The sequence below is a fragment of the Lactuca saligna genome, chromosome 2 (genome assembly GCF_052625555.1).
Source record: "Lactuca saligna cultivar CGN05327 chromosome 2, ASM5262555v1, whole genome shotgun sequence".
NCBI classification, from domain to species: domain Eukaryota; kingdom Viridiplantae; phylum Streptophyta; class Magnoliopsida; order Asterales; family Asteraceae; genus Lactuca; species Lactuca saligna.
The window spans coordinates 50,789,945-50,849,026 of NC_136418.1; the positions used below are offsets into that span (position 1 = coordinate 50,789,945).

General features: G+C 33.5%; 4 protein-coding genes, 2 long non-coding RNA genes and 2 pseudogenes across 11 annotated transcripts; 5 read left to right on the forward strand and 3 right to left on the reverse strand.

Annotated features, from left to right (window-relative positions):
* Positions 1-5,331: 5,331 nt before the first annotated feature.
* LOC145028872 (uncharacterized) lies at positions 5,332-6,730 on the reverse strand. Of its 4 annotated transcripts, none has more exons than XR_013676235.1 (4): positions 6,631-6,730; positions 6,276-6,359; positions 5,566-5,609; positions 5,332-5,486 (listed from the first exon to the last, which is right to left on the reverse strand). It is a non-coding gene; the product is annotated as an uncharacterized LOC145028872 (long non-coding RNA). The 4 variants fall into 4 exon arrangements; XR_013676233.1 differs by having other exon boundaries at positions 5,566-5,612; XR_013676234.1 differs by having other exon boundaries at positions 5,332-5,609.
* Positions 6,731-10,207: 3,477 nt separating this feature from the next.
* On the forward strand, positions 10,208-14,231 carry LOC145030937 (putative disease resistance protein RGA3). Its single transcript, XM_078979384.1, has one exon. The coding sequence runs from the start codon at positions 10,271-10,273 to the stop codon at positions 13,997-13,999; it is 3,729 nt and encodes a 1,242-aa protein (XP_078835510.1). The 5' UTR covers positions 10,208-10,270; the 3' UTR covers positions 14,000-14,231.
* Positions 14,232-19,948: 5,717 nt separating this feature from the next.
* LOC145029711 (chromosome segregation protein sudA-like) lies at positions 19,949-22,261 on the forward strand. Its single transcript, XM_078978191.1, has 9 exons — positions 19,949-20,115; positions 20,236-20,407; positions 20,603-20,729; positions 21,342-21,380; positions 21,459-21,526; positions 21,624-21,695; positions 21,784-21,863; positions 21,942-22,020; positions 22,112-22,261. Exons 1-9 carry the CDS (start codon positions 19,949-19,951, stop codon positions 22,244-22,246), a joined length of 939 nt encoding a protein of 312 aa, XP_078834317.1. The 3' UTR covers positions 22,247-22,261.
* An 8-nt stretch (positions 22,262-22,269) lies between these two features.
* LOC145029713 (structural maintenance of chromosomes protein 3-like) lies at positions 22,270-23,808 on the forward strand. The gene is made up of 4 exons (XM_078978192.1): positions 22,270-22,288; positions 22,328-22,476; positions 22,548-22,793; positions 23,647-23,808. Exons 1-4 carry the CDS (start codon positions 22,270-22,272, stop codon positions 23,806-23,808), a joined length of 576 nt encoding a protein of 191 aa, XP_078834318.1.
* Positions 23,651-36,429, forward strand: LOC145030939 (structural maintenance of chromosomes protein 3-like). The gene is made up of 19 exons (XM_078979386.1): positions 23,651-23,768; positions 23,868-24,012; positions 24,117-24,289; positions 24,371-24,470; positions 24,594-24,730; positions 24,882-25,083; positions 32,069-32,156; positions 32,235-32,384; positions 32,584-32,735; positions 32,820-33,011; positions 33,101-33,284; positions 33,767-33,837; positions 33,924-34,075; positions 34,321-34,489; positions 35,251-35,397; positions 35,497-35,589; positions 35,661-35,835; positions 35,961-36,165; positions 36,283-36,429. Exons 2-18 carry the CDS (start codon positions 23,872-23,874, stop codon positions 36,149-36,151), a joined length of 2,517 nt encoding a protein of 838 aa, XP_078835512.1. The 5' UTR covers positions 23,651-23,768; positions 23,868-23,871; the 3' UTR covers positions 36,152-36,165; positions 36,283-36,429.
* Positions 25,750-28,441, reverse strand: LOC145030940 (uncharacterized). 2 transcript variants are annotated; one of them, XR_013676755.1, is made up of 7 exons: positions 28,253-28,441; positions 28,069-28,184; positions 27,830-27,953; positions 27,437-27,514; positions 27,055-27,135; positions 26,726-26,785; positions 25,750-26,069 (listed from the first exon to the last, which is right to left on the reverse strand). It is a non-coding gene; the product is annotated as an uncharacterized LOC145030940 (long non-coding RNA). The 2 variants fall into 2 exon arrangements; XR_013676754.1 differs by having other exon boundaries at positions 26,721-26,785.
* A 979-nt stretch (positions 36,430-37,408) lies between the features above and the next one.
* Positions 37,409-40,804, forward strand: LOC145030941 (putative disease resistance protein RGA3; annotated as a pseudogene).
* Positions 40,805-42,931: 2,127 nt separating this feature from the next.
* Positions 42,932-47,861, reverse strand: LOC145029714 (gamma-tubulin complex component 2-like; annotated as a pseudogene). Its single transcript, XR_013676572.1, has 19 exons — positions 47,810-47,861; positions 47,602-47,681; positions 47,440-47,494; positions 47,378-47,391; positions 47,202-47,285; positions 46,989-47,119; positions 46,823-46,914; positions 46,607-46,679; positions 46,369-46,521; positions 45,992-46,111; positions 45,824-45,877; positions 45,649-45,732; positions 44,783-45,103; positions 44,522-44,647; positions 44,306-44,413; positions 43,873-43,935; positions 43,531-43,605; positions 43,154-43,178; positions 42,932-43,002 (listed from the first exon to the last, which is right to left on the reverse strand). The product of XR_013676572.1 is annotated as a gamma-tubulin complex component 2-like (transcript).
* Positions 47,862-59,082: the final 11,221 nt, after the last annotated feature.

A 59,082-nucleotide genomic window follows, 5' to 3' on the forward strand; every position in this document is an offset into this window, starting at 1 on the left:
TCGGAACCGACCCACGGGGACAATCCCTACTAAAATGACCCATCTGACCACAACTGAAACATCCTTAGCCAGTCTTCCGAAATGCTCCCTCATGAGTCCTCCCACACTTGGCATAATGGCCCAGGCCCGGATGGCCTCCCAGACGTGAATCCTGAGTCTTGGGCCTATTCGCCTGGCCCACTACAATCTGAGTATGCTCTGACTTCTTCTTCCCGAGGTGCTCCAAATTGATCTCTCGGTCTCAGTCTCTAGCAATCATATCATTTATGGTCTCGCACTCTGACAACTTCACAAACTTCGTGACGTCATCCCTCAGCATGTCATGATACCTTACCTTCTTTATCTCCTCGTCCACTGCATATTGTGGAACCAACAAAGCTCTCTCCCGAAACTTGTTAGTGATCCCTGCCACAGTCTCAGTCGTCTGATAAAGGTACTGAAACTCCCTTTCCAACTGCTGCACCTTAATAGCTGGTGCAAACTCGGCCCTAAAGCTAGTCATAAACTCCTCCCATGTCATTGTCTCTAAGGCTTCGCCTCCCAAAGCGAAGTCTACCACCTCCCGCTAATCTTAGGCTCTGTCCTTCAGAAGACATGTCCTTTAGGCTCTGTCCTTCAGAAGACAGGAGCCAAATTCGACCTTCGACTCCTCGGGGCAGAAACTCGTCCGAAAAGCATTAGCCATATTCGTTAACCATCTTCTACTGGCAATGGGGTCCTTCTCCCCAAAGGACACGGGAGCTCCACAAACATGAAACTCGTGAGAAGAAAGAGTGTGAGCTCCTACAATATCATTAATCTCAGTACAGAACACCCCCAAACGCTCATCCAAAATCTCCAAAATCCCCTCCTTGACCGTACCAAATATTACAGGAGTCTGCTCCAAAATGTCACGGGTAATCTCCGATGAGATGAACTCCCACATTCGCTCATCGATCAGCTCAATACCTGCACCTGAGCCGGAATCAGAACATGAACCTCTTCCATGAGTGCTCATCACCATTCTAAAAAGCAGTCATAAAATGGTCGGAACATAACCATGAATCCTCATCCCACATGCTTCCTAGATTCTACATGACTCTCCTTAATTCGAGTATGGATCATGTGCTTCCAGCAGTACGGGCCTAATACTACCTTCCAAAACTATCCATACTTTCCTCAAGAATCATCCCGGATCTTCCAGGTCACATTCTCAAACTGGTACTCTATGTACTCACTAAACAACACAACTAAACCCACTGAAGCACTTCCTAGGCTTTCCTAGGTTTCTGACCTCACCCTGCCACCAGCTGCTGAAGAACTCCCACTAACACCAATTAACTACCTCATTAATATAATCACATGCCACAGAGCTTGGATAATCCTTCGAGTAACAGACTCAACCCTACAACGGTTAGACTCAAATGAGAGTTGCGAAATAGAGTCAAATCCATCACTCTAAGATTATTTAACCTTTGCGACATGTGACTTGACATATTCACTCGACAGTTAACTCGTATTACTAAGAGTTACACAAAGCACAAAGAAAGCAACATTCGAGCAGTAACAGTCCAGGACTCATGCTAAGAACTTCCACTCTTACTAAGAACTTCCACTCTTACTAACGGTTACCTTATGCATGCAAGTTATACACAATACAAGATCAAATAGACTGTCGAATAAAAGACTCTTCCCTAGGACCACAACCAAACAAGGAACATGAAATAAGGCCAAATCATTCATTTTACGGCTATATGATCCTAATCTTATACAATTCTTTTAAAGCACAACTTAACAATTACTAATACCATTACATATTCCCAATCTAGCATCCAATGCTTCCTAGGCTACAAGGCATCACATATCAGGTCAATCCATTATGCAATTCCTGAAAGTATCCTAGCCTTACCCTAGCATGCAAACATTCATATCATATAACATATCAACATGTATGGGTATTTTGGGAATCACTTACTTGAGCTCGCCGATTGCACGCATCACATCCCTTTTGTCTTTATAAAATCCTTTTAGAAAATTATTCCCTTTACAAAATCTTTTTAGAAACTCATTTTCTTTCAAAAGATTACCAATTCCTCAGTTTGATTCCAGACATACCCAAGAGCTATGCTATTAATAGCATGCTATAGCGGTGCTATAGCGACGTTATAGCGTTTTGCGGTGTTACTGAACCGCTATTTTGAAATAGCGTTTATGAATAGCAGTGACACTATTATCGATGCTATTGACCGCTATTTAGCGTGAATCTCATCAACGCTATAGTGACGTTACACCCGCTTTTATAATTTCATACACATTGGACTACTTTAACAAAGAAAAAATCGATTGTGGGCTATTTCAATATTAAATCTGTACTTTTTTAATTTGTCCACTACACTTTTTTTTTAATAAGTCCAAATAATAAATCTGGTTAATTACAAACTACAAAGCAACAAATGACAACTTTTCTTTCTCATCTCTTTCTGTATTTAGAAACCACGAATGACTTGAGTTGCAATGACACTTTGACACTTTTAGCTTTCATATTACTATTTTAGAATATTATATATATGGTTTATGTGATGTTCTTATATGACTTTTTATAATATGAATTCTATATAGTATTAATACTCTAATATATAAACTTTGTATAAATATATAATAAAAATTATACATTATATTAAAAAACCACTATACCACCACTATACCACCGTGATAACCGCGATTTCAAATAGCGACATGTGACCGCTATTGAAATTTCGACAATGATAACTGCTTAGCCCGAGAGTGTACATGAATCCCTCAAACCAAGGCTCTGATACCAACATGTACTATCCCAAAAATTATGAGGTAAAAGTTTCATTTTTAATTTAGTCAAAACACTAATTATCTTTTATTCAAACATCCAAAAGTATTTCATAATAAAACAATCATTAGAGTACAATCCCAAAACCATCACAATGCAGAAGCATAGGTGGATGCGTTGTGATCACGCCGGGCCATTCTCTTATGAACCAGAAGTACCTGAAACCATAACCATAAAAACCATAAGCACAAAGCTTAGTGATTTCCCCAAAATACCACATACCATACATATAAAACATATAGAGGACCCCGCCCGGCATCGAGCCTCGCTCAATATATAAATCTGTCAGTCATCGGGACCCGCCCGATATTGAGCCCCGCTCGGCATATAAGAAACAAACACATAATAATACAAACACATGCAATAATCACAAAGATATATAGCATACAGGATAATCATTGGGCCCCACCTGACATCGGGCTCTACCTGGTAACATATAAACACATATCACATGTAAGAGTCATGCAGACAACTAGCATACAAAACATACAAACCATGGGCCGACATTGGTGCCTTCGACCCGCTAAACACAGTGAGGAAACTCACCTCAATCTGCTGATAACCATATAGCTGCTCGGGTCGCTGAACCGGATAACCTCGCACCAACTAACAAAAATAGAACATTAATTAATAATTAACTCGATTACCCAAAATCCAAGGCCCACTCCAAATCCCACTTCCTAAAGGGTAAAAGACCATTTTACCCTTTTGTTACTTGTACCAAAGCCAAGGCCCAACCCATTTGCTCAAAAATCCTAATTCCTAAATGGTATCCCAAGGCCCAATATGGCCCATCTTCCTAATTGGGCCGCAAAACCATCATGAACCTATTTCCAAGCAAGCCTTTAGTCTATCCACATCCCAAAGTCAGAAGTCGAATGGCCCAACAAGGTCTAAACCTTAGAAGACCCATACTTGACATACTGGGAATTACGCCCCGCTTACCAGAAGGGTACGCCCCACATACACACCCCCGAAGCACGAGGTGCAAGTTGCTAATGCACAAACCACACATTACGCTGAGTGTACTCCTATGTACGCCCAACGTACTAAGCAGAGAGTCAAAAATCTCACAAAACCTCTTAATAGTTAAGAAAAGGACTTCCATACTTAGATATGACCCTAAGGAGATGTCTTAACATGTAAAGTTGGCAACTTTACTCCTTTACATGGATTAATGGGACCAAATCCTCAATAAAATCCATAATAAGCACCCAAACTCATGCATGGTCCAAAATAACTCATCAAGATGACATTTTTATGAACAAGGGATCTCTCAAATACCAAGATCCAACATTCTAAGCTCTTGAAGTAGCTCATACTCACAAGGATGACTCTAAGGAGCAAAATGAACCCAAAACATTCCTTAGACTAGTTCTAACACCTAGAGCCATCAAGTTAGAAACTTTATACCTCCACAAGGTAGATCAAGGTGCACCAAGCCTGGATCCAAAACCTTCAAGCAATCCCACACTTCTCCAAGAAGCTCATTCTTCTTCAATGAGCACCAAAATGCATGAAATACCACCAAAAGCTCAAGAACCACACCAAAGGGGACTAGAGTTTCGTTTCTAGGGTTTAAAGAGCTGGAGACTGAAGATAACAGGATTTGGTGTTGAGTTAAGGAGCTTAAATAGGGTCCACGAACCTAAATTAAGGTTTGGGTCTAACTGGAGTATGACATGCGTAATTCTCATACGCCCAATGTACTCCAAAGAGCACCCGCGACTTCCTTGCCTAGTATGCCCAACATAGTAGACTTGGTCCTTAAGCCTTCAAACTTCCATATCTTCTTCGTTCTAAGTCCAATTTCGACGATCCTTATATCCACCGAAAGGTAATGAGAAACACTACACTTATATCACCTCATACTTGCCTTACGGTTACACTCTTGGGCTCCAAATCACAAACCGGACTCCCGGATCATCTAACTTACATTACCCACACCCATATGGGTCTAAATCTCTCTTTCCAAAAGGCTCTAAGTTTTTTGATATCTAATCCTCGGTCACGGCCCCGAATTAGGAAACTATTCAGAACACGGTGTTACAATTTTGGTAATTTAAAAATGAAAATTTTGTTTAAAATTTGAGGTATTACATTGGACAATCTTTTCATGATGTGGCAACGGAGAGAATGGTGGCCGGAGGACATGGGATTGTGCCATCAACATAGCCAAACAAGTTTTTTTATAATGAGGAACGGTTGTAACATCGTCTTCCAATACCCATAATTTGTTAGAGATAGGGTGAGACCAAACTTGTGTCAATTATGAGATGTTTTATCGGTTGCAAGAAACGCAACAATGGGTGCCATGTGTGGATGTCGACAATTGTTAGTCGAAGAAGAGAATATGAAGTAGAGGGTGGTTGTCGACAATTGTTAGTCGAAGAAGAGGATGAGATTGGCTGAGTTGTGGCAGCCGATTAGGGTTTGGCTGTGATACCAAATCAAACTTGGTAATTGTATATTGATTATAATAACACACAATTACAAAATATATACTAATAAAAATTACACTTTATACACCCTCTATAATATAAACGTCTACTAGCTCTTCTACAACATCAGGCTCGGAAACTGTCTCACCACCTTTTTGAAGATCTTTCAGAATGCTTAATCTATTTAACAAAGAACATGTGTCCTGAAAAAGGCATAATAATTAATAAAATATTAATTATTTCTAAAAGTAGAATGTTGTAATGAGAATAAATGAAATTGACCACAGAACATGTGACATCTTCATGCAAAGGATCTGCTGCAGCTGCTGCTGTTGAACGCAGTGCAAGGTCCAACAGAGACCGAAAATTAAACTCAAATAAATGCAAACGTAAATTTTACAAAATAAAAAAATACAATGTAATTTCACTTATTTGTGTATTATATTTATAACATCAAAGTCTTTATACTGCAGAAAGAACAACTTAATAAAGAGAAAATCAGGAAATTGAGTATTTTTCCATAAGTCATCTATTTACAAATGTGAAATGTCATTTATTTTCCCTTTTATTTTCTCATATAAAACTTAATGAGTAAGAAGAGAGGGATAAACGATAATTCTTATATGTAGATAACTTTTATCCCTATCCATACATATGGATGATACAAATAAGGGCAAATTACAGAAATAACATTATATTTTTGGCAATTTTGCGGTTTAACCACTTCTACTTTATTTTTTTCCAATCAAACCATTAAAGTTTCAGACATATTTCCATTTTAACTGTTTTGACCTGATATAATAAGGTCAAAAATGGTAAATTTGGAGAATTAGAATGATTAATTTGGAAAATTGTCTGAACTATTATGGTTTGATTGGAAAGAAAAAAGTATCAGTGGTGTAATCACAATAATTGCCCAAAATATACTCTGTTTTTTTTTTTTTTTTTGTAATTTGACATGTAAAGATAATATGAGCTAAATGGGTAAAGACCTGAAGCTTCTCAATAGAGATCTCATTTGGAGTTTTATCAAGTTCATCACGTGCAATATCCATAAAATGAACCAAGAAATCACCCTGTAACTCAACCAAATCAAATATCAAATATAATTACAATTCAAATACTTTAAACTACAAAAACCATCAATCCAATTATTTGAGTGCAAATTTAACTTGATCCAGAAGAAGATAATGGTTAATAGAATTCAGCTTTCCCATGAGATCATACTATCAAAATTGAAAATAATAATTGGTCACTAAATATTCTTAAAAGAACTAAAAGGCACAACCATTAAGATTTAAAAAATCATAATAATAATAATAATAATAATAATAATCTTCTCTCCACCTTATTTTTTGGGGTGGTGTTTCAAGCATCTCAAAGCCTGGGTGATATGATTCGTGTGACTTGTGACCTGATCCAGTGGGATTCCTTTATCGCCTTTTTTATCCACTAGCATACGAATTATTTTAGAAAATGGGTCCTCCATATCCCTTTATTTTCAGAAGATGGGTCATTCGAATCCCTTTAGAAAATGGGTTATTCTAAACGCACGAACAAATTTCCATTTACACGAATGAAGTGATGTATTTTATTATTTATCTTATAATAATTACTTTTTTTTCTTTTAATTTTTACTGTTGTTATTATTAAATGAATGTGGAGTAAACGTTTTATTCCAACCTAGCACATTTGTATTTATACCCTTTTAAATATGCATGTACGTTATATATATTTATTTTGGTTTTTTTAATTTAATTTTTTTTATTTGAACATTTTAATTTAATTTAACTTATAACTTTTAGTAATTAATATATATTGTATCTTTCAACAAATAGATAACATTATTATTGAAAAAAAAATGTTATAACTAAGCAACTTAACAAATTAAAATAGATTGGATGTAAAGTTCGTTAATCGTGTTTTTATTTCAACATTTTGTGTGCATAATTTTTTTTCAATATTGCAAAAATATTTTTGTGTCTAACAAGTTTTGAAAAAAAATGCATATTTTATAGAAATACACCTACACATGATGAGTATACACCGACAAACATAAAAAAAATCTTTAATTGTTTGTTGTTACGTCTGATAATATGTTAAACAGTCATAAAAGAGATATTATTAATCATAAATGAATATAGAAAAACATATATGAAAATAAGAACACATAAAGTGACAAAAAAAATTAAATCAATAACCATACATAAATAAATGAGTATAAATGTCCAAAGCAAGACCGTGTTTTCTTTTCAAACAACAAATAATTAAATATCTACTATGTATGGGATTGAACCAAGAACCTTCCTACTCCTTTAAATGTTATTTAAAGATAAAATTTCCAAAAGATTTAAATATATATATGTTTGAATTTCAATAAAAAAAATAATGAAATAAGACATCTTTATGTTCATCCTTATTAGGATCCCATACAAAAAATAAAATATTCTTTTTATTATTTTTATGGTCTAAAATTTTTTTAATCATCTTAAAGAAGGAGGCGGACTTGAATGAAAATACTAAATCGTTACTATTGTTTAAAAATATAAAATTGAAATGTACAGTTTAATAATCATTATCCTGTTATTAATTTATTAAAGTATATTTTCTTAGTTATCGTATAGTTTTAGTTTGATCATACTTTTAAGTTTTTATATTATATAGATGTATTTTTAAAATCAGTTAATGTATTAAAGTAATATATTAAGTATATGTATAATTTTAGTTTAATCATACTTTTATTTTTATATTATATAGATATATTTTAAAATCAGTTAATGTATTAAACTAGTATATTAAGTATATAAATGGGTTAATACCTTAAAAACCATTATTTATACATATACGTTTCGATTTAACCATAATATTTTTATTTGTTACTTATTTGCCACCGTTAATGAGATGACGTTCCATTTATTACACCTTACCCGGTTAACAACCGGTAATCAAGTCCTTGCCGGTTGCATCTTCTCACTCGATTCCTAATTCTTGGGAACGTGCATAGTAGCCACCACCTTTTCCCTCATGTCTGACTAGCAAAGGGGTATCCCTTATCAGATACCATCATCGTCAAAAGAGGGTTTTGCAAGAGGGTTTTGAAAGAGGGTTTCTGAAGGTTTTCAAGGGTTCGATGGCAGAATCATCACGGAGAATGAAAAGTAAAGAATCAAAGGCGACAAAGAAGACAAAGTTGAGATACGTATGTGATGAAGAAGAGTCTGATGATGATCGTCTTGACTTAGGATTGTTGGATGTTGAACCAGATAACTTCAATCCTACATCTAACTTGTGTGACGACCCTTTTCTTAACATTTTATGTGATGATAAAATGTTAAAGAATAATCAGTTTGAAGGGGACGATGAAGCTGATGTTGAAGACATTCACCAGGAAGAGCTTGAGCATGAACACCTTGAAGATGAAAATGGCTTGGAAGTGGGTGTCGAGTTCAGGGTGCACGATCCTACCGTCAAGTGGAACCAAATGAAGCCTACAGTTGGTGAGTTATATGAGTCTCCTGCTCAGTTAAGGTTTGCACTCACTAACTATGCTGTAGCTAATGGATACCAACTTTGGTTCATGAAAAGTGATAAAAGCAGGGTAATTGTTAGGTGTGGGAAAAAAATGCAAAAAAACCATGTCCTTTTAGGATCCATGCTTCGTGGAAGTATAATGAACGTACTTTTCAGATAAAATCTATGGTTGAATTCGGCCAGGGCTTCTCTACTTTAGGTGAAGTACCGAATTCCCTTAGCCATGGGGTCTATTTATACTTGTAGACTCCTTAAGGGTTACAACCTAAACCCTAATTGGATAATCTTCTCTTAAGGCTATCCAAATCCATTCCTTAGATAAGCAATGGACGATTTGAGCTATCCATTAGCTTCTAGAATCCGTCCCATCTATATCTATATGGATTTACAGTCTAAAGTTTAACTATCAAACAATTGACAGTTTATACCCTCTTATTTAATTAATCTCTATAATCCACCAAATTAATCCCAATTAATTCTACGACTTATATTAATCAAATAACAATATTATTATTCTTTGTATTATTCTCATAATATATTAATAATATTTACTCTCTCTTAATAAATCATCCTATCAAGTTGCTATGGTGAAGGCAACCCAAAAGGACCATGCACAACCGGGTCAAATACTTGCCTAATATAGTTGCAGCCTTAGACAATATTCCAACAGAAATGACCTCCAATTAGCCAATTTCTTCTCTAGATCACCAATCACTCTAGGGTTTCTCTCAAGGAACGAAGACTTTGATGGGGAGGGGCCAAGGAGGCTATAAGTGCCTTTAAATAGGTCCCAACCCCCGGAAATTAGGGTTTCTCTGCCCAGCACCTACTCGGCGAGTCCCTCCTCTGACTCGTCGAGTTCACTCATTAACCCACGTGAGAAACCCGACTCGACTCGGCGAGTTGGACCCTCAACTCGTCGAGTCTTTCCTTAAATCACAAGATTAACTTACACAATAATAACCCTGAAAATCCGGATGTTACAAAAGAGAATTATAATTACGGATATCATTTAGTAAACATACAATTATGGAAATCATTTAATATCTATCTTTATTTAATTAAATAATTATTTAATTTTACTAAATTCCTATTGGTGCATTCTAACACACAATAAATATAAGAAACTTATTAACCTACCCCTATATATATATATATATATATATATATATATATATATATATATATATATATATATATATGTAAGTTATTGAAGTTTGAGTGAATAAAATATATAAGGATGTATTTTGTAACATGCATCTAAGCTAAAGGAGCTAATATCAAAAAATATAAAAACAATTTGAAATCGCCAAAATAACAAATGTGATGGGATTGATTGTGATCATTGATTATACACGAATTTATTCGTGCGAATAGGAGCACCCAAGAAAATAGCTCCACCATATCAAGATTAATATTCTCGTGCCTTCTCTCTCTCTCTCTCTCACCAGTGAAAATGGCCGACTCTTTAGTTACTGTTGCTGCCGAGGCGATCCTGAAAAAGGTAGCATCCATAGCTGCCAACGAAATCGCCCTTGCTTGGGGTTACAAAGAGAAGTTGTACACACTTGAACGGACCTTGAAAATGATTCGTGCCAAGTTACAGGATGCCGAGAATCAGAAAGGTCAAAAACATAGTGTGATGGAGTGGCTGAAACAGCTAAAAGATGTGGTTGGTGAAGCTGATGATGTGGTGGATGAGGTTCACTACGAAATGTTGAGGCGTGAGGTGAAGAATCGACATCGGGTGGGAACAAAGGTACCCTCTCTCCCAAGCTTGAAAAAGCTTTTCTTTCGTAGTGAAATGGGTCATAAAATCAAAAACATTAACGAAAAGTTGTCTCAAATCAATAAACAAGCAAACGAGTTGGGACTACAAAATGAACAGCCTGGCCATGTTGTTCAATATCGTCCCTACCCGGAGACAGTTCCAAATTTAGGCGAATTCAGAATTTTTGGGAGGGAGGATGATGAGGAGCGCATCATACACCTTTTAACTGAATCAAGAAAAGAAGAAAAACTTACAATTGTTCCCATTGTGGGAATGGGCGGGATGGGAAAGACCACTCTAGCTAAGTCCGTATACAATAATCCAAAAATCCAGCAACATTTTGATGTGAAAGCTTGGTTGTGTGTGTCGGTTAAGGTTAACATCAACACACTTCTGGCAAAGATCTATGAATCTGTTGCAGGAGAGAAACCTAAGTCGGAAACAACGGCCAATTTAGTTCGAGATCTTGAAAAGAAGTTGGAAGCAAAAAGATATTTGCTAGTCCTGGATGATGTTTGGGATGAAGAGAGATTATATTGGGAAGATTTTAGGAGTGTTATGATAAATGTGACGTCACAAATTGGAAGTGGCATATTGGTCACTACCAGAAAACTTGACATTGGAACTAAGGCTATGATGATGGATTCTTGTCCTTTAAAAGGTCTTTCTGATGATGATTGTTGGAACATCTTCAAAGAGAGGGCGTTTCTAGCACGACAATCAGCACAACCTGAATTGGAGAAGATAGGGCGTGATATTGTCAAAAAGTGTCGTGGTTTGCCGTTGCTATTAAATGCAGTAGGGGGTATGTTGCAAAATTACAGTGACCCTGAGAAGTGGTTGGCCATCAAAAATAGCGATGTTTGGGATCTAGAAGATGAAAGGGAGAGAGTTCAAAAGAGTTTGGAACTGAGCATAGATAATCTGCCTAGACTATCTATCTCCAAGCAATGTTTTGCATATTGTTCCATCTTTGAGAAGGATACACACATACAAAGGGAAGAACTGGTCCAACTTTGGATGGCTTTAGGGTTGGTTCAAGGGGATAAGGAAAAAGACAAGGAGATGGAGGATGTGGGAAATGATATTTTTCAGATTTTGGTTAGCAATTCGTTGTTAGAAGATGTTAAAAGGGATAAGTATGGTCACATCACTCATTGTAGCATGCATGATCTGGTACATGATCTTTCATTATCACTTTCCAAACATGAAAGCTTATGTCTGGTGGATGCGACAAATGATGACATAGCATGTATCCCTCAGGTTAAACATCTCTCTTTTTACCAAGAACAGAATGAGGATGATGAATTCAAAGCCAAGGTTTTTGTGTTCATTGAAAGGAATACAGTGGCTAGAACTTTGCATACATTGTTCATCAAAGGTGAAGTTGAGAAGAAGTTATCATTTCAACGATTAAAGTGCATACGCATCCTAAAACTCAATGGTTATAAATTAGAGAAGTTAGACGATTCATTTGGAGAGTTGGTGCATCTCAGATATCTTGATTTGTCATCTACAAAGATCCGTGTACTTCCTAAATCTATTGGTAAACTATACCACTTGCAAACTCTGAAGTTGCCTTATGGTTTTGAGCAGTTTCCAGAAGCAATGAGAAATTTGATAAGCCTGCGGTATTTCAAGTGTGACCAAGACATTCCCGCTAATATCGTGGGACAATTGATTTCTCTTCGAAAGTTGCCTTCCTTCACAGTGCTTAGAAGAAAGGGACATGGTATTGAAGAGCTACGCCATTTGAATAACCTTAGTGGAAGCCTCTTTATTTCACATCTAGAGAACGTCAGTAGCAAAGAGATTGCTGTCAAGGCAGATTTATCTAGAAAGAAAAATTTATATGATATTCATTTCAAATGGAGTGAGGAAGATCAAAGCAGCAACAGAGTTGACAAGGATGTATTGGAAGGCTTGCAACCCCCACGTGATGTCAAAATATTGACAATTGAAAATTTTTCTAGTGATAATTTTCCGGATTGGGTAATGAAGATGGCAATCCATATCGAAAGGAAATGGACGCCCGTTGACAAGCTCATGAAGATCACATTATTTGGATGTCGCAACTGCCTCTCTCTTCCAACGCTTGAGCGCCTACCACATCTTTGGAATCTTGAGTTAGTAGGAATGGACAGCTTGACATGCTTAAGGAGTTCTGATGTTACTGGATCAACCAAACCTCTGTCTCCATCATTGAGTTCGCTCTGGTTATCAGGTATGAAAAGACTGGAAAAGTGGATAGAAGGAGCAACCAACAGCTCAAACATGATATCGCCTGTCCTCCAGAGCTTGGAGATTTTTCGTTGCCCAAAGATTATTCTCATAGATGAATGCCATCCCCATCCTCTTGTGTCCTTAAGGATATGGAACTGCACAGGTCTGGAGTACATTAGGAGCATACAAGGCCTTACATCTCTTGAATATTTACATATCGATAATTGCCCTAGTCTTTTAGGAATAGGCAATTTTTCTGGTGATAATTACCCGGAATCAGTAACGAAGATGGCAATCGATATCGAAGGGAAATGGACGCCCCTTGACAAGCTCCTGTCAATCAGATTAGATGGATGTAGGAGCTGCCTCTCTCTTTCGGCGCTTGAGCACCTACCACATCTTCGTGATCTTGTGTTGAAGAATATGCACAGCTTGACATGCTTAATGAATTCCAATATTACTGGATCAATGAAGCCTTTCTCTCCATCGTTGAGATCACTCACACTGGATGGTATGAACAGACTAGAAAAGTGGATAGATGGAGCAACCAACAGCTCAAAAATGATATCACCTGTTCTCGAGAAGTTGGTGATTGAGAATTGCCCAAAGATTATTCTCATAGATGAATGCCATCCCCATCCTCTTGTGTCCTTAACGATATGCAACTGCACAGGTCTGGAGTACATTAAGAGCATACAAGGCCTTACATCTCTTGAATATTTACGTATCGATAATTGCCCTAGTCTTTCGGTAATAGCCAATTTGCCCAAACAGTGTCACTCTTTAAAGACTTTGATAATTAAACATTGCCACAAACTGACTTCCTTGCCTCTAAAAATGTTTGACTGTTTTGCCTTCTTAAATGAGTTGACACTTGGTCCGTTCTCAAAGGGGCTCGATTCTTTCCCAAGTCTCCAAGGCATTGAGAAGTTAAGGGACCACCTTCACTACTTGGAACTAAGAGGCTGGGATCATTGGGAGTCAATGCCAGAAGAAATACAGCACCTCACTTCACTGACTTGGTTACAAATAATTGATTTCAGAATACAAGAACTGCCTATGTGGTTAACCAACATGTCATCTATCCGAAATTTGTGGTTCTATGAATGCAAGGGGCTAAATAAAGAAACGGTTAGACGGGGAGCACCATGGGAAGCAACTGATGTCAGATTAAATACCAAAGAGTGTTAATTAATTAGTTATTTGAGTGTGTTGGTGTATATATATGTTGTATCACTCATTCCTCCTCTGGGCTCTTGCTTAACAATAAACTCTCTTCTAACTTTCTCCTCCCTTGCGATCCAAATTGTATCGAAACATTTGTCTTGTTCAAGTATAAGAGACAAGTACAAAAGATGGGTAAATGTCCAAACATTTTATAAATTTGATACTTAAAACTTCATACTACCAAATTTCTTCTCGCTTATAGCTTACAGCTACCATTGACTTGTAATCGCAACTGATCGACCAATTTTGCAACTTTTAGCTGTGCTTAATATCCTTTCAGAATTCATCATTTATCTTATACATTGCATGATGGCTCTCTTCCATTGTAACTGATTTGTACTATATAATTTGTTGTTACCCTGTCATGCACTCCTAACAATGATTAAATGTCCATTTTATTTGTGTTATTAACTTGGAAAGATTTCTGCAAGTTAAGTTAATGCAGGTTTTACTTTTAGTAGTTGTATTGGTCATAAAGCTTATAATTAGCTAAAGTTCTAGGACTGGCTGTTAATCTGAAGTACCTGAGGGCTACAGAATCAGGGGCTACAGGGGCTGATCCTATCAAGTGCTAAAAGTTGGAGGTGGCTGAGGGTAACATAAGTTATTAAAAGTTGTTCCCTTATCAATCGAGAGTCATATTCTAAGTAGGGACTTTTGTTTGGATGGATCAGCTTGACCCAATCCAACCAACTGAATCCAATTGATTTCGGTTTTCAAGATGTGAATCCGAATAATAGAAATTAAATTCAAATCGAATCCGAACCAATTAAATTATAAATCGGTCGGATCGGATTTTACAATTCGGTTTTCAAGAGGCATGACATATACTTTCAATCAACACATAAAACTTCATATCATTTTAATAACAAGAAACAAATTGTGTTTGGCTAAAATCAAATCCAGATGATCCATGTTTTACTACTATGAAATCTACACAAGTTGTTCATCATGCAAGCAAAAACACTCAGATTCCAAAACATATATATACAAAAAAACCACTACAACCAACAACCAACAAGCAAACTGTAAACTTGAAGAAAAAATACAAAAATCTAGATGTGGTGATCCATACCAACACCAAGAATCAACTGTGCAAGATGAGTCAAATATGGTTCTGCTTGTGCCCTGCTGCTCAATATTGGCCTTAAACTCTCCAATTCACTACTAAACTCCCTCTCAAATTTCCTGCCAAAAATCACTCCACTCCATCACACATACTTACATACATACATACATATATAGTATATACATGCATACATAAATACATACATACATAGAAAGAAAAAGAAAATATGAGGTATAGATTTAAGATCTTACAGGACACATTCGATGACTGTAGACTCATCTGTGGGTGAATTTGGTTTTTTGGAAGATTTTCTTAGCTTCAAAACCTTTAAATTTTCCAAGGAAGATGAATGCAAATCATCAATGGAACTGTTTGAATCAGGAGCTTCAATGGAGCTCATTAGCCACTGAGTTGCAGCAGCATATTGAAGGCATACAAGTTTCAGTTTCTCAAATTTCTGCATTCACCCCCAAAAACTTATTATTATTAGAACAAATTCACAAACACAAACCTTGTATATTATATGAATATTTCTTTTTCACTTAATGGATACATAACTTAGGTCCCCATTAAGTCATGTATGGGTAAAGTGACTGAATAGATAGTGATATCTGTCTGACTAAATGACCATTTTACCCTTACATTCTGAAAAAAATCAGAATATTCATCAACTTCTAACATGAGAGAGTACTTACCTCATTAAGTCAAAAAGAAACAGCCCCTTCATGTGGTAACTTACATATCAATTTTCTTTTTAACCTAACTTTTAATGAATTTGACCCCATTTACTTTTACCTTTCTTTTCCCCAAGTGTGTCATCATTTTCTCAAATATTTTTTAAACAATAGTTATCCAAACAGCACTTTATACAGAAATAATGTTTAATGAAAATCATATTAAATTTGCATACTATTCTATTCCTCTATTTTTTGTATTGTATTTTGAAATTTAGATGTGCAGATTTCAGAGCATTATGAATAGGGAATGATGCAGACCTTGAGGAGGATTGGAGAAAGAAGTGAACATTCCTTGAGACACTTCTCCATGAAAAAGTCATGATATTGAATTACCTATTTTCATACAAAAATTAGAAGTACACACAAGAAAAAATTAACTTACTTTCATTTATTTGTGAAATATAGCAATGTAATTTTATATTTTTCTTTTACAGCATTGTATTACCATTTTTTTCTTATTAGAACATTATACATTGAAAAATCAACCCAACTAAAGAAGTAAATATTGCTTTGTATTTGTATGACATTGCCACAATTGGATAGATTTTTCAAAGCACAATGTTGTAATACAAAAAATAAATGAAAGTAGGATGCTACAATAAACAAATCAACATATACCTCATTTATGCTCTTTGCATTTTCAAGTTTATTATGCATAACATGCCAATTTAGTTCAAGAACCTAAAAAGAAGATAAAAGAAAACGTTATTCAATCATATAATAATATAATATCACTTCTACCTTTGTTAGTTGACAAAAGAGAGATCAATAACCACATTAACATCGGTTTAATAAATAAATAATTAGGAAATAGTAATATAAATTTATATTTCTTTACCCATAATAACAACAAACTTATAGTATGAAACTTATAAAATATATACTTTATTTTTTACATAACATACTTGTCTTTTTACTGATAATAGTTATATATTGTTATTATTGGTAAGGAAATGTAAGTATATTGTTATTTATATACTTAAGAACATGATTTTACTTTTACCTCAAAGGTTAGATAATGTAGAAGGCTATTTATAAATTTAAAGCATATTCCCGCATAGTATTGATGATGTAGAGATTGCATTTCTATGCATATCACATACACGTGCACCCTACAACAACAAAAAAAGTATAATTACAAAAAAAATATAAAGAGTAAAATTAAAAGAAGATATTTTTATCTTTTTAATAATTATTGATGTTAGAGGTATTTAGTCTCATACTTGATGTAGTTGCCAAGCTGCACAAAGTTGTCTGTGAACATGTTTGCAATGAAATAGAAATCGAAAAATTAATTGATATTTTGTCAGAGCTTTTCTTGATATCACAAGAGATAATGGCCATTGAACCTATAACAAAAATAACAACTTACTTTCATTTAATTGATAATTAGAAAATTAGAAAATTAGAAAATTAGATAATTAGTAAAGTAGTTTCATTTATGGGTTAATCTTATAAAAGACCTTATACTTTGTGTTTTTTCCGGGTTAAACCTCATCTTTATTTTTTTTCATGATATATTTTTTCATTTTTTGCGAAAAAACCCTCAATCTTCTAATTGTTTCCAAATAAATCCCCAACATTTTTAGTTTTTCCTGAAAAAAACCTCACATTATACAACTTCTTTAGAGAAGAATGACTAAAAGGGCCAGAGGTCTTTTTCATGAAAAGAATAAAGTTGAGGTCTAATCCGAAAAAAACACAAAAGATAAGGTCTTTTATGAGATTAACCCTAATTCCAATTATAACATTGTAATATTGAAAATGATTTGTATTTGCTATAAATAACTAAATGGATTTTTTCAAAGTAGAAAGTTGTAATAGGAATAGATGATATTAAGATGTTATAAATTTACAATAAACAAATGAATGAAAGTAGGTTGCTATTTCTTGCAATTAATGAAAGAAAGAAAAAAAATGTTAAAGGAGTGTTGATGATGATAATTACCTTGTAATTAACAGAGAAGGTTTCCATACCAGTGATCAAAGGCTCTTCTACAACATCAGCCTCTGAAACTGTCTCACCACCATCACCTGTTTGAAGATCTTTCAGAATGCTCAGTCTCTTAAACAAAGAACCTACGTCCTGAAAACCCATAATAATTAATAAAATATTAATTAATTATTTCATAAAGTAGAATTCATGTTGTAATGGGAATAAATGAAACTGACCACAGAGCATGTGACATCTTCATGCAAAGGATCTGCTACAGTTGCTGTTGAACGCAGTGCAAGGTCCAACAAAGACTGAAAATTAAATTTAAATAAATGAAAAACATAAATTTTACAAAATAAAATAAAAAAATAGCAGTGTACTTTCATTTTCATTTATTTGTGTATTATATTTATAGCATCAAACTCTTTATGCTGCAGAAAGAACGACTAAATACAGAGAAAGTCAGGAAATTGAGTATTTCCTGATAAGTCATAAGATGGCCTATATGGAAAGTAGGATGCTATAAAATGACATAAATGAAAAAGTACATTGCTATTTAGTAACATAAATAAAATATTTTATTCAATTTATATTTAGGAACCTAATTTCTGCTTAAAGCCACACTAGCTATAAGAAGACATAAACAGAAAGCACACTGTTATAAAATGACATAAACGAAGAGTGCATATCTATAAAATGAGAAAAGCAGAATATTTTAGTCAATTTATAGAAACTTACTTTCTATTTGAAGCAATAGTAGATATAAGACGACATAAAAAGCAAGTATGCTGCTATAAAATGACATATTGGAGAAGAAGATGGTCCATGTGGTTTCAATTTCTTACTATAAAACGACTACTTTACCCTTTTGAATATATATTCTCATTTTCTTCTATTTATTTCTGATTTATATATTAATAATAAAAATAGGACCCCACCATCCCCATACCCTTGTACCCAGCCCACCCTCCACCCTTCATCATCCTCTTTCCGGTCACAACACTATCAAATACACCACCTTCAAATTTTGAGTCCAAATCTCAGAGGGAACCGAGTTTCATCCAATACTTCACAAGATCAACGAATATAAACACAAAGAAAAAACAAACTACACACCAACACAATGTGAAATACAGAGCCACCATTTGTTTACAGTGGGAAGAAATATTCGCACTGATAAACAAATCCAAAATAAATTTCAACAATAGTTTCTGACCCAGTTTCTCATTTTAATTTAGGCAAGGAAGAATATCTAGATAGATAAAACTTCAATAAAATGAAACATATACAAACTGATGCAAAGAGAACCTCCAAGGAATAGCCGTTGAGACTAACTGTTAGTCATCGACCAGACCAACACTTGTTATTGCTGTTAGGCTTCAAAAGCAAGTACATCAAAACCTTCACCTTCACACCTGCAATTGATTACAAATCTTATTTATTTTCATTTTTGTTTACTTCTATTTCATATTTCTTCGTGCCAACAGAAGAATGTAGTTGATGGGGTTGCTGTTCTTTGTGGTAAAGGGTCGTGAGTCATGATCTGGCAAGGAACTAAAGAGATAGTGCATGAGAAAACTGGTGGTTACTGGTGGAGGGTGGTAGTGATGAAGTGGGGTTGAGGGAGGTATGGTGTCGATCATGAAGACGAACTGAGATGGATGGGTTAGGGATAGTTTTAATGGATTTTTATTTTTTTTTAATCAATTTAAATTATAATATAAAAAGAGAAAATGACAAAAATAATCATTTACACTAATTACATTACAAAAATAGCCAAAAAAAAATCGAATTTGCAAAACTAGCCACGAATTTCGCAGATGGAATAGCCTCATTTGCGATTTGCACATTCCATCTGCGAATGTACAAGTGGCTAAATCACAAGTGTGCTTTAGCCACTTGTACATTCGTAGGTGGATTTGTTTTTTTAATTTTTTTCTCTCTATATATAGGGCATTTGACGGTTAAAATCACAGATGGACTGTGTCCATCTGCGATTTACTCTGTATTCCATCAGCGAAATTGCATATTTTTTTTAATTTTTTTTTAGTTTGACTATTAAATCAATTGGTTTGACTACGAAATAATGTTACTATATAAAAAGTTTTGTAGAAAATTATCAGTTTAGTTGTTATTTGTTTAGGAAATTTCTTTAAAATTCTCTCTAAAAAATGATTGAATATTTGGTTTGTCTTGTAACCGGTGGGAGATGGCAAGTTATTGGAACAAATCTGGAATACGTATGTCCACATGGAGGTATTTCTGAATTTGCTTTGATATTTTCTGAGTGTATTAGTTATAGTGATTTTGTATCTTTGGTGAGAAGCAAAACTGGTTTGTTAGACAAATATAGAATTAGTCTTCGTTTCCATCATCCTGAATTAAATTATTATATAACTATAGTTGAAGACATGGATGTTAGAATGTTGATAAATGTAATCAAATGTAGTGGATGAAGGACTGTGAAAGTGTTTGTGGTGGTTGATGAAGTAGATGAGGTTAATGAGGGTGGTCATAGTGGAAATCAGTCGGTTGGTAATTTATGCAGTTATAAAGGGAGCAACGATCCAATAGGTACTTTCAATACTCCTAGTGTACCTCAGTTTCACAGTGTTGCTGAAAATGTTAATGTTAGTTATTCACCTATTAACTATGTGGATCCTGAGAATTACAAGTATGTTGGTGATGATGATGTTGGTACATATCTTAATGATGTGGGTGGTCGTTGTGATGATGTTGCCGAACAAGAAGTTAAAGTTATGAATAGGCGTGTGGTAGATAAAAGTAAAAAGAAAAAAATCAAAGTAAAAAAAAAGAAAAAAAAGCATGTTTACGGGGATTATGTTGATGTTGCTGATGTACGTTTAGATATAACCGACCTACAAACCAATTCAGATAGAGATGACTTGGGTGATGAAGTTAAAGTTAAGTTTCCCGATAACCTTTTTTACGGTATGCCCCCTGTAGCAGCATGCCCAGTTGATATTAATGAAGATATCCCAACACAGATGGTAGACAAGAATCTTCAAAAGATTGAATGTGAGTATATTTAAGAACAAAGAACTTTTAAAGCGGTGTATTGGTAAAAAATGTCTTCGAGAAGGTTTTCAGACGAGGACAAGTAGATCCACCAAATCAAGGTATGAGGCTGTGTGTGTTTCGAAAAAATGTTCTTGGTTACTAAGAGCAAAAGCAATTAAAAATTCTGATGGACTTTTCCAAGTTAATAAATTTGTTGATGTACATACTTGTTCCTCAACAATTTTGCAACCTAATCATCAACAAGCAAACAAATATGTTTTGGGTGAATATCTTGTTGATGTTTTGGTTGAAGATTATAGTAGAGTTTATCGGGGAAAAGATATTGTTAATGATATGAATGCTCAATTGAATATCAATATCTCATACCATCAGACATGGCGTGCGAAGCAATATGCATTGTTGTCGTTAAGGGGTACGAAAGAGGATTCTTTCATTCATTTTTCTGTTATGCTTATATGCTGTTCATTCATATTTATCTTTACTTCTTATGCTCATAAAATACTGTTTGTTCATATATTGCAGTTGGTGCAAATGGATCTGGCAAATCAAACTTCTTTTCAGGTATGTGTAGCATAATATTTCAATCATCTAATTTCTAACTAATTGAGAATTACATTCTAACTTAATTTATTCCTGAAGCAATTCGTTTTGTGATAAGCGACCTCTTTCATAACCTACGTAATGAAGATAAACACGCCTTCCTCCATGTATGCTCCTTGTTTATGTCTCCATGACCTATCAATTCATCATATATTAGTTGGTTTGTGATAATTTAATCACCACTTTTTTATGAACATTTCTCAGGAAGGAGCAGGACACCAAGTTCTCTCAGCTTTTGTTGAGATTGTATTTGATAACTCTGACAATCGCATCCCAGTAAATCTTCATCACCTACTTATGAACTTAATAAAACATTTTCCCTAATTTCTATTTTGGTTGCTGAATTCTTTTCTACCACTTGAAGGTCGATAAAGAGGAGGTGCATCTACGAAGAACAATCTGGACAAAAAAGGATGAATATTTTCTTGATGGGAAGCATATCACGTGAGTACCACAATATGAATAATAATCTTTCCACTTCTACCCTTAATATTAATGAGTGTCTTAACAACAAAATTGCAGGAAAACTGAAGTTATGAATCTTCTAGAAAGTGCAGGGTTCTCCCGTTCCAATCCATATTATGTTGTGCAACAGGGGAAGGTAGGAAATAATATGGCATCTCCTTTGTTTGATTTTGATGTGTATATAATTAAGCTGTTGATAATAAATAATCCCCATGAGTTTATTGTAGATTGCATCATTGACTTTGATGAAAGATGCTGAACGACTTGATCTACTGAAGGAAATTGGTGGGACCCGAGTTTATGAAGAGAGAAGGTGTGAAAGCTTGAAAATCATGCAAGAAACTGGCAAGTTATTGTTTTGAATTTTATACTTTTCATATACCAGATGCTTTTTCTTGAATTTTGTATATAATCAGGAAACAAGAGAAACCAAATAATTCAAGTTGTGCAATACTTGGATGAGAGATTAAGAGAGCTGGATGAAGAGAAAGCAGAGTTGAAAAAGTATCAACAGCTTGATAAACAGAGGAAGTCTCTAGAATACACCATTTATGATAAAGAACTTAACGATGCACGAAAGGAATTGGTTGAGGTAAATCCTTTTCTTTTCTTTTCTTTCTTATTTTATTTGGATTTGTATAAACATGTCTCATTTGATGCCAGGTGGATGAGGAGAGAAATGCTATATCTGAGGAGTTAGTTAGGAAGTATAATGCATCTGTAGAAGAAGAGGAAGAAGTAAAGAAATTACACAAGTCATTTAAAGATTTGACCAGAGAAGTTCAGGGTTTGACTAGAGAGAAACAGACAATAGAGAAACAACGAACAGTAGCTGTTAAAAAGCACACTGAAGTTGAGCTTGATGTGAAAGACCTTGAAGAGAAAATCATTGGGAGTAGTAAAGCAAAGGTATTATTTTAACTTCATAAACACTTCACATAGATTATAGGGCTAAATTCAAAAAATAGCAAAGTACTTTGATTTATTTGTGGATTATAGCATCTTATGCTCATTTATTTCTATTAAAGCGTTGATTTTTTGTTCTTACTAATGCGATGTTCTTTAAAATCTACCCAATTATAGCCTTCTACTTTCAATCTTTTTCTTATTATGACAACTGAATTTAAGAAATATACTCAATTATAGCAGTGAAAAAGGCTTCTCATATGGATGACATTGCTATAATTGGGTAGATTTTTCAAAATACAATGCTGTAATAGGAAAAGATTAAGTATGATGTTAATGTTAATATGTTAATATGTTATAATAAACAGATCAATGAAAGTACATTGCAATTTCTTGCATTTCATTGTAGATTAAAAGAAAAAGAGATAGTAGAGACCTATAATTATAAATTCTATTGTTTGAGTGTTATGGCAGTCTACTTCTAGTTCTTTCTATTACAGCAGAGTAACTTTTTATTTATTTATTTATTTATTAAAGAGGCATTGTTCTTTGAATAATCTACCTAATTGTAGCATTGTACATCCAATTTGTTTCTTATTAGGGCATTATAATAAATAAATAATTGAAAGTACTTCTCTATTTCTTGCATTTAACCCTAAAGTAAAGAAATAAGAACAATACGAATTGAGACCTATCTCATCATAAAAGTCACTTTTGTAAAGTCAATATCTTAAGTAGTTTATAACAGTTTAAATCACTTCACATATAATTTTATACAAAATTCAAGGATGTGGAAGAACTTGTGGATATTTCAGGAAGCTGTTCTACTTTTTTCATATAAAATTTTGTGGTGTAGGATGAAGCTGGAAAGCAGCTTGAGGTTCTTCAGAGAGAAATCAAGGAATCCACATCAGAGTTAAACAAAACCAAACCTTTATATGACAAACAAGTTAAAGCAGAAGAGGACATCACCAAAGAGTATTTCTTCATACTTTCCTTTTTCTGTTTGACTTTTTAGTGTTTCTTCTTAATTTCTCTCTTGACTTTTTTCTTGGTCTTGATTTGTTTCTATGACAGAATTATGAAAAAAGAAAAGCAGCTGAGTGTACTCTATCAGAAACAAGGTCGTGCAACACAATTTCGTTCTAAAGCTGCACGTGATGAGTGGCTACAAAAAGATATTGATAAGTATAACAAGGTTTTGTCCTCAAATGAGAAACAGGTATGTATAATCATTACATTACATATATATACATATACATGAATGGAAATAATGTTTTTGAGGTCTTAACTATAAAACGGTTTCCTTTTGTTATATTATAATAGGAGAATCTACTGAATGATGAAATCAGTAAACTTGAGAGAGATATGGAAGCACAAGAAGACCATGTCCAAAATCGTCAAAAGGAGATAAATGCTTTAGAAGCTCGAATATCTAGTTATCGCAAAGGTTTCAATAAGCATAAGTCAAAAGGAGATGAGCTTCATGATAAGCGAAAGTATACCTTTTTTTTGCTTTTTGATTGGATTATTTATTTCATTTTAAATGTATCAGATGCTGATTTTTAAAACCTTTTTAGGGCTTTATGGGGGACAGAAAGTGAAATTACAGCTGAAATCGAGCGTCTTAAATCAGAAGTTGTGAAAGCAGAAAAAGCCTTGGATCATGCTACTCCTGGGGTATGTTAATACTTAATAAATACATTTGTACTTATCATTATTGAATGTATATTTGCTTCTAGAAGATTTGAATGTTGTCATATTCATGAAAGTGAATTATTATTTTTATCTTACAAATAACAGGATATAAGGAGGGGAATTAGTACAGTTAGAAGAATCTGCAGAGAGTACAGCATTACTGGAGTTTTTGGTTCACTTATCGAGTTGCTTGAATGTGATGAAAATTTATTCACAGCTGTTGAAGTTACTGCTGGAAACAGGTTTTCACAAAGTCTTTTCTAGACACTTGTCTTTCTAAAATTTCTTGCTTATATATAAACTTGTATATATATATATATATATATATATATATATATATATATATATATATATATATATATATATATATATATATATATATTTTCTATGAAGCTTATTCCATGTGGTGGTTGAAAATGATGACATTTCAACACAAATGATTCGACACCTTAATGCAGAGAAAGGTGGTAGAGTTACATTTATACCCCTTAATCGTGTCAAAGCTCCTCATGTCACTTATCCAAAAACTTCTGATGTGATTCCTCTTCTCAAGAAATTAAAATATTCTCCCAATTATGAGCAGGCATTCTCTCAGGTTAGCAGTTTCCCATGTTTCCTTTTCTTTTTTTCATGCTGTGATAATAATATTAGTTTTTTATTTTTTTATTTATTTTTCACACTACTAGAAAACTTAGTAATTACCTACGGCAGAATTGGTAGGAAATCCGTAGGAAAAAGGCATTACCTACAGATTTCCTACAAAAAACGGGTTGTAGGGAAAACCCTCGTGGGTAATTTTTTCCTACAAATTAGCTACACACGTTCATACGGATTTCCTACGGAATATTCTGTTACAAATTTAACTACGGAATACCTACGGAATACATTAACTACGGAATACCTACGAATTACCTATGGGTTATTTACCTACGCAACACCTACAAAATACATACGAATGATTTTCCTACAGAATACCAACGAACTGATTTTCCCACGGAATACCTACCAACTACTTTACCTACAGATTACCTACCAACTGCTTTGCTACAAATTACCTACAGATTTTATTTCCTACAGATTACCTACCAACTGTTTTTGCTACAAATTACCTACAAATTTTATTTCCTACAGATTACCTACAGAATATTTATTTCCTACAAATTTTCTATGATTTTTTTTACCAATTTTTATTGCTATATTAAATTTAAAATTTAAAAAATATCCAAATTTTAAGCTAAAAAAACCAAATAAATAATTAAAATAATAGTCAAATACCATTACATTTATTACCATTAAAATAGTCATTAACATACCATTCATACATTCAAATATCATTACAATACCATGACAAAAGCTACGAACTAGTTAATAACATAACATTAATTTAGTGTTCTAAAACAAAAACTAAGAGCTACTTGGTGGATTAACGGACGGATTGATTTGTTTCATAAAGGCCGCCAATTGTCGTTGCACTTGCAATTCCATATCATTTCGCATTTGTTGCATTTGCAAATTCATTTCACTTTGCTTTTCATCCATGGCTTGTTGCATGTTTGACACTTGTTGTGGCAACTCATTTACCTAAATATAGCAAGACAAACACATGCACTTAGTAAATGTAATTCAACTTTAAACCATGATAGCAATGTACTTTACTTTTAATTCAATATAAAAACACATTGATCATAATAACAATGTACATTGTTTTTAATATCCATAATAATAACTTTTAATATGCATAATAATAACATACTATATTTTTATCCATTATACCATTGTACTTTACATTTCCAATCCATAATATCAATGTACTTAAATTATTATCAATAACAACAATTTACTTTACCCGATATCAATAATAGCAACATAGTATCATTTTCAACCATAATAACAATGCACTTTACCTAATATTAATAATGGCAAAAAATATCTTTTGTGCATTATGGATTCCAATTGAAGATAATAAAATGAAAGATGTTACATATTGACGAATCCAGAGCTCAACACATTGTAATCACTTACAATATTACAGCTTACATATTCTGGTAGTGTGTAGCAATTATGAAAAACAAATCTAAAAAAAATAGAAATTAGAAAATGATGACATCAAGTTAAGTTAATTTTGACTTTCCCAGTACCAAATCAGACTAGACCTAAGGTCAAATACAAGTCCCCAATACTAACTAGATAAATAAAAACAACTTGGTAAGATAAAATGTTCAAGAAGCAAACCTTGCCTTAAGCATAAGCAAATCTCAATGTAACAAGTGTCCAGATAAACATCCTAGGGCCCAAACCTGTTCATGAAACAAACATGTTCTCAGTGTCACTCTACATATGAAGACCTGTTCACAATATACTAAAATTAATATAGAAATGCATGACGTTATCTGTTTGAACAATCATTTTTTTGCATTTATATGATTACCCATAACCACATGTTGATACTGAAAAAGTCTATTACATTACTTTTCCTTTAATACTCTGGATAGTTAAAAAAAATGTAAAGCATATATAGAATTTTAGGGAAAAATTCATCGAAAAGTGAGAACATAACGAAACTCACCAACATACGTGATTTAGAGAAGTCATGTCTCAGATAACTTCCAGCTAATTCATATAGGCTTTTATTTATTCAAATATCATCCTGTAATATAAATATGCAACAAACATTCTAAGAATGAAAATATATGTAGAGAAATCTAATCTAGATGTGAGTAACTCACGTTAAGGATACCAAAAATCTAAAAGAATTTATATCATACCAACATTAGTTCAATTAATCCTTAGAATATTCATGCAATATATATATATATATATATATATATATATATATATATATATATATATATATATATATATAACTTCAACATTGTATTAACAGAAATACAATAAAAAATACGCATGTTGCCACTAAATTCAAGGGAAAAACCAAGGAACCAACAAACCTTGATTTAAATGCTCTTGGTGCCACAGTGAGTGCATAGTTGCTTCATTAAGTCTTCCAATGCTAGAGAAAGCATTCCCTGTGGCATGTTTGAAAAAGTATAAAGTGTTATGGGAATTTCACTTTTCAAAAACTAAGAACTTATTTAATATTTATCAAACCAAAGTTGCAACATCCTTATGTATGAGGTTGGTCATGTCAAAGACCATTATGCAAAAAAAAAAAAAAAAAAAAAAAACCTAAGAAAACTGAAGATCCTACATACCATAATAAAAAACTTAGGCAAAAAATGTATAGCAATTTTAAAATCCAAGTATCCTAAGCAACAACGGAGGCACCAAAATCTCAAATATTTAGAATTGCTGATTAATGATTAAGATAATTAGGAAGTAACCTCTTGAATGAACAAATGGTGTGTGCAGAGAAGGCATGACAGTCATGGTGGCAGCAACAGTCGCCGGTGGCTATTGTGGAGCAACATCAATTGGTGGCTATGGTGGTGGTGGCGGCAACAGTTTCTAGTGGTGGTGATGATGCGGCAATCGTAGGATTATAGGAAAGAAACGAACGGTTGTAGAATTAGGGTAAGGACGAGATACAAATTAAGAGATATTGGGCAAACTGAAATCGTACCTGGGGTGTCGCCGATGGTAGTGTGTGGCAGCGACGGTGGTGGTATGGTGCAGCGACGGTGGTGGTACGGGGCAGCGTCGGCGGTGGTGTGCGACAACGATGGTTGGTTGGCAAACCTGCAACAGTTTGGTCAATGTGGGTCGCCGATCGATCGTTTGGAAATCGTAGAAGTCGAATTGGTTACCGAAAAATGTCGCCGATGTACGTATCAGTCGAGAATCACTGGCGGATGTGTGCTGGTTTGGAAATCGCCAATCGCCGGTGTAAGCTAGGGCTTTGTTTGCGACGAGCTAGTTGCACGATTAGTGAAGCGGGAAACAATTTGGGTTTTAGAAGGCGTAGCAAATCGGTAGCAGATGGAAATCGTAGGAATTTTGTAGGTATAAACAAATTGGGAAATTGATGTATAATATTATAATTAAATATAATTTGAAAAGCATGAGTTACGCATTACAATGGATAAAAGTTATTTTCTCTATAGTGTATAAATATTCTATTTTTTTATATAATTAATATAGTGTAGAAATATTCTAGTTTTTTTAATGAAATATTTTACATTTTTTATTCATTATAAAAATATAATTTAAATCGAATAATTGAAAATAAACCCATCCATATAGTACTTTCGAAAATTTAAATTTATTTAACTTTAATATTTACTATAAAAAATGAAATTGAAAAAACAATATTTTCTTTTAAAAATTAGAAAAAAACGTAGGTAATCTGTAGGTAAATACCTACGGATAAGTCCAATCCGTAGGTATTTACCTACAGAGTACCTACAGTTTTTTAAAATTTTTGTATTTTTCAAGGATCTAATGTCGTTTTTTTCGTTTTATTTTTTCACAACATCATTATACTTTGATTGCTTTGTTTTGACAAAGTTATATATCATATAAACGTATGTAGAAGAATGTGCATCATTAGAACTCATTACTATATATGATACAAAAAACTATTTATGTTTGTTATTGACCAACAATTAACCTCATTAAACAAATACATGATATACTGAACATAATACATACATATGGTTTGTATGTAAATATGTGTATTTGTGTATAGAACATAACTTTCATTTATATTATATATAAAAAAAAGAATAATAAAGTTGTAGACCAGTAACGGGTTCTAACGATGCATACGTTTGTATGTAAGTTTATGTTATGTATAACTTTATGAAAAGAAAGAAACCAAAGTAAAATGATATTGTGAAAAAAATGAAATTGAAAAAACAATATTTTCTTTTACAAATTAGAAAATAAAAAACAACTGTAGGTAATCTGTAGGTAAATACCTACGGATTACCTACGGATAAGTCCGATCCGTAGGTATTTACCTACAGAGTACCTACAGTTTTTTTTTTTTTTTAATTTTTTTATTTTTCAAGGGTCTATTATTGTTTTTTTCGTTTCATTTTTTTTCACAACATCATTATACTTTAATTGTTTTGTTTTGACAAAGTTATACACCATATAAACGTATGTAGAAGAATGTGCATCATTAGAACTCATTATTATATATGATACAAAAAGCTATTTATGTTTATTATTGACCAACAATTAACCTCATTAAACAAATACATGATATGCTGAACATAATACATACATATGGTTTGTATGTAAATATGTGTATTTGTGTATAGAACATAACTTTCAATTATATTATATAAAAAAAAAAGAATAATAAAGTTGTAAATCAGTAACGGGTTCTAACAATGCATACGTTTGTATATAAGTTTATGTTATGTATAACTTGATGAAAAGAAAGAAACAAAAGTATAATGATATTGTGAAAAAAATGAAATTGAAAAAACAATATTTTCTTTTAAAAATTAGAAAATAAAAAAACAACCGTAGGTAAATACCTACGGATTACCTACAGATAAGTTCGATCCGTAGGTAATCTATAGGTATTTACCTACAGATTACCTACGGTTTTTTTTAATTTTTGTATTTTTCAAGGGTCTATTATCGTTTTTTTCGTTTCATTTTTTTCACAACATCATTATACTTTGATTGCTTTGTTTTGACAAAGTTATACACCATATAAACGTATGTAGAAGAATGTGCATCATTAGAACTCATTATTATATATGATACAAAAAGCTATTTATGTTTGTTATTGACCAACAATTAACCTCATTAAACAAATACACGATATACTGAACATAATACATACATATGGTTTGTATGTAAATATGTGTATTTGTGTATAGAACATAACTTTCAATTATATTATTTAAAAAAAAGAATAATAAAGTTGTAAATCAGTAACGGGTTCTAACGATGCATACGTTTGTATATAAGTTTATGTTATGTATAACTTGATGAAAAGAAAGAAACAAAAGTATAATGATATTGTGAAAAAAATGAAATTGAAAAAACAATATTTTCTTTTAAAAATTAGAAAATAAAAAACAACCGTAGGTAATTTGTAGGTAAATACCTACGGATTACCTACAAATAAGTCCGATCCGTAGGTAATCTGTAGGTATTTACCTACAAATTACCTACGGTTTTTTTTAATTTTTGTATTTTTCAAGGGTCTATTATCGTTTTTTTCATTTCATATTTTTTCACAACATCATTATTCTTTGATTGCTTTGTTTTGACAAAGTTATACACCATATAAACGTATGTAGAAGAATGTGCATCATTAGAACTCATTATTATATATGATACAAAAAGCTATTTATGTTTGTTATTGACCAATAATTAACCTCATTAAACAAATACACGATATACTGAACATAATACATACATATGGTTTGTATGTAAATATGTGTATTTGTGTATAGAACATAACTTTCAATTATATTATATAAAAAAAAGAATAATAAAGTTGTAAATCAGTAACGGGTTCTAACGATGCATACGTTTGTATATAAGTTTATGTTATGTATAACTTGATGAAAAGAAAGAAACAAAAGTATAATGATATTGTGAAAAAAATGAAATTGAAAAAACAATATTTTCTTTTAAAAATTAGAAAATAAAAAACAACCGTAGGTAATTTGTAGGTAAATGCCTACGGATTACCTACGGATAAGTCCGATCCGTAGGTAATCTGTAGGTATTTACCTACAGATTACATAGGGGTTTTTTTTTTTTTTTTTTTTTTTTTTTTTTTTTTTTTTTTTTTGTATTTTTCAAGGGTTTAATGTCGTTTTTTTTCGTTTCATTTTTTTCACAATATCATTATACTTTGATTGTTTTGTTTTGACAAAGTTATACATCATATAAATGTATGTAGAAGAATTTGCATCATTAGAACCCATTACTATATATGATACAAAAAGCTATTTATGTTTGTTATTGACCAACAATTAACCTCATTAAACAAATACATGATTACTGAACATAATACATACATATGGTTTGTATGTAAATATGTGTATTTGTGTATAGAACATAACTTTCATTTATATTATATAAAAAATAATAATAATAAAGTTGTAAATCAGTAACGGGTTGTAACGATGCATACGTTATGTAAGTTTATGTTATGTATAAGTTGGTGAAAAGAAAGAAACCAAAGTATAATGATATTGTGAAAAAAATGAAATTGGAAAAACAATAGTTTCTTTTAAAAATTATAAAATAAAAAAAAACGTAGGTAATCCGTAGGTAAAATACCTACGGATTACCTACGGTTTTTTTAATAATAATAAAATTATAAAGTCGTTGGTATTTCGTAGTTATTTTGTACCTATTTTCTTCTGTTGGTAGGTTGTAGTTATTCTATAGCTAATTACCTACGGAATTCCTACCGACTTATTTTCGTCGCTATTCCGTAGCTAGTTTGTAGCTAAATAGGAACGGAATACCTACAGATACGTGTTAGTTGTTATTCCGTAGATATTCTGTAACTATTCCGTTATTAACTTAGGGCATCCCATTCCGTAGGAATTCCGTTGGTATTGTGTAAGTAATTACCTACGGAAATTTTCGGTAGCTATTTTTCTGTGGCTAAACCCTTTATTTTCTAGTAGTGTCAGGTGTTTGCTAGAACAGTGATTTGTAGAGATTTGGATGTTGCTACTCGTGTTGCACGTACTGATGGTTTGGACTGCATTACTGTTGAAGGTTTTGTTTTAACTATATTTTTTTTTGCTTTTCTTTTTTCATTTATATATTTCTGTTAATTTTTTAAATTTGTTACAGGTGATCAAGTTAGCAAAAAGGGTGGTATGACAGGTGGATTTTATGATAAAAGGCGTTCAAAGCTTAAGTTTATGAACCTCATTCGACAAAATGCCTTGTCAATCACTGAAAAGGAAAATGAACTCCAAAATGTCAGATCAGAACTTCAAGATATCCTTTTTCTTTTTCATTTATATATATATATATATATATATATATATATATATATATATATATATATATATATATATATATATATATATTCTCAAGGTGTCTTTACTGGACATTTTTTTCTAGGGCTGTTTTTGATGATGAGTATGAGGGTATTTACGTCTTTTGTACAGTGTTGTTATGACTTGACTCTCCTTACTTATAGACAAGGAAATCAATGCATTAGTTGCTGAGCAGCAGAAAGATGATGCTGAGCTGGCACATGAGAAATCAGAAGTGGAACAGCTTAAACAAGAAGTTGCTAATGCTAAGAAGCACAGTCTTAACATCTCAAAAGCTCTTGAAAAGAAGGTTTCCTCATTCCTTCCATTGCTAAGCTTCATGAGTTATTCCAATCATTTTGTTCTTTTTTAACTTTTTTTGATTGAATTTCAGAGGAAGTTGCTTGCAAATGTGGAGACTCAAATCGAGCAAGTGAAAAATAATATTGAAATGAAAAGAGATGAAATGAGAACAGAACTTGTTGATCATTTAAGCCCAGAGGAAAAGACTCTGCTCTCACGTTTGAATCCTGAAATAGCAGAACTTAAAGAAAGGCTTGTAGCCAGTAGGGCTACCCGAGTAGAGGTTTGCTAATATAATAATTTTGCTTGGAGTTATTTAAAAAAATAGTTAATAATTTTTTTTATAATATATATATTTTTATGGATTGGTAGATTGAAACAAGAAAAGCAGAGCTTGAGACGAATCTATCAACAAATCTTGTTAGAAGGAGACAAGAACTGGAGGCAGTTCAACAGTCTCAAGAAGCTGATAATTTAAATGGTGAAGTTGATGCAAAGAAGCAGGAGCTTCTAGAGGCAAAAATGGCTGTTGAAGAAGTGAAAAAACAGCTCAAAAGTAACCACTCACTCTAGCCCCTGCTTCTTATTTATTTCCCATTAAGTGCAACTGCTGTCTTGTTTAAAAAATAATTAAGGAAATGGAAGGTGTAAAATTGCAAGAAATAGCAACTTACTTTCATTTCTTTCTATTACAGCATTATACTTTGACAAATTTTACAGTTCTATAGCAATTTTCACTGCTATAATTGGTAGATTTTTCAAAGTACAATGCTCTAAATGGGTAGACTCAATGCCTTAATAAGAATATATTTGAAAGTAAAATGCTGTAATAGAAAGAAATGGAAGTTGAATGCTATATATAAAATCAAAATACATTGCTATGTCTCGCATTTAGCCTTAAAATAAATGAGAGAATGTAAAAAAAATTAAGACTTATTCTTAATGGGGAAAGAAGACACAATACCTTAGATTCTCTACATCAAACTGATTGGTTTCCTTGTCTAAGCATTATATTGTATTCTTTTCAAATATCAACAGGAGTTTCTGAAAGCATAGATGATCGCAACAAGGAACTCAAGAAAATCAACACGAAGAAGGCTGATTCAAAGGTAATTTATAATGAAAGATTGCAGATATATATGTATTGTGATTTTCAACTGTTCTCTGGTAATAATACATTTTCTTTTAAGTGTAGGGTCGTTTGGAGGAGTATGAAAAGACACGCCAAAATGAAGATAAAAGAGCAGAACAACTTATTAGTAGAAAAAACATTTTGCTTGCAAAACAAGAAGAGTTCAACAAGAAAATCAGAGAACTGGGTCCTTTATCATCAGATGCCTTTGAAATGTACTACTCTCTTCACCATCTTATTTAAAGTAACTAAACTTCTAGGGCTATTTTTGACTGAGGATGAGGAGGGTATTTACGTCTTTTACTCGGACCAGATACCAATACCAGTTCTAGTCTAATATTAGCATGGCAAATGTGGATATTGAAGTGACAGTTTTTTTTTTTTTTTTAGTAATCTGTAAATTAAGGTGGTTTCCTTTTTTGTGTTTTTAACATGGTGAAAATACATTACATTACTGCAGGCACAAGAAGAAGAGCATAAAGGAACTATATAAAATGCTGCACAAGTGCAATGAGCAGTTAAAGCAGTTTAGTCATGTAAACAAGAAAGCTCTTGATCAGTATGCTAACTTTACAGATCAAAGAGAAGAACTTCAGAAACGACAACAAGAACTTGATGCTGGTGATGAGGTAATTAATTAATCATATATATATCTTAATTCCCTCCCTCACTTTTGACTTAATGGATTGGACCTAATGGGTAAAATAGTCATTAAGTCATTTATGCACATTCAGACAGTTTGTTCTGTCAAAAAAAGAAACAGACTTTGTTCATACAACACTTGAAGACTGTTTTTTTCCCATTAAGTCTTGTATAGGTAAAGTGGCTGAATGGGTAAAGATGTCTTGTCTGGATATTTTGATTTATGTATAAATTTCGTTTTCTTTTCTAGATAGACTAAATTGTCTGAATGAGACTAAGTGACCATTTTATCTTTACATTTCATAAAACAAATTTCACAAAGTCTGCTAATTTTGTTCAAGTTTATCAATTTTACTGTGAAAGGAAGTGAAAATATCTAAAGGGTTACTGTCTTAATATATTAAGCCAGATTTTTTTGACTTAACTCATTAAGTTATTTTATGTAAGATTATGTAAAAAAGAAACAGTCATATGTAGTTGTCCAGATTCAATGCATAACTGTCTTGAGCTCATTAAGTGAAAAAGAAACAAGCCCCATAATGAAAAAAAAAAAGAAACAAGCCCTTAATGGTAAACTAGATATGTTTTTCTTCAACATAATAATACAAACAGAGCAAAGAAAGTGAGGAAAACAAGGTTTCCCCGTTAAGTCCTGCCATTTTACATTATTGCCCTCATATTGTTTCCTTCTATTTTCACAAGTAGCATAATAATTTAAATATATTTAACAATGTGTTTTGTGTATCAGAAAATCAAAGAACTTATATCAGTGCTGGACCAACATAAGGACGAATCTATAGAGCGGACATTTAAAGGTGTGGCTAAACATTTTCGAGAAGTATTTTCTGAACTTGTCCAAGGTGGTCATGGGATTTTGATCATGATGAAGAAGAAGGTTGCTTTTTGTTACTTATGTTTTTTGTCCAAGGAGGTCATTCGATTTTTTTTTGATATTTAACTTGTTGATTTTTTTTTATCTATTTTATCAAAACAGGATGGCGATCCTGTTGATAATGACTATGATGAGGATGGGCCTCTACCTGATAGAGAGGGACGCGTTGAAAAATACATTGGAGTGAAATTGAAGGTATGTGTATATCATTTAGATGATAATTGATTGTTATTTGGGATTAATATATAATATTTTTGATATTTCAGGTTTCTTTCACCGGACAAGGTGACACACAGTCCATGAAGCAGTTATCTGGAGGCCAAAAAACTGTAGTAGTATTAGCTCTCATATTTGCCATACAGCGATGTGATCCTGCTCCCTTTTACCTCTTTGATGAAATCGATGCTGCACTTGACCCTCAATACCGAACAGCAGTCGGAAGTAATAACCCTATCTCTCTCTCATACTTCAAATTGAGAGCATTTACGTCTTTTTTCAAGAGATATTTTTTTTTTCAAATTTAGTATATTTTCGAGGGAGTTGACGATTTGTTTGTTTGTTTGTAGATATGGTTCGGCGTTTGGCTGATATGGCAAACACACAGTTTATTACAACAACGTTTAGGTCTGAATTGGTGACAGTTGCTGACAAGATTTATGGTGTCACGCATAAAAACCGTGTTAGTCGTGTCAATGTTGTCACCATGGAAGAGGCGTTGGATTTCATCGAGCATGATCAATCCCATAATGCTGAATGAGCTAGCTGTAAATGGTATGATTGATGTTAAATTAGAAATACAATTTCTGAAATTAGAAACAAATTTTCTTTTTCAAGTAAAATAGGGAGTTAAGTTGACTTTAAAACTAATTTTTGGTTTGTTTGGTGCAGTAATTAATGGAAGAAAGGGTGTAGGAGGATTTGGTTTGGTATTATGTATAAAGCCAGTATGCGTCTTCTTGCATTGTTAACAACCCTTATTTGATCTTTTTAGTATTGTTGTGATGGTAGAATTGATTAAACTTTGGTCCATGTTTGTGTTTAATTGGAAATATATTTGTAGAAACTAAGCACGATAGACATCATACTTTAATCTCTTCCTCTACTGTTGTTATTTGCTTTGGTTGTATTGTAATGGCATTGCCACATCATTGCCATATGGCCGACTTGGTGCCACCCTAGAACCAGAGGTGCATGTGGCCTAAAAGGTCTGGTCTGGTCAAAAAGATTTTTCAAACTAAAAAACTAAGACTGGAATTAACATATTGATTGGTTGATTTCTTAAAGAAATTTTCCTGTTTAAAAACTCATCATGAATGCTTTAGATACCAATACTATTTAGAATTAATTTCTGTTATATCTTATGCGACTAGATGACTCTTGCAAACAAATATGAAGTCATTAACGTAAAAGCCACCATGGACATTTTAAGGATGTATTGAGGCGTGTGTCTGCAGCTAGTTATATGCGCTATACCCTTTTGTTAAAAGAACAAAGAGATCTTGTTATTCGATACTAATTCAAGCATATTATAAACAAATATAATTGAACATATAGGATGTCCCTTTGTCCTCCTCAATCTTGTATTATGAAACAATTTTGTTGTGTATTATCGACATATGCATGTGGCGTTCCTTGGGACATGAATGATGGATTAGCGAACGAGATTTATTTGACATGGCAGATTAGTTAGGCAGCTCTAGAAGGATTGCTGCGGCGCCTACTGAGGAAGAAGGAGCGTCGTGAGTTTGGAAGTAAATCCTTGGGTTTCTCTCTCTCCAATATCTCTTAATTTAAACTAAGGGCATAATTGTCAACTAACTATAAAATTCCTGTGGATTGGATAACAAAATATGTCCTCATTTATTTTTTCCTTCCTTTTTCTCAGATATTCTTTTAGTTATCCATAGAGAATTTAATGGCTAGAAAGAGAAACAATAATTCTTATATGGATAACCTTTATTCTTAACCATACATATAGGATTGCCCTGATTTCTGTGACTTTATATTTCACGCTCTCTCATCTCTCTCTCTCTCTCTCTCTCTCTCTCTCTCAAACACACATACACACCATTGAAAATTTGAAAATGGCCGACGCTTTAGTTACTGTTGCTGCCGAGGCGATCCTGAAAAAGGTAGCATCCATAGCTGCCAACGAAATCGCCCTTGCTTGGGGTTACAAAGAGAAGTTGTACACACTTGAAGGGACCTTGAAAATGATTCGTGCCAAGTTACAGGATGCCGAGAATCAGAAACGTCAAAAACATAGTGTGATGGAGTGGCTGAAACAGCTAAAAGATGTGGTTGCTGAAGCTGATGATGTAGTCGATGAGGTTCACTACGAAATGTTGAGGCGTGAGGTAAAGAAGCGAGATCGGGTGGCAATAAAGGTACCCTCTCTCCCAAGCTTGAAAAAGCTTTTCTTTCGTAGTGAAATGGGTCATAAAATCAAAAGCATTAACGAAAAGTTGTCTCAAATCAATAAACAAGCAAACGAGTTGGGACTACAAAATGAACAGCCTGGCCCAGTTGTTGAATATCGTCCCTACCCGGAGACAGATCCAAATTTAGGCGAATTCAAAGTTGCTGGGAGGGGGGATGATGAAGAACGGATCATACACCTATTAACCGAGTCAAGAAAAGAAGAAAAGCTTACGATTGTTCCCATTGTTGGAATGGGCGGGATGGGGAAGACCACTCTGGCGAAGTCCGTATACAATAATCAAAAAATCCAGCAACATTTTGATGTGAAAGCTTGGTTGTGTGTGTCTGTTAAGGTTGACATCAAGACACTTCTGGCAAAGATCTATGAATCTCTTGCACGAGAGAAACCTAAGTCGGATACTATGGCCAATTTAGTTCAAGATCTTGAAGAGAAGTTGGGATCAAAAAGATATTTTCTAGTCCTGGATGATGTTTGGGACGAAGAGAGATTATATTGGGAAGATTTTAGGAGAGTTATGATAAATGTGAAGTCACAAATTGGAAGTAGCATTCTTGTCACTACCAGGAAACTTGACATCGGAACGAAGGCTATGTCCATGGATTCATGTTCTTTAAAAGGTCTTTCTGATGATGATTGTTGGAACATCTTTAAAGAGAGGGCCTTTCTAGTAGGACAATCACCACAACCTGAATTGGAGGAGATAGGGCGTGATATTGTCAAAAAGTGTTGTGGTTTGCCTTTGCTATTAAATGTAATAGGAGGAATGTTGCAAAATTACAGTGACACTGAGAAGTGGTTAGCCATCAAAAATAGCAAAGTTTGGGATTTAGAAGATGAAAGGGAGAGAGTTCAAAAGAGTTTGGAACTGAGCTTTGATAACCTCCCCAATTCTATGGCCAAGCAATGCTTTGCATATTGTTCCATCTTTAAGAAAGATAAGGTCATGAAAAGGGAAAGACTGGTTCAACTTTGGATGGCTTTAGGGTTGGTTCAAGCGGATGAGGAAAGAAACAAGGAGATGGAGGATGTGGGGAATGATATTTTTCAAATTTTGGTCAACAATTCGTTGTTCGAAGATGTTGAAAGGGATGAGTATGGTCACATCACTCATTGTAGCATGCATGATCTGGTGCATGATCTTTCATTATCACTTTCAAAACATGAAAGCTTATGTTTGGTGGATGCGACAAATGATAGACATTGCATGTATCCCTCAGGTTAAACATCTTGCTTTTTACCAAGAAGAGAACGAGGATGATGAATTGAAAGCCAAGGTTTCTATGTTCATCGAAAGGAATACAATGGCTAGAACTTTGCATACATTCTTCATCAAAGGTGAAGTTGAGGAGAAGTTTTCATTTCAACGATTAAAGTGCATACGCATCCTAAAACTCAATGGAGGTAGTATTGAAAAGTTAGACGATTCAATTGGAGGGTTGGTGCATCTAAGGTATCTTGATTTGTCATATACAGAGATCCATGTTCTTCCTGAATCGATTGGTAAATTATACCACTTGCAAACTCTGAAGTTGCAAGGTTTCCGTCATCTCAAGAAGCTTCCAAAAGCCATGAGAAATTTGATAAGCCTGCGGTATTTCATGTGTGATGAAGATATTCCCACCTATGTCCTGGGACAGTTGATTTATCTTCGAAAATTGTCTTCCGTCAAAGTGGTTGGAAGGAAGGGACAAGGTATTGAAGAGCTACGCCATTTGAATAACCTTACTGGAAGCCTCTGTATTTCCAATTTAGAAAATGTTAGGAGCAAAGAGGACGCTGTCAAGGCAGATTTATCTAGAAAGAAAAACTTATACAATATTGAATTCAGTTGGAGTGAGGAGTATCAAGGCTCCAACAGAGTTGACAAGGATGTATTGGAAGGCTTGCAACCCCCTAGAGATGTGAAAAAGTTGACATTTAGCAATTTTTCAGGTGATAATTTTGCAGAATGGGTAATGAAGATGGCAATCGATATCGAAGGGAAATGGACGCCCCTTGACAAGCTCGTGTCAATCAGATTATATGACTGTAGGAGCTGCCTCTCTCTTCCGACACTTGAGCACCTACCACATCTTCGACATCTTTGGTTGCAGAATATGGACAGCTTGACATGCTTAAGGAGTTCCGATGTTACTAGATCAACGAAGGCGCCTTTGTCTCCTTCCTTGAGATTGCTCCAACTATTTTCTATGAAAAGACTGGAAAAGTGGATAGAGGGAGCACCCAACAGCTCAAAAATGGTATCGCCTGTCCTCGAGAAGTTGTTCATTATTAATTGCCCAAAGATTATTCTCTTAGATGAATGCCATCCCCATCCTCTTGTTTCCTTAAGCATATCTGAGTGCACAGGTCTGGAGTACATTAAGAGCATACAAGGCCTTACATCTCTTGAAAATTTACATATCCAGAGCTGCCCTAGTCTTTTAGGAATACCCAATTTTCCCAACGAGTGTCATTCTTTGAAGACTTTGTCTATTAGCCATTGCAACAACCTGACTTCCTTGCCTCATGAAATGTTTTACTGTTTTGCCTTCTTAAATAAGTTGGAACTTGGTCCGTTCTCAAACGAGCTCGATTCTTTCCTAAGTCTCCAAGGCATTGAGAAGTTAAGGTACCACCTTCGCTCGTTAACATTGTATGGTGTGGATAAGTGGGAGTCGATACCTGAAGAAATACAACACCTCACCTCACTGTCTTGGTTACAAATAGATGGATTCGGAATGCGAGAACTGCCTATGTGGTTAGCCAGCATGTCATCTATCCGACAGTTGATGTTCAATGAATGCAAGGGGCTAAATAAAGAAACAGTTAGACGGGGAGCACCACAGGAAGCAACTGTTGTCAGATTAAATGCTGAAAAGTGTTGATTAATTAGTTATATGAGTGTGTTGTGTGTATATATAGATATATCATTCCTCCTCTTGGTTCTTGCTTAATAATAAACTTTCTCCTCCCTTGTGATCCAAATTGTGCCCAAACATTTGTCTTGTTCAAGTATAAGAGACAAGTATAAAATATGGGTAAAAGTCCCAACATCTTACAAAATTTGATACTTACACTTTATACTTAATTTCCCAAAAATTTTCTCACTTAAAACATACAGCTACCATTGACTTGTAATCGCAATTGATAGGCCAATTTTGCAACTTTTAGCTATGCTTAGTTAAACCATGTAAAGGGTAATGTTGGCAAGGGCTGTGGCATATTCTTGAGCCCTGCTTAGATAGCCCTGTGGAGATTCATCGCCTTTCATGGCAATTTTAAGAAGTTGGGTTTTTAGTGTGTATTCACGAGAGGTGGTATTTGGTGAGTATGCCCGTTCAAGGGCTAGCCACAGTTCTCTAGAGGTTGCTCCTTGGACATGTTGAAACGAAGCTTCAGAGATGGTGGATATGATAATCATCCGGACATGTGCATCATTGGCTATCCACCGGGGATAACTAGGGTTATCCGTGATTGCGTCCCCAGTTCCCACTTTCTGTGCTGGACAGGGTATCGTGCCATCTACATAACCAAATAAATTGTTGGTGATGAGAAAGGGTTCAATCATTGCTTTCCAGAACCCATAGTTGGTGGGAGAGAGAGTGAAAGCAAATTTATGGGAGTTATGTGATGTCTTTTCTGCAGTAGAAGGCAGTAATAGTAGCCATGTGAATTTGAGTTGATCACCAGTGATTGGAGTTGAGCACAGGATGAAGCCGTAAGAGGCTTTTCTGCAGTTAGGGTTTAGAGCCGTAAGGTAGGGTTTACTTGGCTCTGATACCAAGTTAAACCATGTAAAGGGTAATGAATTGCGTATTATGAAGCGTAGATTACAATCTTATATATATATTAGATAGTTACATTTAGATACCCTCTAAAAATAACACTATTAATAAACTATCTGAACATATGTCTAACATGCTTAATATTCTCTCATAATTCATCATTTATCTAATGCATTGCATGATGGTTCTCGTCCATTGCAACTGATTTGTACTATATAATTTGCTGTACTTACCCTGTCATGCAATCTTAACAATGATTAAATGTCCATTTTATTCGTGTTGTTAACTTGGAAAGGTTTCTGCAAGTTGGTTAACGTAGGTTTTAATTTTAGTAGTTGTATTGGTCATAAAGCTATAGTTCAAGGACAGGCAGTTAATCTAAAGAACTTGAGGGCTACAGAATAAAGTACAGAAGGGGCTGATCCTATCAAGTGCTAAAAGTTGGAGGTGGCTGAGGATAAGAGAAGTTATTATTAAAAGTTGTTCCTATATCAATCGAGAATCATATTCTTTGCGTTTAGATGGAACCAAGTGAATCCAACTGATCTCTGTTTTCAAGACATGAATCCAAATAATACAAATTAAATTCAAATCCAATCTGAACCGACCAAATTATAATTCGACTGGATCGGTTTTTACAATTTGGTTTTCAAGAGGCATGAAATATACTTTCAATCAATAAAAACTCCATATCATTTTAATAACAAGAAACAAATTGTGTTTGGCTAAAATCAAATCCAGATGATCCATGTTTTACTACTATAAAATGAAATCTACACAAGTGGTTCATCATGCAAGCAAAAACACTCAGATTCCAAAACATATATATACAAAAAAAACCACTACAAACAACAACCAACAAGAAAAAAAAAATCTAGATGTGGTGATCCATACCAACACCAAGAATCAACTGTGCAAGATGAGTCAAATATGGTTCTGCCTGTGCCCTGCTGCTCAATATTGGTCTTAAACTCTCCAGCTCACTACTGAACTCCCTCTCAAATTTTCTGCCAAAAATCACTCCACTCCATCACATACATACATACATACATACATACATACATACATACATACATACACACACACACAACACACACAACACACACACACATACATACATACATACGTACATACATACATATATGCATACATACATAGAAAGAAATATGGGGGTATAGTTTTAAGATCTTACAAGACACATTCCATGACTGTAGACTCATCTGTGGGTGAATTTGGTTTTTTGGAAGACTTTCTTAGCTTCAAAACCGTTACATTTTCCAATGAAGATGAATGTGAATCATCAATGGAACTGTTTGAATGGGGAGCTTCAATGGAGCTCATTAGCCACTGAGTTGCAGAAGCATACTGAAGGCATACAAGTTTCAGTTTCTCGAATTTCTGCATTCATCCCAAAAAAACTTATTATTATTTGAACACAAACCCTTGTATATTATATGACTTTCTTTTTTAACTAATGGAGACATGACTTTGGGCCTCATTAAGTCATGTATGGGTAAAGTGATTGCACAGATAATGATGTCTGTCTTACCAAATGACCATTTTACCCTTACATTCTGAAAAAAATCAGAATATTCATCAATTTCTAACATGAGAGAGTACTCACCTCATTAAGTCAAAAAGAAACAGCCCCTTCATGTGGTAACTTACATATCAATGTTTCTTTTTAACCTAACTTTTCACCAATTTGACTTCATTTACTTTTACTTCCATTTCCCTAAGTGTGTCATCATTTTATCAAATATTTTTTAAACATTAGTTATCCAGACAGCACTTTATACAGAAATAATTCTTAATGAAAATCATATTAAATTTGCATGCTATTCTATTCCTCTATTTTTCCATATTGTATTTCGTAAAATTAGATGTGCAAATTTGAGAGCATTATGAATAGGGAATGATGAAAACCTTGAGGAGGATTGGAGAAAGAAGTGAACAATCCTTGAGACACTTCTCCATGAAAAAGTCATGATATTGAATTACCTATTTTTCATACAAAGATTACAACCACACTCAGGGAAAAAAATTAACAACTTACTTTCATTTATTTGTGAAATATAGCAATCTACTTTTATATTTTTCTTTTACAGCATTGTAGTACAATTTTCTTCTTCTTATTAGAACATTTTACTTTGAAAAATCAACCCAACTAAAGAAGTAAATATTGCTTTGTATTTGTATGACATTACTAACTGGGTAGATTTTTCAAAGCACAACATTTTAATACAAAAAAAAAAAATCAACATATACCTCATCTATGCTCTTTGCATTCTCAAGCTTATTATGCATAACATGCCAATTTGGTTCAAGAACCTAAAACAAGATAAAAGAATACGTTATTCAATTATAATAATATAATATCACCTCCACCTTTGTTGGTTGACAAAAGAATTAAAGAGAGATAAATAACCACATTAACATTGGATTAACAAATAAATAGGAAAGAGAAATATATTTATATTTCTTCACCCATAATAACAACATACTCATAGCATGAAACTTGTAGAATGTACTTTACTTTTTACATAACATAATTACTTTTATACTGATCATAACTAATAGCAATAACATAAATTTTGTAAGCATCTTACATACAAATTACAGGTTATATATTGTTATTATTGGTAAGGAAATGTAAGCACATTGTTATTTTATAAACTTAAGAACATGGTTTTACTTTTACCTCAAAGGTTAGATAATGTAGAAGGCTATTTATAAATTTAAGCATATTCCTGCATAGTATTGATGATGTAGAGATTGCAGTTCCATGCATATCACGTGCACGTGCACCCTACAGCAACAACAAAAGTATAATTACAAATAATATAAAGAGTAAAATTACAAAAGGATATTTTTATTTTTTAATAAATATTTATATGAGGGATATTTAGTCTCATACTTGATGTAGTTGCCAGGCTGCACAAAGCGGTCTGTGAACATGTTTGCAATGAAACAGAAATCGAAAAATTAATTGATATTTTGTCAGAGCTTTTCTTGATATCACAAGAGATAATGGCCATTGAACCTGTAATAAAAATAACAACTTACTTTCATTTAATTGATAATTAGATAACTAGATAACTGAAATTAGGTTGCTATTTCTTGCAATTAATGAAAGAAAATGTTAAAAAAAGGTGTGAATGTTGATGATGATAATTACCTTGTAATTAACAGAGAAGGTTTCCATACCAGTGATCAAGGGCTCTTCTTCTACAGCCTCTGAAACTGACTCACCACCACCACCACCACCACCTGTTTGAAGATCTTTCAGAATGCTCAGTCTCTTTAACAAAGAACCTGTGTCCTGAAAAAGGCATATAATAAATTAATAAGTTATTAATTAATTAATTATTTCTGAAAGTGGAATGTTGTGATAGGAATAAATGAAACTGACCACAGAACATATGACATCTTCATGCAAAGGATCTGCTGCTGCTGCTGTCAAACACAGTGCAAGGTCCAACAGAGACGGAAAATTAAACTCAAATAAATTATAAAGTTAATTTGCAAAAAAAAAATAGCATTGTACGTTCATTTTCATTTATTTGTGTATTATATTTATAGCATCAAACTCTTTATTTTTCCATAAATCATCTGTTTACAAATGTCATTTATTTTCTTAGATATAAGTTAATGGGTAAAAAGAGAGTGAGAAACGATAATTCTTATATATGGATAACTTTTATCCCTAACTATGCATATGGATTATACAAATAAGGGAAATTACAGAAATGCCATTATATTTTGGGCAATTTTGCAGTTTAACTAACCATTTCTACTTTATTTTTTTTCCAATAAAAAAAACCATTAAAGTTTCAGACATATTTCCAATTTAACCATTTTGACCTGATATAATAGGTCAAAAATGGTTAATTTGGAGAATTAGAACGGTTAATTTGGAAAAAATGTCTTAACTATTATTCTTTAATTGGAAAGAATAAAGTATCAGTGGTGTATTCACAATAATTGCCCAAAATATACTCTGGTTTTTTTTAGTCAGATAATATGAGTTAAATGGAAAAAGACCTGAAGCTTCTCAACAGAGATCTCATTTGGTGTTTTATCAAGTTCATCACGTGCAATATCCATAAAATGAACCAAGAAATCACCCTGTATTTCTAACTCAATCAAATCAATTATCAAATTTAATTATTAATTACAATTCAAAAACTTTTAGAGAAAGCATGAATCAAAATTTAACCTGATCCAGAAGAAGATAATGCTTAATAGAACACAGCTTTCCAATCAGGTCATACTGTCAACATTCAGAATAATAACAGGTCACTAAATATTCTTAAAAGAACTAAAACATGCACCCATCAGGAAAAAAAACAAAAAAAAAAGTTTAAAGAAATGAAAATAACCCCACCTTGTCCTTCATGAGATTTAGTAATTCGCCACTTGCAAAATCATAAGCAGATTTAATGCATTCAAGATAGTGATCATTCGACCCAAAGTTCATCAATTTTGAATTCTCCAATGCAGGCACCTATAAAGTACATATAAAAGCCTCAAATACCAACAATAATATGGTTAATTTACGTTTTTCATCCCAGTGGTTTGTTGAATTTTACAAATATGGTCCACTAGTTTGATTTTATAAACTCTGTCCCTAAAGCATGACAAAACAACGTTTTAAGGACCAAAAGGTTAAAAACCAAACTATTGGACCATACTTGTAAGAAACAACAAACCAAGGGATGAAAAATGTAATTAATTGAAAGATACAGAAAAAAGAAACAAGACCTGAACAGTGTGGCCGCATTCCCTCATGACATTCAAAGATTTCCCTGTTGTTAAAATGGTTTCAGCTGAATTTGCAAGGAAAGAAGGAATATCATCTTTCAGACTGTATCTTTGTCTCCAATACATAGCATCATAATCTTCGGTCAGACTCTCCTATAGCACCAGGGGTAAAATCGTACTGTTTAGCATGTTTGTACTTTTTGGAAAAATTTGTAGGAGGGGTAAAAATAAATAATACTTTTTGGAGAGATTTGTTTTCAGCAATGAAGAACTCATCATGAGGATCATCAATAACTCCTTCATACACCCACCTGCATATATGCAAATATATATGGACAATATTGAGTATGTTATGTGAAAATTGCAGAAAATAGCAACATACTTTCTATATTGGTAAGGGGGTAAAATAGTACTTTGTGGAGTATATTATTGGGCATTGTGACTTTATATATACCTTTCAAGTATGCCAAGATAAGCAGAATTTGCAGATTCTATCATCTTCTCAAGCAATGATCTCACCAAATAGTTACCAGCCATTATCTTGGCCTGTTTAAATTTAAAATATATAAATAAATAAACAGCATATAACATATTTTAGTTTATTTTATTGACATACTTACCTGACTTTGTAAAAGGTTAAGAACTGCAGAACCCACAAAATTACTTGCTGATGCCTTTCTTTTACTGTTGATAATGCTTGCATTGATCCCATCATTGGCCGTAAATATATTAAAAGGCAATTAATATTAATCTTGAAACCAAAAAAGAAGAAACTCATCATAGTTTGTAAATATATAAACAAACAAAATTAAGTTTATAAGAAACGAAATTACCTGACAATAGAACCATAATCCTTGTATTGAGAGTCTTCCTAGTCGAAACTGATGTTCAAGCTGTGCCACCATGGCTTGATAATCCTGAGAAAAATATAATTATTTATTACATAGCAAAATAGCAAATTCATGGAACCTTGACACTAAAATGTGTTATTTTGTTATATTTATCTTACATAGTCAATGATTCCTATTGATTATCATGACTTGTTATTGTATTAGTAAATTTATCACTCACTGTAGTTTCCAGAACTTAGAATTTGCAAAGTTGCATTACTGTCGATATCAAACATCTAAGAATCTATATCATTATTTATAATTATATGCAGTAAAAACTATCATATAATAGGTAGCAATAGCATTGAACATAAATAGCTTACCAAAAGGTGTGTTTAATTACCTTGTAATTAACAGAAAAGGTTTCCATACCAGTGATCAAGGACTCTTCTACAACATCGGGCTCTGAAACTGTCTCACCACCTGTTTGAAGATTTTTGAGAATGCTCAATTTTTTTAACAAAGAACTATTAGCCGATTATATTTTAGAATCTTATATATTTCAATGTTGTATTGCTGTCAATATTTTCTGATATTATTTCCTATTATACCCCCTCTATATTTGGGGATCCGTTTGTAATTATCCCTATATAAATAGGGCATTGTTAATCAATTCCATCGACAGATTCAGATCCTATATTCGCTGTTTTGGTATCAGAGCCATAAACCCTAAACTCGGCGGCTACCCTTTCATCCAAAGCTATGGCTTTGTCTAATCTGTTTCACTGTTATCCATCAAAAGCCCTTCTCTGTCATTGTCATGGGCAAAGATGATGCTAATTCGAGTGAAGTAACTGTTATTGACTGCCTAGAGACGTTTAGTCTGGTCGTGAAACCGGATACTATACGAATCGTTCTCAGTCTCGCAGGCATGGCCGATACATCAGTTAGACGTCAAAAACGTATTCCTCCATGGCGATCTCCATCAGACTGTATCCCATGTTTGTTATTTACGAAAATCTTTGTATGGGCTTAAGCAAGCCCCGTGTGCATGGTATACTTGTTTTGCTTCATTTATCACATTTCGGGGTTTCAGAAGTAGTATTTGTGATTCATCGTGCTTACTTATTACTATATGTCGATGATATAATATTGACTGCTTCTGACCCTGCTGTTCTCCACAGTATTATCACTTCGTTGTCTCAGGAATTTGCTATGACTGATATCGGTCCACTTCACCATTTTCTGGGTATTACGACTACTCGCGATGAACATGGTCTTTTTCTGTCACAAGCCTCTTAAACTCGTGATATCCTTCAACGAGCTGCTATGGACTCTTGTAAACCATGCGCTACACCAGTGGATACGTCCACCAAACCTGGTGCTACTGATTGTGAAACTTTTGCTGATGGAACTCTCTACCGCACTCTTGTCAGTGCCCTCCAGTGACTTTTACTCGACCAGACATTGCATATGCTGTTCAACAAGTTTGCCTCTTCATGCATGCCCTACGTGAGCCACATTTTCAGTTCATGAAGAAGATTTTTCGTTATATATAGGGTACGATTTACTATGGTCTATAGATAGTTGCATCTTCGTCCAACACGCTAACTGCCTACTCCGATGTTGATTGGGGCGGATGTCCCGACTCGCGACGATCTACTTCTGGATACTGCGTTTTTCTTGGCAATAATCTTGTTTCCTGGTCTTCAAAGCGCCAGCCCACTATCTCTCATCCAGTGTCGAGGCCGAATATCGTGGTGTTGCTAATGCAGTGTATGAGACCACTTGGTTACAAAATCTCCTTATCGAGCTTTGTGTTCCCCTTCACAAGGCAACGGTCGTTTATTGCGATAATACATCTGTTGTCTACCTGGCTCAGAATCCAATCCAACACCAACACACCAAACATATGGAGATAGACATACACTTTGTGCGAGAAAAGGTTCGTCTTGGCCATGTTCTGGTTCTTCACATTCCTGCCTCCTTGCAGTATGCAGGCATCTTCACAAAAGGGCTACCTCGTTTCTTATATCAGCAGTTTCGATCCAGTTTGAGCGTTTGTCCTTCTCTGGCTCAAACTGCAAGGGAATATTAGCCGATTATATTTTAGAATCTTATATATTTCAATGTCGTATTGTTGTCAATATTTTCTGATATTATTTCCTATTATACCCCCTCTATATTTGGGGATCCGTTTGTAATTATCCCTATATAAATAGGGCATTGTTAATCACTTCCATCGACATATTCAGATCCTATATTTGCTGTTAAGAACATGTGTCCTAAAAAATGAATATCATATAATGTCCAATTATAAAATATTAATTATTCTCATAGTATAATGTTGTAAAAGGAAATGAAAGTATATAACTGTCACGAACCACAGAACATGCGGCATCTTCATGCAAAGGATCTATTGCAGATACTATTGAACGCAGTGCAAGGTCCAACAGAGACGGAAAATTAAACTCAAAAAAAAAAAATGTAAATTTGCAAAAAAAAAAAAATGTAGTGTACTTTTATTTATTTGTGTATTATAATTTTTGCGTCAAACCCTTTATGCAGAAAAAAAAGTCAGGAAATTGTGTATTTTCCCATAGGCATATATTTGTTTACAAATATGTCCTTATTTATTTTTTTCTTCCATTTTCTAAGATATTCTTTTAGCATTAGTTATCTACACATAAATTAAGGGGTAGAAAGAGAAACAATAATTGTTATATATGGGTAACTTTTATTTATAAGTATACACATGGATTGCCATGATTAGCCATCAATATGATTTGTTTTCTACGGAACATATAATTACAAAAGGTGTTGTTTTATGCACCCATTATTTTTGAAATTCCTACCCCCCCCCCCCCCTCTTGTTTTTTAGTTATCTTTAACCTATTTTTTTTATTGTCTTTTATTATTATTATTTAATTAAATTTATAATAATTATAGTAATTTAATAAAAGAAAATTTATTTTCTTCAATTTGATTCTACATACCCCTTTTTTTTATTGTCCTTTTTTATTCATCCACGCACACAGGAGTACTTCAACGTTTGAGTTATTGCCTACTTTTAATATATGTATAATAAATATTAAATAATTTTAATTAGTCTGGTCAAAATTAAATTGATTACAAACTTATGGTAACAAATCTAATTATAATTAATTTGATTTGATATTTCTTTAACTTTATCTTTAATAATAAAGAAATTGATTTGATGTTTGATGTTTTGTTTTCTTCTATTATTATGTATAATATAATATATAACATCTCAAAAATCACAACCAATTTGAACTTTTCAAATCAACTCATTTACTAATAAAAGTGTTTACAAAATCATTGTTTTAAAAATATTATTTAAAACAGAGTCTCCCAAGATCAACAATATAAAATTAGGATGTGTACGATCACACCTTCGCCTTCCCACGATCCTCGGAAGTACCTGAAACCATAACCAAAAACTGTAAGCCAACACTTAGTGAGTTTCCCCCAAAGTACCACCTCACAATACACATATCATATACAAACAAGCATGTTGGGTCCAATCAGTCATCGGACTGGAATATGCACGAATCTACAGCCATCGGGCTGGATAACCCCTGCCCCAATCAGTCATCAAACTGGAATGCCAATATACAACGGGTCCAATCAGTCATCGAACTGGACTACCCTCGAGCCCTCAGTACGAGTCTGACATGCCAATCGGGCCCTCAACTCGTATTTGGAATGCTCTCGAGCCCTTAGTATGAGTCTGGCATGCCACTCGGACCCTCAACCCATATACGGAATCTTCTCGGGTTTGTTGGCTACAACACAAAGCAGTACAACCTCAATCCAACACAAATGTCGCAATATACATAACAGATAAACATACAATCAGTCAACAGGAAAACAGGCAGATCTACAGATCACTACCGCAGAGCAACTTCCTAGTAAACTAGGATACATATCTAACAGATCACTACAACATAGCTGTTGGATTAGGTGTCTAAGCCCATAACTATTTTGGTTTGTACTTGACCCAATTATAAGCATGGTCCTTTTGGGTTGCCTTCACCATAGCAACTGATAGGATGAATTAAGGAGAAAGAGGATTAATTATGATTTATTAATATATTATAAGAATAATATATTAAAAGAGAAATCATATTGTTTAATTAATATTGATCAAGAATTAATTTAGAATTAAATTTGTGGTCAAAAGAGATTAATTAAATAAAGGGAACTGATATTGTAATTATGGTTATGACAAATTCACATGGATAGAAACACATACACCATAAAATCTAAGTGTCATAAGGTTTCTCTCCATTTCATGAAAATGATTGTGAGGAAACGCTTTCACTAAGAGAGATTTTAAGGAGATAGAAATTGTGAAAATCATATTCTCAAATTCGATTATGAATACGACATCCCTCTTCAGAGTTTGAATTGTGAGATTTGGTGATTAGTCTGAACATTTGGGACTTAGGTCCCGTTTGATATTCGTCTGACTGAGTCGACTCAGATCTTTTTGGCTGACTCGGTTAGCTAAACGTGTTTGATAAACAACTTTTATGCACCTGATTCGGAAATACACGTCTGACCGGGAAAGGAATAGAAATTCGACTGACTGAAGAAAAGGAGAAAAGTTTCCCCTGGTACCCTTTCCCTAACGCAACGCCTCCATTTCAACGAATCCTTTCTTCTCTCGCAACCAGCAAGCACCAATCGAAGTTCCTTCCTCACATCAACAGGTAAGCATCGATTTCTCCTTCCTCGTCTCATAATAGTTCTGATTTCTTTCATCGTCGGCCAGCAAGCATCGATTTCTACATCTGTAATAGTTCCGATTTCTGTGATTATTTCTCTGAATGTTTTGATTTTCGCATCATCGACTCTCGAATCTCGCACACAGACACTTACATCATTTGGTGTTATGCTTCATTCTAGCATCAAATTCTTCTTTGGAATTCACTCAGGGCATCATTCCGACTTATGGTCCCTTGAATTCGGGTTCTCCTCCTATTCCTATGCCTCCAACAACGTATAGAAACTACTCTCACTTTTTGAATTCGTTAGTATTTAGTAATATAATTACTTGTGTTAATGAGGTACTTATACTTAATGTAATTATGATTGTTTAAGAATGAGTGAAATAACAGATTGTTTAAGAAAGGGAATTCCCATTGAAACATATAATGGTTAATTTGATGAATTATCTTTTTGTAACTCTTTTAGTTTATTTTTTGACCTGTTGGAGTTTTCGGATAATGAAGTTAGAGGGGAATAAATTTGAAGGTTTTTATGGATGAGAGGATTTATTATTTACAAGAGGTGGAGTCATACAGTTTTGTCTAAAGGGCAATTTGGTCTTTTTCTTTTCAATTTCAAGGAATGCAAGATTTTTCAAAGTTCTGTGATCATTGAATGGTCCTTTTGGAATAATAATGGAAAAAGAGAATGGTTGAATGTTATTTAGATTATATATGCTTGTATTCATATAGTTTTTCATTTGTTTTCCTTTTAATATTTGATGTTTTTGCTCCAAGTGTTATGGCTTACTATCAATCCTTTAATGGATGATTATTAATCCTTTAAAATTGATTGATGAATGTGAATCTGGTCATGAGTTGTTTGAATTGTTAAAAAACAATGAATTTATTTATGTCTTTATAGAAACAATGATTCCTTTTATTTTATTTGAATTTATAAAGGATTTGTGTGTAATTTACATTTAAAGGGTAAAATGGTCATTTCTTATTACTCAGCACATTAAGTCAGATGTACAATCAAACAACATGGTTTCTTACTCAGTCAGGATTTCTTATCCAGACAGACCTTTCTCAGTCATCACTTTCTCAGTCAGCAACTATCAAATGGGACCTTATTGATATAAGTTCTTAATTAGTTTAGACACACATGTGAGCTATCTAAGGAAAGGTGTATGAGTTTGAGAAGCTTAGATAAAGGCTTATGAAAGCATCTCGTATCCGAAATATGAACTTTGGTTAAGAAATTCAATAAGTATTGTTTTTTAGAAGTTCAGCTGATTTCTGGATACATGTCAAAGCTAGTGGGAGCATAAATGTTATGTTGGTAAGGAAATAATCATCATGTTAGTAGGAGCATGATTATTATAATAAGTGTTGCAAGTTAACAATATTAATTATGGAAAACAAAATTTCACTTTGCTAAGTTGCAGAGGTTGAAAGGTTGTTTTGCTATAATTAAGGGAGAAAATATTATACTTCATTTCAAATCTAAAAGCTTAGATTGATAAATTTTAATCAAATTTAGTCAAAAGATATATATATATATATATATATATATATATATATATATATATATATATATATATATATATATATATATATATATATATATATATATATATATATGAATGTTATGTTGAAAAGATTCAACATAAGGGAATTCTTTATATAGTAATATTACAGCAAGAAACTGGTAAAGTATCACGTTTTTCATTGTGAATCGTGTCCCATACGCTTCGGGTATAGGATTGGTTGCATATGCTGTAATATTTGACCGTTCTAAATTTTCCAAATTCATAGGGCATTAAGAAGGAAAAAGGACTAGAACCGAAAATGACTAAAATAATTAGACAACTATCAAAGGACGATATGAGGTTCGCTAAGGATTTGTCGCTTGTGAGTAGTTGGAAGTATAGTATTGGATGGACCATGTTGACATTATTATGAATAGATAAGATTCTATTTATAATAAGACCTCATATGGCAAATATGGAAATGTTTCCATAATGGGAGTTGGACGTTAAGAATCTATGTCTAGATTACAAACTTTTATGCAAGAAGGATATTCAAAGGAATGTACTTTGAATGTGAGACTTCATATCTATGGAATTGTCTTGTAGCAATATCTGATAGAGTAATTTGTAATTTCATTGGCCGAGTCTTTGTGACTTTGGTGTTGTGACATTACGAAAGGATCGTTGCATAAAATGTTAGAATCTAACATATAACATATTCTAATAGTGGTAAGAATTTGGTATTCTTACACTAATGATGAGGATTAGGAATTATGAAATAAGCATCATTGGAAATGTCTTCAATTGATCTATTTCACGTAGTATGGACCATAGGTAAACATAGTTGGCATGCTTGGAGCATGGGACAACTATTGTTATAATTCAAGTGATAAGTCTATTATCCAAAACATTATACAATGAATAATGAGTAATCAATATGGTGATTAAATAAAAGGTGTTTTTATTTATACTCAAAAGTTTTGGGGGACATATAGGATTAAGTATTATTATTGTGTTTCACTTTGCATGTTTTGACTTCCAAAATAACTAGGTTATTCAAACATCCACAGTCGGTCATACGTTGGAAGTAGGTATGAAGCAAGACTGTCATGAATCCGTCTGTAGATTGTCTAAAGTTGTTTAGACATAACACAAGTTTGCTGCAGAATTCATGAGTGCTCCTGTAATAAGATTAGAGTATTGGATTAAACCCATGCTCACTTGAATCACTTCATGGATTTTATCACGGGTGATTAGTGAGACGATAATATCTTATATTCTTGAAACCAAGACATGTGAGTTGTAATTTACAAGTCGGTTGCGCATTGATACTATGTAAACGCACCAGTAACTTGGTGTTATAAAACATATTGTTGTGTGTGATTTGATGAGTAAGTGCAAGTGAGCATTTGAGTCGAAATTTATCCATTTCTTTTACCCAAAGTTGGATAAAAGCGATATCTGTGGGCCCCTTGATGATTTAGTGATGACACCCCAAAGCGCTTGGCCAAGCCTGGACTGATTTGATTTGTTCAATTAGTCAGTCGTCATAAATCGAAAATCGGGAAACAACATATAGACAGAGCAAATGATTAAAATCCATGTCTCGTGTCTATACGTTATCTTGAGAATGGAGGAATATATGATCCCTTATCTAAACAACGCGTTACTGATAAGATCAGAGTTGACAGCAGCTTTTGAAAGCTACGATTTCTAATCAGGTTCTGAAGTCGTACCTGCCAAATAGTTATTAGACTTATCCAAGTGGGAGACTGTTGGATTAGGTGTCTAAGCCCATAACTATTTTGGTATGTACTTGAACCGATTATGAGCATGATCCATTCGGGTTGCCTTCACCATAGCAACTGATAGGATGAATTAAGGAGAAAGAGGATTAATTATGATTTATTAATATATTATAAGAGTAACATATTCAAAGAGAAATCAAATTGTTTAATTAATATTGATCAAGAGTTAATTTAGAATTAATTTTCTGGTCAAAATAGATTAATTAAATAAAGGGGACTGATATTGTAATTCTAAGATAGTTACAAAGCTGAGCTTAGGAACCATAAATGAAGCATGGATGAATTCTATATGGAGGTCCATATAGAAATCGTCCAAGGGCCTTCTGGAAGAATCATTTGGGCTGCTTAAGGCCTAAGCAATTGGATTAGGGTTTCCTAGTTGATAACCCTAGAAGCCTAACTATAAAAGGAACCCCTAAGGCCTCAAAAACGTGGCTGAGCATTCCTTGGAGTATCTTGGATGTTTTTGGTGCCTCCTCTCTCTCTCTCTCTCTCTCTCTCTTGTTCATCTTTGTTGCTTATGGTGTTTGTGACTCCATTAGAGGTGCAACATCTGAGGCACTAAGCTTTCAAAAGTCAAGATCAAGAAGTTTTGTTGCTCATGGTCTTGTTCATTTTTGGTGTTTGTGACTCCATTAGAGGTGCAACATTCAGGATTTTGACCTGTTTTAGATTTGGATAATTACCAAAAATGATTTTGATTGATAAAATCCGATTTTTATTGATATGTAGTGATTATCCTTGCCAAAATAGAAGATAATTGTCATTTAATTGGATAATCATTGCCTTATATGATAAACTTGATTTATTTAAATTATTTGATTGAATTATCTTGCCATAAAATTGAATTTGGTCAAATTTAGATAATTACCAATTATTTGATTAATTGAATTATTTTTAATTTGATCTAGATAGTTTAGAAAAGTTTCAAAACTTGCCCTCAAGTTTTGGAATTTAAATTTTTGGTTAAAAGTTCAATTTTGAAATATTTAAATTCTAAACCCTAGAATTTTACAAGTTTAAAGTTCAACCCTTATGGTTTTATTAAGTTAATTAAGTGTATAATTAAAAAAGAGTTAATAAATCCATAATGATTTGGTTTATATTTAATTAAATTAAAAGTATAATTTATTAAATTAGACCACCTAGTATTTTAAAAGTGTAAAATACACCCTTATACTATATATAAAATTAAAAGTCTAATATTATATATGTATGAGTAAAGAGTCAGTCTTAGCGTTAGTAGGCCTCATTCACGAAGCTGGTCTCTAAGGGGTGTTTAAGGAAATTGCCTATAAAATGGCGATTGAATGGGTATCCACTCTTACCCACCACACTCTTGACTGGTGGAGGGGCGTTAGCCGAACGGGTAGGATAGGACAGAACCTTCCATTATAAGTATAATGAATACAAAGTAACTAAACGCTTTTATAAAATTCCTAAATCTTAGTTACTTTAGGCAAAATGTAAAAATATATGCTAATCCATGAAATTACACTTTGCACCTTGCTGAGACATTAGTGGAGTGTGTATGGGTAACCGACACACTAATCTGGGATTGGTAAGGGTGGCGAAGGGTGGCTCGAAGATTTTCATAGATCAATGGAGCATGTGTAGCTAACTGGCACATTGATTTTGGTGATAATGACATTGAGTGCACCATTTATATTTGCATGGTTATTCACACCTTGTTTGTGATCCTCGGCATCCCAGTCACAAACTTGAAGGGCATAATCGAGATTAAACATGCCATTGAAAAGTTCAATGAATCTCAAAATATCTAGGAGTTTCAATTCATTTAAATGTTAAATTTCTTTTTCGTTTTTCATGGTGGAAATTGGTAAATCGTCATTTACCTACCTTTAAATGTTCTACAACTGGGTTACGGCATCCCTCTTCCAAGTTGTAGAACATTGTGTTGGCTCCGAGCCTTAATATCTCATTTGGGTGTTTTCTTAAGGACTTAATCGACTAACTTAAATTTTCTCCCATTTTGTAGATGTGTGATTCTAACTATGGTCATCCCAAATCCTATGGAACAAGCTTTCCACATGAAGATAATATTCCACTATTCGATCGAGGAACACGAGATCATTCTTCACTTCCTCCACCTCCTCTTGTTGTTCTCCCTGACCCACGTGATCGTAAGATTGAAAAGTTCAAAGTCACTCAAGCCCTTTTGGCAAGTAAACACGAAGATGTAAAGTCTGTGTGTGCACACATCTTAGAGATGAAGTCACACATTGATAGATTGAGGATGTTGGGTGTCGATGTTCCAAGGAAGTTGGTTGTTGACTGGGTTCTTCAGTCTCCCTGGCTCATATAGTGAGTTCATTAGGGAGTACTATATGATGGACCACGACCTGACCCTCATTAATCTCATCTATTTTCTTATTACTGCTGAATCAACAATGATTTGGCGCACTGGTCAAGCAAATCTATCTGGTAGGTCAACCTTCCAACCTTCTATGGACAATGGCATCATTGGAAGTCCAGAAAAGTTTTCTCTACACAAGAGAAAGACTGAGTCTGAGATAGTCCCGTGTACCATCCCAGAAGAGTCCATATGTTTCTACTACTAAGAGAAGGGGCATTGGATACGAAGCTGCCATGTTTACCTGAGAGATCGAAAGGATGGGAGAGTCAATATGTATAACTCTGCTTCAGGTAAAATCCACTATCTAACTCTATTAAGTTCCTATTTTGTAGATTCTTAATATATAATGTGATAAGATTACATTTTGATGTTTTTTAGGATCAAAGAAAATAAAGGAAGCTTAAAGGAAGAAGTGTGCTGAGTCTGATCACGAAGAAATGGATTTCGATCACAAGGTTCGATGATCGGATTTTTGAGCTTCTACTTAGAGAGTTATGATAGATTTTTTAGGAATATGTAAAAGCATAGTTTTCATTTGAATTGCATTATAAGGACAAGAATTTTCTGCATTCTATAAATAAAATAAATTTTGAGTTTTTGTCTTATTTATATATTTCCTTGCAATGGCATGTGTGAAAATTGATGTTTGTGTATTTCTATTGTTAGCAATGTTGAAATGGATGTGATTCTTAGTTATGTTATTTGTGGTAATGTCGAGAATTTACCAAATAAGGAAAGATTTTCATCGCCCAAGTCTCAATTGGACAGAAACTTGGAATCATACAACTTGTATTGTATGATGAACGAGAAACTTCATATTTGGAAAATTAAGACTAATTCCTTGACAAAGAGTCAAGGGAAGAACTAAAAAAATGGTACACAATGTTGTGCAGTGGTCAAGTCCACCACAAATAACGATAAAAGTATTCGTCATGATTTGCTAAAAGTTAGTAAATATGGTTATGCTTACAAGATTAAGTGTAATTCCGAATCACTGAAAAGTTTCAATGTATGTCAGAACGAATAAGAAGAATCAATTAGGCGGAAAGATAAAAGGTTCTCCAATCTAAAAAGAAGGGAGAGTACTTTTGTATCGTGTTTTATGATCGTCGTAATGATTATGAAACCGTATCACAGTTGATCCTCCATGTAAATCTTAGTGCACTTGTATGGCTAAGAAGAGGAATCGAAATTGTTGAAATTCTTAAGTCAAAAGGTGAATCATACTTCGTTCCAATATCGAGTCTTAAAGTCAAGATTGTGACGTTGAGTGACACGTACTTTAGTAGGTTTGTAACACTTATCAAATGTGGAATAAGAAAAGTTTCTTAATTCTGCACATTTGAAATTGGTAAGTTGTGATGTCTTGGAGAAGACAAAAACTAACTAGAACCAATTGTGTGAAGTGTTAGTGTTGATAGGAATTTACAC

Bases quoted from the DNA above. Each gene is read 5' to 3' on its own strand.
- LOC145030937 (XM_078979384.1), top strand. From the start codon at position 10,271: ATGGCCGACTCTTTAGTTACTGTTGCTGCCGAGGCGATCCTGAAAAAG.
- LOC145029711 (XM_078978191.1), top strand. From the start codon at position 19,949: ATGATTGAATATTTGGTTTGTCTTGTAACCGGTGGGAGATGGCAAGTT. The intron at 20,116-20,235 runs GTTAGACAAATA...TAGTGGATGAAG, and splicing joins GTGAGAAGCAAAACTGGTTT to GACTGTGAAAGTGTTTGTGG. The intron at 21,381-21,458 runs GTATGTGTAGCA...TTATTCCTGAAG, and splicing joins CAAATCAAACTTCTTTTCAG to CAATTCGTTTTGTGATAAGC.
- LOC145029713 (XM_078978192.1), top strand. The intron at 22,477-22,547 runs GTAAATCCTTTT...ATTTGATGCCAG, and splicing joins CACGAAAGGAATTGGTTGAG to GTGGATGAGGAGAGAAATGC. The intron at 22,794-23,646 runs GTATTATTTTAA...TTTGTGGTGTAG, and splicing joins TTGGGAGTAGTAAAGCAAAG to GATGAAGCTGGAAAGCAGCT.
- LOC145030939 (XM_078979386.1), top strand. From the start codon at position 23,872: ATGAAAAAAGAAAAGCAGCTGAGTGTACTCTATCAGAAACAAGGTCGT. The intron at 24,290-24,370 runs GTATACCTTTTT...AAACCTTTTTAG, and splicing joins GAGCTTCATGATAAGCGAAA to GGCTTTATGGGGGACAGAAA. The intron at 33,285-33,766 runs GTAACCACTCAC...AAATATCAACAG, and splicing joins AGTGAAAAAACAGCTCAAAA to GAGTTTCTGAAAGCATAGAT.